The 69,543-nt window shown below is 40.7% G+C and overlaps 7 protein-coding genes across 7 annotated transcripts; 3 read left to right on the top strand and 4 right to left on the bottom strand.

The window, feature by feature from the left end:
* Nucleotides 1-5,075: 5,075 nt before the first annotated feature.
* LOC121793576 (protein EXPRESSION OF TERPENOIDS 1-like) lies at nucleotides 5,076-7,135 on the top strand. The gene is made up of 2 exons (XM_042191609.1): nucleotides 5,076-6,128; nucleotides 6,638-7,135. The coding sequence occupies exons 1-2, from the start codon at nucleotides 5,603-5,605 to the stop codon at nucleotides 6,937-6,939; spliced, it is 828 nt and encodes a 275-aa protein (XP_042047543.1). The 5' UTR covers nucleotides 5,076-5,602; the 3' UTR covers nucleotides 6,940-7,135.
* Nucleotides 7,136-10,988: 3,853 nt separating this feature from the next.
* On the bottom strand, nucleotides 10,989-15,156 carry LOC121793584 (probable GTP-binding protein OBGC2). Its single transcript, XM_042191618.1, has 10 exons — nucleotides 14,985-15,156; nucleotides 14,421-14,887; nucleotides 14,250-14,341; nucleotides 13,853-13,936; nucleotides 13,471-13,548; nucleotides 12,863-13,063; nucleotides 12,634-12,741; nucleotides 12,400-12,474; nucleotides 12,066-12,271; nucleotides 10,989-11,440 (listed from the first exon to the last, which is right to left on the bottom strand). The coding sequence occupies exons 1-10, from the start codon at nucleotides 15,095-15,097 to the stop codon at nucleotides 11,377-11,379; spliced, it is 1,488 nt and encodes a 495-aa protein (XP_042047552.1). The 5' UTR covers nucleotides 15,098-15,156; the 3' UTR covers nucleotides 10,989-11,376.
* A 2,645-nt stretch (nucleotides 15,157-17,801) lies between these two features.
* LOC121793594 (glucose-induced degradation protein 8 homolog) lies at nucleotides 17,802-21,421 on the bottom strand. The gene is made up of 7 exons (XM_042191629.1): nucleotides 21,082-21,421; nucleotides 20,481-20,622; nucleotides 19,175-19,322; nucleotides 18,876-18,951; nucleotides 18,665-18,776; nucleotides 18,469-18,560; nucleotides 17,802-18,238 (listed from the first exon to the last, which is right to left on the bottom strand). Exons 1-7 carry the CDS (start codon nucleotides 21,112-21,114, stop codon nucleotides 18,194-18,196), a joined length of 648 nt encoding a protein of 215 aa, XP_042047563.1. The 5' UTR covers nucleotides 21,115-21,421; the 3' UTR covers nucleotides 17,802-18,193.
* Nucleotides 21,422-23,155: 1,734 nt separating this feature from the next.
* On the top strand, nucleotides 23,156-28,306 carry LOC121757445. The gene has a single exon (XM_042152993.1). It carries the CDS (start codon nucleotides 23,156-23,158, stop codon nucleotides 28,304-28,306), a length of 5,151 nt encoding a protein of 1,716 aa, XP_042008927.1.
* A 4,239-nt stretch (nucleotides 28,307-32,545) lies between these two features.
* On the top strand, nucleotides 32,546-36,178 carry LOC121807505 (probable disease resistance protein At4g33300). The gene is made up of 6 exons (XM_042207749.1): nucleotides 32,546-32,943; nucleotides 33,042-33,366; nucleotides 33,471-33,859; nucleotides 34,129-34,484; nucleotides 34,599-34,804; nucleotides 35,036-36,178. The coding sequence occupies exons 1-6, from the start codon at nucleotides 32,596-32,598 to the stop codon at nucleotides 35,860-35,862; spliced, it is 2,451 nt and encodes an 816-aa protein (XP_042063683.1). The 5' UTR covers nucleotides 32,546-32,595; the 3' UTR covers nucleotides 35,863-36,178.
* Nucleotides 36,179-40,457: 4,279 nt separating this feature from the next.
* LOC121807513 (nucleobase-ascorbate transporter 3-like) lies at nucleotides 40,458-46,844 on the bottom strand. Its single transcript, XM_042207763.1, has 14 exons — nucleotides 46,401-46,844; nucleotides 45,530-45,627; nucleotides 45,245-45,421; nucleotides 44,289-44,389; nucleotides 44,059-44,134; nucleotides 43,902-43,961; nucleotides 43,633-43,817; nucleotides 43,465-43,561; nucleotides 43,190-43,276; nucleotides 42,558-42,616; nucleotides 41,963-42,054; nucleotides 41,775-41,852; nucleotides 41,517-41,677; nucleotides 40,458-40,841 (listed from the first exon to the last, which is right to left on the bottom strand). The coding sequence occupies exons 1-14, from the start codon at nucleotides 46,564-46,566 to the stop codon at nucleotides 40,620-40,622; spliced, it is 1,659 nt and encodes a 552-aa protein (XP_042063697.1). The 5' UTR covers nucleotides 46,567-46,844; the 3' UTR covers nucleotides 40,458-40,619.
* A 6,352-nt stretch (nucleotides 46,845-53,196) lies between these two features.
* LOC121803045 (transcription factor MYB114-like) lies at nucleotides 53,197-54,602 on the bottom strand. Its single transcript, XM_042202761.1, has 3 exons — nucleotides 54,241-54,602; nucleotides 53,906-54,035; nucleotides 53,197-53,807 (listed from the first exon to the last, which is right to left on the bottom strand). The coding sequence occupies exons 1-3, from the start codon at nucleotides 54,371-54,373 to the stop codon at nucleotides 53,468-53,470; spliced, it is 603 nt and encodes a 200-aa protein (XP_042058695.1). The 5' UTR covers nucleotides 54,374-54,602; the 3' UTR covers nucleotides 53,197-53,467.
* Between the last annotated feature and the right edge of the window lie 14,941 nt (nucleotides 54,603-69,543).

Here is a 69,543-nt window from a genome sequence, read left to right on the forward strand (position 1 = left end):
TATCATGGACTCGTGCGTTTGAAGTTGCGTGGGGGTCATAGTTGACCTATCGGCCATATTGAGTTGGGCCAAAGGGCCCACAACGAGTTGTTCGGGGGTGGAGGTGGAACATAGGGTGCGGGTTCGGGAGCAGGGGCAGATGGAGTCGCGGCGCGACGTCGTTCGGCCGCCGCCTTCTTCCTACCTTGTGGTCGGCGTCGGGAACCGCTTGGTTGGGCATCGGGGCTACCCAAGTTAGCTTCGGCGAGTTGGCTAGCCACTTCTTCGCCGGCGTCGGATAGGGATGCCGACCGTGAGCGTTTGGAGGAGCCGCTAGAGGAGGATGTTATGCCTCCCTTATACTTCGGGTGCGTCCGCGTCTCCTGCCAAACGTTAAGATATTTGAACGACTTACCGTTCATGGATTGGTAGGTGCTCAGCGAGGCGGTGATGATGTCGACCTCGCTTCGGCCGCTCCCGGCATTCCGGGACTCCTGGATGAAATAGCCGTTGAACTTGCCAATTTCTTCGTTGGCTCGGCCGATGCAGTTGCGCACCATACTCTCGTTGCGCTCGATCGTTCCCGGCGGCCGGTGTGCATTGTACCGGCTAGAGACGCGCCACCAAAAGTGATCGCCGGATTGGTTCGTTCCAACCACCGCATCTTCGGAGATTTCCAAGTACGCCTTGAACAATCTTTCCATCTCCGCCGGTGAGTACGGTGTGCGGACACCGGCGCGAGATGGAGGATTCGGCATTTGGGAAGGGGCGCGAGGCCTAGGCTCCGGTGTCCACCCGTAGCGCCCATCGGAGGCACCTTGATCGTCGATTGGGTATGGCCGGTAGCCACTCGGAACGCCCGAATCTTGGGTGAGAGGAGGGGCCGAATATTCCGTTTCCGGACTATGAAACGGTTGCGAACCGAACCATTCGGGGTTCCAACCGTGAGAGCCGCTTGGGTTGTCGTCGTTACCGGACATAGTGGTGTTGTAGGGTGTGAGAGGAAGATGAAAATGGATATGAGAGATTGATGATGAGAATTGTGTAGTGAAAGTGTGAATTTTTTGGAGTGAAATTGGGGGTATTTATAGATGAAAGTGTGTATTTTTGGGGTAAAAAAAATAAAAAAAAATTAAAAAGTGGGGAAAAACGGTTATAAACGGATATAATTTTTTGGGGAAGTGAAATTTTTTTTTTATTTTTTATCGATTTTTTTAATAAAAATCCGATTTTTTAAAAATAAAAATAAAAAAATGTTTGAAACCAACGGCTATGCCGTTGGCGAATGGGAGACCGCCACGTGTGCGTCCGCTGGCACGGACGTGCTCGATACATCGAGCAGCGCCGTGCCAGCGGCGCGGTTGCAGCGGTGGCGGTCCTTCGCCTTGCCGCTGGCACGGACGGCGGTGGCGCCAACCGCCACCGCTGCGGATGCTCTAAGGCCCAGTTTGTTTTAGAACTTTCATATTTTAAAAACACGAAGGTCGTTCTATAATTCATACTAGGGATTACACACTCATTTTTATTAATTCCTTGTAGTCGTTTTATGTTATTACATGGGTAAGATTAGGTCATTCCATAGCCGTTTCAAATAAGATTTAAATGATTTTCATATATCAAACAATGCATTCCAATTTTAAAAAGATCATTTTTTCTTTGGAATGAAAAAAATGCTCTTAAAATGACCTTCACTTACATCACATACAGAAATTTAAAAATTCAATCTAATCATTCCATTTTTTTTTATTTTATGGTTGAGATTCAATCTCTGCATCATGATTTAGTAATTTATTGATTACTACTTTATAATCCAAAAACTAAGACTAAATCTACACCCTTAGATTTTGAAATGAGTGGATGAGATTAAAGCTCACAAATTTCAATAAATAGTAAACAAACTATCAACAAAATGGTAATATTGTCATTATGTTATCATATGATAATTTTCGTGGGTGTTTTTTTATATCAACATAGTGTATTACAAATATCAACAATATAACATAAGAATATCAACACAAGTACAAGAAAATATCAACACAGTTTTATTGATATTTTACTTACATTATATTGAGATTTTGCATGCACTATATTGAGATTTTTTTACATTTGTTGATAAAATATGTTTATCAATATGTACGAAAATTGAAATATAATTTATTAAATTTCATCACCCGAACATCGTCGGAACATATGCAATTGAGATATCGTTGGAATCCTTATAAAATTATCTTTAATTTGATATATTTTTTGCGAAAAAATAATTTAAATCGAGAGAATTATGTAAATTTAAAGTTTTAAGATGATTTTGATAAGAGAGAATTGGCGTTAATACCCTTTAAGTTTATTTAATATTTTTTTAATTTATAATATAATTCATGTGCCATTATTTCAACCTCAGATCTCCTAATCTAGGCTATTATTTCAACCTCTGATTTTCGGCTAAAATTTAGTCTTAATTTGTGATTATTAATTAGTTAGCAATGGATTATTTTTCTTTTAGTGCATTCATATGGAGGAGTAGCTTAAACTTAGGGTTGTTCATATTTTGGTTTAAAAGCGTAAACTATTGTATGGTTTGACATGGTTTATGTCTTTGAAGTATATTTTGGTTAGCGTTTGTAAAAAAATTACTACTATACTAGTAGTATGATTTATGCTTTAAATTTGGTTTCCACTTTCCAAAAATTTAACACAAACAAACCGTAAATTGTAAGATTATTAGATTAAATGTCAATTTCTTATTATTATGTTTGTAAGTATATTATTATGGAGTATATATTATTATTATTATTGGATTTTTAAGTGGAAATCATAATATGACGCAAATTTCGAAACTAAACATCAAAGTTCAAACTATTAAACCCTAAACTCATCCATGCTAGTCGATCGATTTCCATAATTAATACACTTGACAATAAAAATTTTAAACTGCATGCCAAATCGAATGAATACATTTTAATATTGATATGATTCGATTTAAAACTATACTTTTCTAATGGATTTGGTTTGATTTGGAAGTCAAATCACATGAAACGGCGAACACTAGTAATAACAAAAGGGGCGGCAGAATAATTATGATTAATCCCACTTTTTAATTGATTTCAGAACTCGATGCAAAAGGTAAGTCAAAATTATAATGATTAGAAATATAACTCGAGTAGTTAATAATAAAATAATTAAAAGCTCTCTACACTACATAAATTATTCGATTTTTCTCAATCGCCGGAAAAGAAATAAATTCGTCTACTTAATCTTACAAACACTGACGTTTATCATAAGAGTGATGCTAAATGACCATAATGTGGCCGGCCATAAAGAGTTAATTTAGTCCATTTACATGTATAAAAAAATTACAATTACCGATATAAACTTATATGTGTGTGAATGGACTTGTGAGTTGATACTTATCTTTAAATTCCATTACGTAAAACACATTATTATCACGAATTACTATATACGTTGAGCAACATCAAGAAATGACAGTAGTATTAAGTTGAGCAAAAACTACGAAAGAGCAACACTAACATGTTGAGTAAAATCAAGTAGTATTAAACCAAAAATTTAAAAAAAATTATTTTTTTTATTATTTAATTAATTTATGACTGGCCATAATGTAGCGGCATAGCATTATTCTTATCATAATAACAGTCCACATTATGGCGTCTGTGATTCGTCAGTCCTGCAATATATTTCCTTTTACTACTAAAACAGTAGTGAGTTTTTGTTTCCTTATATGGTTAATTTCTTTTAGAGTTGAGAAATTAAGAAAATAAAGTTACCACTAATTCTTTTAATTGGTGCGGATTTCTCATGCTAAAATTGGCATAATTTTGCTTACGTAGAATAGTGAACACTAATTCTAGAGTATTCATATCATTATTTGTTTAATCTTCCTACAAGATGAAATATAATTACGACCATTACACGCAGATTTTTTTGGCATTTCACGTAGAGAAAATTTTTATCGGAAACTTTATTGTGAGAAATCCACACAATTCAAAAAGTTGGTGATTTTTAAAACCACTCTTAAAAGTTGCGGAAAATACCAGATTTTTGAATTTATTAGCAATTACTCATATTCTATGGCCAAAAATAACACTTACCTACTAGTATTATTAATGTTTTTCAATCAATGGATATTGTTATCCATATGAATAGAAGAATCAATTAGCTCACTGGTGATTATGTCCATGTATGTTTTTTCTCAACTGCTATATCACATACAATCTCATGAAAAAAAAACCATCACATATTCACAATATAATTACGAACAAATACAAATTTCATAATTTTTTGGCAGATATTTAAAAATTGCACTACATACCAAAATTTCTGTTTATCCCGAATATTTCATTCGTCCGTCCTTATATATCACATTTTTTATATCCGTTCTATCTCACAACTCATGACATTTTATTATACTCCTAAGATTCATATTCATAATAATAATTTTAGGTGATGATAAACCACCAAATTTTGTACCACCAAAATAAGGTTATATTAATAATTTGATGAATTAATTATATATTAAAATAATAAATATAGTAAGTGGACAAGTTAAAAAGACTTATTAGCCTTTAACCTCATTTTTTATTTTTATATTTGAATTTCCTTTCTATTATTTTTAAAATTTGAATTAAAGTATGCACTAATTACATTTACGGTTCCAAAAAAGTAAAAAAAATATACACAAATTATAAATATATGACCACAATATTATGCCCTTTTCATGTACTATATATGCACCCATATATTTTAATTAAATGCATAAATAAACCTATTTTTTTAAAATAAATTAGTTTTTGATAGTACAAAATTTGATTACTTTAATAATTTTATCATTAACATTTTACAAAACTCGAATAGATTCGAAAGGAGACAAGTATTAATAGTAACATTGGCCGGAGATGGTAATAATTTAGGGAATGGTCACAGTTAGGAAGGGGAAAAAGTAGAGCGTGTTTTCCGGTGCAAGGACAATTAAGCAAAAGCTGATTCCCTCCACGTGGCAAAACGGCAGCCGCAGGATGAAACGCATCGCCCTTGTTTTAATGCAATCTGCGGGAGAACTGTGGGAGGAGAGTGGCAGAGGGCTTTCTGCTCAAAACCAGTCCCCACTTTCTCACTACACTACAAATTGCACTAACTGTTCCTTCTTGTAATAAGAGACAGAGAGCGAAGAGAGAGAGAGAGAGTGAGTGAGTACTATGGTTTATGTCTTAAATTGAGGTTGCAGAGGAGTTGTTTGCAGGCTGTGATGGCGGCGTTTGCAGAGGCGTGACTTTAATGCATCCAAATCACAATCCAACGCAAAGAAGAATTCAATTCAATCCAATTCAATTCAATCCAACCAATCATCGTCTTCTTCCTTTACCCTAAATTTCGTGTCTGCACAAAGCAGCAAACTAGAGAACAAACTCCCAAATCAGACTGTCAGTCACACTTTTTTTTTCTCTTTCTCTCTCTCTCTCACACACACTCACACTCACACTCACACTCACACTCACACATAATTTAGTTACTAGTTTTTTGGGGTTTTTTAATCACATAGATATAGATAGGGTTTTGGTATGGATTTTCTCTCGAAATTGAGCATAAAGCTAGGTTTATATAGGGCTGGAAAATGTCTGGGTTTTTTTCACTAGAAGGAGGCAAAGATCATCGTCAAGACCACCACCACCAACAACAAAATCAAGATACCGAAAACAATAACAGCAACAGTCTGTTTCTGTTCAGAAACCAAGAGATCTACAACAAGGGTTTCGAGCTATGGCAGCAGTACTACCAGCTCCATCACCAGCAACGAATCAAAGACACCGGCGGCGGTGATGAAAGCTACTACGCTCATCACAGATCATCGTCATCGGCGGCGGTGATGCGGCGCGGCGGCGAAGGGGCCAACTGCCAGGACTGCGGCAACCAAGCCAAGAAAGACTGCGTGCATCTCCGCTGTAGGACCTGCTGCAAGAGCCGCGGCTTCGACTGCCAGACCCACGTCAAGAGCACGTGGGTCCCTGCAGCCAAGCGCCGCGAGCGCCACCAGGCGCTCACGGCCGCAGCTGATAATAATAATAATAATAATATTAATCCCAAGCGGATCAGAGAGAGCCACGCCGCCGCAGCTCCCGTTGTCCGCTTGCCAACTTCAGGTGATGCTATGTTAATTATTATTCTCTCTGTCCGTTTTAAGAAATGTGCAATTTTCAATTTCACATAGTATTAAGGATTTGTTTGAAATTGAAGTTAAAAATTGATTTTTCTGAACTTTTGTTATTCCCACAATTACTTCTTAGTAGCTTGAGTTTTAAGAAATATGTAAATTTCATTTCTCTATATTAAGATCTGTGATATTGAATTATTCATCAAACATTGGATAAATCTACAAAACAAGATTTTTTTAAAGATAATAAGATATCAAACACGCCCTAATTTTATAATAAAATAATTAAAGAGAAGTGACAGAATGAGAGTATATAGTATAGTATCATTTGCGTGTGATGGATGTTAACCAAACCTTTTTTTCTGAATACTGTTACAGAGTAAAAGTGATGTTTCCCTTTTCTTTTATGAATTAATTGATGAGATTTATGGAGGAGAATGTGCAATTAACATTTGTGTGTTGATTTCTGATTTAATTTTGGTGTTGTGCGGTGGCTAGGGTTCGAGGTGGGGCAGTTTCCGGCGGAGGTGAGCTCTCCGGCGGTTTTCCGGTGCGTTAGAGTGAGCGCGGTGGACGAGGCCGAGCAGCATTACGCCTACCAGACGGCTCTGAGCATCGGCGGCCATGTCTTCAAGGGAATTTTATACGATCAAGGCGGCGAGAGCTCCTCCTCCGCCTCTCTGGATCTCGTCGCCAACGCCAGCAACTCACAGATGACGGTGGTGGATCCTTCCGTTTATCCGACCCCACTCAACGCCTTCATGGCGGGAACGCAATTCTTCCCGCCACCAAGACCTTGACATTGGCCCTATTCTCATTGAAGAAAGCAATGTCTTTGGATGGTTCTTATTGTTGGGATTTCAATAATTATTATGACTTTGTGCATTGGACTAATTGAATTGCTAGTTATCATTATTGGTATTGTTTTCATTTTTTCATGTATTTTTATTTGAGTTTTTTGGGAATATTTGTTGTTAAATACACTTTGTAGAAACATGCCTCTCTTGCATGTTTGTTGTAGCCTCTTGGTTGGTACTACATGTTTGTTTCTCTTCTTGCGGTTGAGAAAAGCACCTAGTTAGGAACATATTCATTATTTAAGAGTGATGTAACAAATAAAATACTAGTAATAGATTTGAGTTAGTATCAGTTTAATTTACTAGATACTCTATTTGCACATTCTAATGGATGTAGGGAAAGAATAACTTAATATTAGCTATAATATGATATAATAGCGTTATGATGTTTGGACAATGAGAGAACAATTTTTTGCATATTCACGTGAATTTAAAGAAAAAATCTTTTACAAATCGGTCATAGTATGATCAAATATCATCACTCTATATTAGATTATTTGTACCATAAAAAATAACAAGAAACATACATATTTGAGTACCACAACACTTAAAACACAATGTAAATAATACTACTACGGTGATTATATCTTGATAATGAATGGTTGCATTCGAATAACATCTATTTTTAAAGGTAACAAAAATACGGACTAAACGAAATTAGTGCTCACAGACGGATAGTATTGACACATATGTTATGTGACACAATATTCTGGGCATATTAGATGTGGTGTTTTGTATAGGCTCCTTTGATGTGTGGTACCAATATACCATGTGTAGAAAACAGAAGGTTTGTAAAGTTCTCTTGAATCGAAATTTATGTACATTAGAGCATGAATAACGCTTGGGGCCGGGCCGCAAATCGCGAGTCCCGGCCCGTCCCGCGTGTTGGAGGAGGAGGCGGCACGGCCTGGGCCGGTCCCTGTGCCGCGATCCCGGCCTGGTGCCCGTCCCGCGGCCCGGCCTGGGACGGCGTTATTCGGGGGACGGGCAGCCTCCGCGAGTCCCGGCCCAGCGTTACACGCTCTCGGGCCGGGCCGCAAGTCCAATTTATTTATTTAAATTTTTTTTTGATTTTGTGTCTACAAATACGAGCATTTCATTTGTGCATGAATCTTACGTGCATTCCATTTCAATCTATATTATACCCTTTATTTCGACGTAAATGGATTGGTTCAACATCGATGAACGTGAGATGGAGGAGTTCGTTAACTCGAACAATTGGTACATACCGGGGTCGCAACGATCGCAGCCACAGCCTAGTCCGGGAGTCGGTAGCAACGTTGATGTAACATCGCCGGTCTACACCGATGAATTCGAGATCAGCGAGATGGAGCCCGCTCAAGAGCGTGGCAAGGAGAAGGTCGGCGAGGAGGATGGGCCGAAGAAGTACGGTCCGCAAGAGACAATGTGGCTCGCGAGGAACTACATCGACGTCGCCGAGGATCCTATCATCGGCAACTAGCAGACCAGCAAGGCTTTCTGGGAGCGGATTGCTAGGAAGTATAACGCTGGCAGTCCTAAAGGGTCGATCGAGCGTAGCTACGTGAAGCTGCGCAAGCATTGGGGCCGAGTCCAGGCGGATATGAGCAAGTGGAACGGAAAGTAGGCCAACGTAGTCCGGATGTGGCCGAGCGGGCACAGCGAGGCGGACCTCGTCGAGAAGGCGAAGGAGGCGTTCTTCCCTGACGGGAGGAAGGCCTTCAAGTACTTCGACGTTTGGAAGCTCGTCGAGAAGAGCCCGAAGTACACGAGCGGTGCCGAGCCAACAGCAACTGGGGCGGCGAAGAGAACCAAAGTTTCCCCCTCAGGAAACTACTCTTCGAGCGATGGAGGTCCGGCGATCGACCTCAACGTGACGGACGACGACGTCTTCGGCTCCTCTCTTAGCATTCAGAGCCGCCCGATGGGAACAAAGGCGGCAAAGAGGAAAGCAAAGGGGAAGGCAACTACGAGCAACTCCGCCATGGTGCCACCGCCAATCAATCCGTCTCTGGATAAGATGTCCAACACTTTGTCGGAGATGAATATTACATGGCGGATGAGCTAGCTGACGGAGTTGACAGCGAGGGATACGTCGAAGATGTCGGACGACGAGCTCGAGTTGCACCGTGAGATGATCGCCTACCTTCGCGCCCAAATGAAGAAGTAGTAGTCGTGGCCCGGGTTTGTAGTATTTTAAATTTGCTTCGTCTAGTAATGTAATGTTAATTTTCTAATGAACAATACATTTTCACGGTTTCAATTGTTGAACGAATTGCGTTTACGAGTTAAATATGTTGGAGTTGTGAATAATGTCATTTATTAGTTGCGGCCCGAGTTGCGGCCTGCAGGGTTAGAGGAGTTGGGGCCTGGGCCGCAACTGTAGAGGAATGATGACTTGGAGGGGACTTGGGGCCGGAAATGGGGACGGGGTTATTCATGCCCTTAGGGAGGAAGGTACAATGATACTCCCTCCGTCCCATAATACATGTCGCACTTTCCTTTTTAGTTTGTCCCACAAAAGATGTTACATTTTTTTTTGAAAAAAGTTCTCTCTCACATTAATATAAATATATTATTCTCTTTTCACTTAACACACAAAAAACACCTGCTAAAATCTCGTGCCAATCCCCAAGTGTGACATCTATTATGAGATGGAGGGGGTATTATTTAGAGACAAGGACATTTCAATTCTTGTGGCATCACATGTACAATATTATTCTCTTAAAATCTTAATTTTGCAATAACTTACTAGTATGTCAAAGTAAATGATAAAAGACAACCGGAAGATGGTAGAAACTAGAAGTCTAGGGACTAGGAGTAATTAATTAGTACTCCATATGTTCAAAAATAAAAGTATGAAATTTAACACTGTAAAAAAGATGTCATACTTATATATTTTTTTAAAAACCCATCATTAACACGTTGGATTATTGCTCAAGTATAATTTTCTCATTTAATACATTCCATTATATTTTATTTCTCTATTTAATACACTAACATTCAGTAAATCTCGTGTCATCTACCAATTGCGATATGTTTTCTGTGATGGGTAATAAATTTGTAAGTTCAAGGGTGTGTGGGAGCTCACATGCAAGAAGATCAAATTACAAGAACTTACAAATATTATATAAGGTGAGTGATCAAATACTAACTAATTTATAGTAATAACTAATAACTAATATTAATTTTGTATGTTAAAAATATCAACACAAAGATATAAATTTATCAATATTCTTGTGTTGATAAACTTATGTCTTTGTGTTGATATTTAAATTTGCATGTTGTACTGATATAATTATGTCTTTGTGTTGATAATTTTAATACACATAATTAAAAGTTATTAGTTATTACCGTAAATTAGTTAGCACACTAACGCAACCTTGTTATATAAATGTGTAAATAAGTAAAAAATAGCCCATTATGCAAGAAGCTACATTGAATTTTTCTATACATTTATATAACATAGTAAAAATAGCCCATGCATGTGCTCTCCCACACGCCCAAAATAGCCCATGCAAGAAGCTACAAATGATATATAAATGTTACTTAATAGTAAATTTTTCTACCAATTGGACTTCTATTTTTCTACTCCGTTTCTACTTTCTAGTATCTCTTCGAAACCAACTTTAATAAATGTTATATAAATGTGTAAATAAGTGAAAATAGCCCATAATTATTTTAAATACTACATTGAATTGTAAATGTTAAGTAAGTGTATAGAACATGCTTATCTATTTATGTATGCAAATGAGTTAAATAAACATATAAGAAAGGATGATATGGTGTAGTAACTAATAGAACTATTAAAGGAGTGAAACGGCTGACTAAGTGAAAAATAGAGAGATTTTTGGGAAGGTAGAAAGTATACTATTTATTCTATACCTAAAATGACAATTTATAATCTCAAAATGTACCCAAAATATAAATGGAGACCAAATATGAAAATAGTGATGAAGACCTCTCTTTAGCCCAAAATTATCGATATTAACTTTAGGAGTCCATAACAACCATTTGCTAAACACTTCTTAAAATAGTTACTAATCTTTTAAACAATTATAAGCAATTTAAAATAAGTATTACAAGCTCAGTAATTGTAAATGGAATTTAACAGATAAAATTCATTTGTTCTGAAACTAAGCATACAAACACTACTATAGTTATATATTAAGGTTTCTAACAAAAGATAACATGTATACAACCCAAATGAATTGATTCCAGCCACATGACAAGACCATATAGATTTTGTTGCTGGAACGCTCGTAGTAGTGACTGAGCCCCGAACAGAACCCGTGTTCCGTACTTGGGCCTTGTGATCAAGCTTGTGGAAGCGGCTACACTTGTAATCTCAATGTATCGTCGTGTTTCTGCAAAATCACTTGTGATTCAATAGATCACCTATTATTGACAACTGCGTAAGGCCGCTCTTATCTCCTTTAGCATCTCGTTGATCCGTATACTTTTCCTGCAAGACAAGACAGCGGAACACCTCTCAGTATGACTCACATAAAACTAACCATGAAACAAGAGAAGGAAAAAAATGATATGCAAGGTGATCCCGCATATCTAGCAACTAGAATAATGATTCTGTGAGTTTTTCATAGCAAGCGACGAAAATGTTGAAGCTACTAGCCTCATCGGCAATATGCTGATTGCTGCACTACTATTGCACAGCAGCAGTTGGCATGGTTAGCTTAATGTTAGGGAACAGCTGAAGCAAACATAACTGTCACACCGATATACTCATCTTTCCGGATTAACAAGCTTTATCGTATAGCCATAGAATAACGAATAAAAGAGTGGTGAAATTTTAATTTCAGCAGCAAGATTGATATAATATCTTGTAAAATAAAACACTAAAGGCTGGGCTGCAGCCAACTTCTACAGAATATAGAAGTTAATTTCAAGAAACAAGCATTCACGTGTTTTTGATTATCGCGACATACACCAAAACTACAATTCTTATCCATTGTTCCATTCTTTAGGGCAGTTGTGGACAGCTTGTCATGACGAACTTATAGAAGATATCACACAGAACATAGTAAGAGAATAATTGAACAACATAATAAACAATGAAAATAGAAACTTACAAGACACTAACACCAATAACAGCCAGAGGCCGTTGATATTCTTCAATTGTTTTCACCTTCTTCTCCTGAGAATCAATATCAATTTGGTCACCGTCACTGGTCGAATGAGAAGCTTCTCTTCGAGATGTAACATCATTTTGCAATTCCATCACATCACATCCAATCTTCCATATTTCTTCAGTTAAATTTGGAAGCCTCTCCATTGCCTGGAGAAGTGATTACAACACTGAGTTTATGACTATCTGAGAAGATTGGACAACAAGAAATGTTTGTCCATTTCCTGTTCATCCAAGGACACAGACAACAGACATACAGGATACATTTACAGAAATACCTCAGGAATGTCAATCTTATTTAGTACAACAATGTACGGCCGTTCAAGGTATTCAGGATTATACATGCGCAATTCCTGCAATATTAATTTCATTAAGTTTCATCAATTTACATAGAGATGAAATTAAGAAACAATTCCTGTATAATAATGAGTGGGTTCATCAGAGGCTGTCACTCAAAAAAATTGTTTGGCTATAAACTATACTATATAATAGGTATTAAATCTAATGAATACCTCTTTCACTGTCCTGTAGTCTTGCACTGGATCCTCCGCAGCTGCATCAACAACATGAACCAACAACCTAGTCCTCCTCAAATGCCTCAAAAAGTTCCGACCTAGGCCCTAGAAATGAAATGGCTAGATATCATCGTAAGTTCACACCAATATAAGCGAAATCATAAAATAATGCAAGAAACCACAAGTCTTACAGATGATGTATTTGACATACAAAAGCAAGCAGTACCTTTCCAAGATGAGCACCTTCAATGAGGCCAGGCAAATCCGCTAATGTGGCCGCAGATGAAAATTGACCAGCCCCTAAACTGGGATCACCATTAAGGCGTCCTAGGTTAGGCATTAAGGTCGTAAAAGGATAGTCGGCTATGTCAGGCTTCGCAAGTGTGGTAGCTGCTAATAGGGTAGACTTTCCAGCATTTGGGAGCCCCTGCAAGGAAGGCAAACAGTATGATCATTGTCATTCTGGAGAAATGAGACAATGCAAACTTTATTACACTTTGACTTTCTCAATCAGCATACCGCATCTGCAATATCTTAGACTGCAATATAAGTAGGATGTCTATGTTATTCGACAAGTGTGATTCCTTAAAAAATTATGTTGAATGTCAAACATCCACTGATCCATGCTCAAAATTGCTAAACTTGTCACCCCTCTATACTAAAAAATTTCTTAAATGGTATATAGACTCCACCCTTTTTCAAACGATAAAAATGCATGTATGCGGCATTGTTTGTTCACACTATAACTTTACTTCAATGGTTCAATATATGTATGGTGTGAAATACTCTTTCTACCTAGTAATTGCTGAAATCTCTGATATAAGTAGTACTTACCACAAGACCAACATCAGCAACAACTCTTAGTATCAACTGGAGACTAACTTCTTCTCCAGGCTGACCGACAGCTAAAACCTGTATTAAATTATAAAAATTAAATGTTGACACACGATTTACGAATAACCACAGTCAGAATTCAAAGTATTGTGAGCTTTAACCCTTCTAGCGGAAAATCAGATCAATAGATGTTAAACTTATACTGATTTCAATTTCTCAAATGATCTGGTCCATAGAAAACACAAACTCTACCTCCCACACACACACACATAAATACAAATTACAATATACTTGACACAAAAAAAACTTCACTGACATGCTTATGGTGAAGAAAAACAAATTATCAAATAACTGGCATAAGTTCAAAGTAAAGATCCATTACCTTGTCATTGTCATCTCTCAGTATATTAGTGGTTAAATCCATCATCTTATTCCTCCTATGCTCTGGCAATTCCAACAAGCTAATCTACAAAAAAAATGCTAAACAAAAATGAACACAAGAAGGTTTGCATGCAAATGAACCACAAGACAGCTTTCTTCGCAATTTTCCTCAAAAGTATGCCATAGAACAAAAAACAAAAGAAGAAAAGAAAAACTAAAGAGTAGTTTCTCTATTTCTTGAAACAGTACTTCTAAGTATTAGCTTGTACACTTTTTGGGTTTCTCCTTTTCCATATCTTTATCCTTGAACAACCCAAGTCAGTGAGTTTCAATCTCAACTGATATGTTAAATTTAAGATACAAAATATTAATTTGGTTTTTAGACAATATATCCTTACCCCTCCTTGTCCACCCTTTGCAACCAAAACTTCATCACCTGGTTGAGCTAAATCAGCCAGAAGCTTTCCTCTTTTTTGCTTAACAACAGTCCCTGAGAACATTGCAAATACATATAAGAATCTGTTTCACAACAATTTTTAGGTGCAATCAAAAGACTAGGGAACACACACCGAGAGGCACTGGAATACGAAGCACAGGAGCAGCAAGTCCACTACGGGTTTGGGAAGAAAAAACACCCATTGCATCGACATTTCCACCTCGTTTTGCATTATACCGGCTCTTCTTGTGAAACTCCAACAACGTATCTTTACTCTCATCCGCGTAGATTACGACATCACCGCCATGCCCGCCCAAGGGAAGGATAAGTGAACCATCAAAATCCCTCTTATATGAGGCCTTCTTCTTTGTTCTTGCTTTATCAAATATCCCTACTGACTTGGCAGAACCGCTCTGGCTGGGCAGATTGAGAATGGCACCGTGACCTCCATCTCCGGCCCGGACAGTGATAATCACCTCATCAAAGTATTTGTGGCGCTCCTTGACCAGTATATCAGGGTTTGGTGAAGGTGAATTTTTTACTTTAGCAAGTGCACAATTAATCAGAAAGCCTTGGTAATTCTTTTTCACAATCAATTTCCTATATGAACAATGATATATTGAGTGACCTTAATTACACAATTCAGGGTAATTTACAAAAAATTAAGCTTTGAAATTTGTTCAGGAAGTAGGAATACCTATTGAAATGGTAGAGTTGAGATGAGAAAGCAGAAAGGGAAGCCTTCGAAATTGTATTAGGCGGCAAGCTGAGGATTGAAGATGAACGCTGCTGAGGTACTGATGACAGCATTCTCTCCCGCTTCAACTGTGTTCGAGAGAGAAGGATAATCCACAGTGGATTGAATTGAGAAATACTAAGAAATACTCTAATTAAAGTTGAATTTTTAATCACGTTAAGAGCATCAGCAATGACGCTCGTCCAGTCGGAATTCCGCGGCGGACGTCCGCCATTGTGCATGGTATGCACGGATACGGAATTCCGCCGAGGACACCGCAGTTCCGGCGTGCGGACGTTACGCGGAATTCCGTCGCGACGGGCGTGCGGACGTCCGTCATTGCGTTGACTCCCACGGACGTCCACGCGGAATTCCCGTTTATTGCATTAAATTTTTTTAAAATTTTCTATATATACGGCTCGTTGAACTGCATTTCATTCGCACCACTTGTTTTAACAAGTTTCTCTCTTTACATTTCTTTTATATATCCGGAATGACTGGTAGTTGTAGTGGTAATGGTAGTAGTGGGCATTATGAACACATGATGCGTCTGATTCATGCACGTGTGCGGGAATCAGCGGAGAGGGAGGAACAAGCGGCCTTGGCGCCGGCGGTACCTCGACCCATCCATCGTCGAACTATAATACCCCGAGACCACCTCGCTGCCCACGCTCGGTTGTATGAGAATTACTTTGCGCCGGAGCCACGGTTTGGGGAGAACCTGTTCCGGCGACAGTTTATGATGCATCGTCCGCTCCTTTTGCGTATCGTGGGCTCTTTGGAGCGTCGATACGGGTATTTCAGGGTGCGGGAGGATGCGGCTGGTAAACCCGGCCACACGCCGATTCAAAAGTGCACTGTCGCAATCAGGCAGCTGGCATACGGAGGCGCGACCGACATGTTCGACGAGTACCTCCACATCGGTGAGACGACTGCTCGCGATTGCCTGAAGTATTTTTGTCAGGGCGTTAAGGAGATATTCGGGGATAGGTATCTTCAGAGGCCTACCCCCGAAGATTGTTAGGCTCTGCTGGATATGCACGGGAATCAGCACGGGTTTCCGGGGATGTTAGGCAGCATAGATTGTATGCACTGGGAATGGAAGAACTGCCCCGCTGCCTGGAAATGGATGTACACTACTGGTTTCAAGGCCAAGAATCCCACGATGATCCTTGAAGCGGTGGCTGACTACCGGCTGTGGATTTGGCATGCCTATTTTGGAGTAGCCGGGTCTAACAACAACATCAACGTCCTCCAGTCGTCGCCCCTTTTCAACGAGCAGTGCATAGGCGTTGGTCCGACCGTCAACTTCGTCGCCAACGGCAACCAACACAATATGGACTATTATTTGGCGGATAGGATATACCATATGTGGCTCTTCTTTGTGAAGACGATCAGATGCCCAGCAGATGAAAAGAAGATATATTTTGCGGGTCGCCAGGAGTCAGCGCGCAAAGATGTGGAGCGGGCATTAGGTGTGCTCCAAGCTCGATGGACGGCAGTGAAGGGTCCAACACGGTTGTGGTATGTTGACAGCATCGCCGACATCATGTATGCATACACCGTCATTAGTCCAATCAGTCAGTGCTGGACCTTCATCTTCGACAATCATGTTGTGCATGTATTATCATGCACAACATGATTGTCGAAGATGAAGGTCCAGCACTGACTGATTGGACTAATGATGGTGTTGGTGTTGCGGGTCCAAGCCACGGCGTGGCCACTAGCAATGTACGCATGAGGATACCCCATGACGATGTCGATCGAGTCTGTGCATTTGCCGACATGCGCCAAAGACAAGCTCATGTTCGGCTCCAGAACGATATTATTGAAGAAGTATGGCAGCGGAGGGGTCGTCGTTGATGTAGTTTTTAATTATTGAAATATTTTTTTTTAATTTGGTGAAATGTACTTTTCTTTTTTTTTTATTTAATGGAATTTTTTTCCCTATTTGTGTCGAAATTTTAATTCCGAAAATTGTTTAATTTGTGAATTTGTGGTTTTTTTAATTGTGGGAAGTCCTTCGGGAAGTCATTGGGGATGTCTGCCACTGTGCATTGGGAAGTCCTTATGACATGGTAGTGCAGTGGGAAGTCCGTATGACGTGTCAGGAGGTGTTTTTGGAAATTCCGCGGGGAATTCCGCGCCACGGCTGATGCTCTAATAATAGAATAAAACAATAAGTATTTAAAGGCTCTTTGAAAAAACAAGATAATTATGTCTTAAAGCTGAAAAATTAATTCAAACTAAAGTACTACTGGAATAGTTTTTCTTTAAACTCAATAATATTAGTAATATTTTGACAACTCTGTAAATTCATAAATCATAATTTATTGATAAATTCAGATTTTAACTTAATGTAATACAGTAGTGTTAATTTCTTAGTACTATAATTTAGGTACTACTATATGAAATTGCAAGCGATAATGAGATTGATGTTGCAAACAACACTAAAAAAGCGAACCAATGATGTAGATATATGAAAAAAATTATTAAAATATTGTTAGTAAAAGCTAAATAAAGGAGATAGAATGAAAAGTAGTGTCATGTTACTAAAAACAGAAATGAACTAATTTTTGTATTCAAAATGGAGAAAAGAGATTAGTGTTATGTAAATTATGTTCATTTATATCACACATTATTCAATGTGATTGAGAATCGCTAAATTAGCAATGATACAAAGACTAAAACAAAGTTAAACCATTAATTTATATACAGATACATAAGAACATTAAATTAGCTAATTTTTTTTCATAAGTCATTAGATAACCAAGGCTGTTTAGATTGTAAAATCGATATTCAGACTAGAAAATAATATGAAAAGCAGTGATCTTCTTACACTTCAAGCCTAACCAAGAACAAGAATACGCTTTAGGGATGAAATTATTTCCCTAAATTCAGAATGCTATGTTTCCTTCTGCTCCTAAAGCATTGCATACACACTAGGTAAGATTTAAACTAAGGCTCTTCCACTAGTAAAACCTAAGCTCCGAACACGGACTAGGAAGATACGCAAGCCCCGTAACTGCAGAATCCACGCAAGAGCAACCAACTTAACGGAGCATTATGGACGACATTATAACCATAAGTGACTTCACGTGCTTGCATCACGTTGACACATCCATGTAACTCGTAACAAAGTGATTGCTTTGGTGGAGGCACCGGTTCGTCTAGCTCCTGAGAAAATCTTTTAAGGAGAAGGGTTTATGTCCATCCTTCAAAATACCAAGAAAGTCAGAGAAAAACGAAGCTAGTGAGTGCATTGTGACAAAAACTGGCAACGGAAAGTATGATGTGAGTAAGTACTTCCTGATAAAAAGAACCATGGCCAGAAACCTCATTTGAGGTATGCAGTATTATAATTTAAAATGGAGTATTTGTCAAGAATAGAATGCACGAACCAAAGAATTCAGAACACACAACAGACTCAAAGCAAACATCACACCTTTCCGAGTTCCTGGCTCAAACACTGTCTAACAACAGTTGTTTGTTGTATTAGCCTTTCCATTGCTGAATAGCTGGGAAGTTTAGAGTGAGCTGAAATAAAATAGGTGCAAATTAAATGAACAATCAATAGACAAATTTCATCGAAGAGAAATGCAAATGCAAGGAATCAGAAGCGTTTCAGATGAGGAAAGTACCAAGAATTGCCCTGTTTAAACTTTCTGCAACATTTTGTCTGTGTTCAGAGCTCAGGAGATGGAACATTGGGGACTTCTCTGGTTCATCATACGCAAGCAGAGCCATAAAGTCCTGCACAGATAACATTTCCATTTGATGATGATTTAAATTCAATCAAGTTGAAAGCTGAGGGTAATTTCAAAAAAGAAGGCAATTGTTAGAGGAACATACTTCAAGCTTTTTGACATATTTCTGCTCTTTGCCAAAATCAGTCAACTGGCATTGCGCAAATAACAAGGCTTCCTGACTGCCACAAAACTTGTGTTTAAACAACCATGCATAAATAAATCTTTGTTTACAATTTATGAAAATGTTTTATCCTAAAAAAAGCAAGAAATTGTTTTCATTATCAACTCTGAACAAACATTCATTACGTTTACTGAGGCCTTTTCTTAATGAACATCACAGGATTTTTCCCCCCAAACAGACAAAACAACATCAATCATAGCTAAGTAAAAACACTCACTCACGTTTTATGGGAGGACACAAGTTCAACAAAACGAAGACTCAAAAGATCAAAGTGCAAATCCTTATTTTCCTCCAACAAGCCAGGTGCAAATTCTTCAGTCATCTCAATGGCTTTGGATGCATTCCCGTCCAATGCAAAATGATAGATTCCTGCAAATAAACTGCCAAAATCAATGCTACATTTACCAGCACTTAACATTTTATCCAATAAGAAAATTATGAAAACTTCAGCAGTTATTTTGGCATGATAGGGTTGATGAGTAAGCTGGATTTTATTATTCTTGAGCGGATGATAAATAAAAGTTGTAAATCCTCACAAGGAGAAGTGTTTCAAATTTGTTTCCTATTGCTCTCCTCTCCTTATATTCTCTATAATTCCTTCGATGCACAATCATTTTTGCTTTATATAAGAAACCATGCACCTAACAGAACAAAAATAAGGCCAATCAAAGAAAAAAATATTCTACTTGGGTGGCTCATTTCATATAACTAGAAAAGGCTCTACGGTGATAAGTAAGTTTTCCTTCCTGAACACCCTCACATAGTTTACAAATTTTATCGCTTCCTATCACGCGGACTCATTTATACAGTCTCTAGTTTTTAATAGGAAAAAGAAAAAAACATATTGATAATAAAATGAGTGCAAACTACAAAATTTTGGACCAAACCAAACTTTATTTTCCTAACGCTCATAGAACTCATCATACAACCACAACTACATCTCAAGGCCCTTTCCACTTACTCGGAAACCCCTCACAACAAATTTACTTCCTTTGAGAAAAGGCTGCTCAACACCCTGTACTACAGGCTAAACTGGGAATGTGGGTAGCTCTTTTCAACTAAATATAGAAATAAATAAAATTGAGCATCTTCATCTTACTTCACTCGATCGAAATATCCCAATCAAGTACGCAGAACTGATAATATCCTGCCCAGAGGTTCCATAGGCAGAATGGCGGAATGCTAACCTTAGAAAGCAATAGTAATATGGAAAATCAAGATCCATTTTTTTACACAACCTATGTTCATGATGGAATTGTCACAATCCAAGCATGGCCTACAAGTTCATAACTATATGCACATATATAAAATGCACATTCCAAAATTCACGCAAATTCTGGCAATATATTGGTAAATTTGTATAAACACCAGTCATAAACTCGATTTTGTCATTGATAAAAAAACGCATTCATCAAGCACAACTCGTAACTAAATGCCACATTCACCAAATAAGGGTTGATCCAAAGTGCATAAAATATTAAAAGCAGTAACGATTGGATCTCAGATGTGAAAAGGGGTCTCCCTTACCTTTTCTTTTTTCCATGTCCTGCAGATGATCAGCAGGTTGCTTCATCCCAGTACAAGAAACGAATGACTCCAGCGTGTCCTTGAAGCAATTGTGTGCAAGATATGAAAGAACAATTGTGTGGATATCACTCTCATTTACATCCTAAAACAAAAGTACAATAATCAGCATAACAATCAAGCGTGCACAGAGAAAACTACACTAAACTTACAGAAAAAGAAAACATCAGCTCTACCATGAATCTATAATCCCAAAATATCTGAAGCAAGTATATCATCCCACTCCAAATTTATGGAAAAAACCAACAAAAATTTCCAAAAGTAAATTAATTGCTAAAACTGGCTTGATGCTGAAGTGTTTTATTGACTCAAGGCAAGGAAATAAATCAAATTAAAAACCGTTGAGCCAATATAGCCATCAAATTAAAAAGAAGTACTACTTCGGAGCAATAGATTGAACATATCATCTACATCTAGAAAATCTTATCCTCTCATCAATTAAAAACCTAAGCCAGGCTAATTCGAAGAAAAACAAGCCAAACTCTCAATAAATTCCGAAGTAAAAGTAGTACAATCTCGTTTGAATAAATTTGAGTTTTCTTACAATGTTCCCAAACTGCGGTGGATCAGCATCCATTTTCCCCACTTCCTCCGCACAAAATCGCGTCGATAATAAGTCAAAAACACCGAAACCCACGAAATATTCTGCGCACCAAATCTAAGGAGTGTATTGAGCTTAAAATAAATCTTCTCTAATACGACGACGACGACGACGATGAGATAGATTACAGGATCGCGCCTCTCTCCGGTGTGTCACGCTCCGGTTACTGGCGGTTATAGATGAAAAGCACCGGGCAGTTCGACGACTTCGATTATTAAAAAATTAATTTCTTATGTGAAAACGCAAAAAAATGAATGGGGTTGAAAGTGAAAGTCGCCAAAAACTGAAATTGGGCCTGGGTTTCAACTTTCAATGATTTTTATTGATTTCATGATTCATGATTATATGATGGCTTATTTTTCAGTGTAACATATTAGATAATAGTACTAGTAATTAAATTTATTGATATGAAATACAATGTCGAAAGTGAAAGTCGCCAAAAACTGAAATTGGGCCTGGGTTTCAACTTTCAATGATTTTTATTGATTTCATGATTCATGATTATATGATGGCTTATTTTTCAGTGTAACATATTAGATAATAGTACTAGTAATTAAATTTATTGATATGAAATACAATGTCGAACTTTGACACTAAATAAAATAAAATTGTACTCCACATATCTCCTCTTAGGCCATCCACAACGTTGTTCCTATACCGTTCCTATATCGTTCCTTAAACCACTATTTGAGGGCCCCACTGTACTTTTTTACTCCATTCCTTAACTAAGGAACGGAACCTGCAACCCTCCGTTCCTTAACCGTTCCTTAAATTACTATTCCTTCAATTTCATTTTTTTTTATTTCCAACCCAATTCAATTTAAATAAACACACTTTATTAAAAAACAAACACACTTTATTAAAAAAACACACAACATTAAAAAAAATTTAAACTTTTAGAAAAATAAAAAGTACACAATTAAAATCCTAAAAAAATAAATTCAAATTTATAGAGAGGAATAAATGTGTGTTTGTGGTTGAAATGAGTATGAAATAGGAGTATTTATAGAGTAAATAAATAAATAAAAAATAAAAAAATACAAAACAGATATAAAAAAACGGTCACATTACCGTTGCAATTTTTTTTTTTTATTTCACTCGCGGGGCAGCGAGTGGGCTTCACGCGTCGAATGGGAGGCCGCCACGTCGCCTCGGCGCGTGGCGGAACGTTTCGTTCCGCGTTCCTCCGGAACGGAACGCGGCACGGCATAGGAATGGCATGGGCACGGAATGGCGACGGAACGAACCCCGCAACGCGTGCCGCCGCGGAACCGTTCCGCCGGAACGGCATAGGAACCGCAACGGCACAGCGTTGCGGGTGCCCTTATGATACGGACCCTCCGCATCCCAATCATGATCCGGCAGCGGAGCCGGCGGAGCCGCGGCAGTCTGAACAAGAGCCAGCAGCAGGGGCAGTAGCCCACGGGACAGAGGAGTTAGAGGAAGTACGAGTGGTGCAGGAGACCGTCGGCAAGGACAGACGAGCGAAGGGAGTACGCGGGGAAGCGTCCATCGCGAAGACGAAGCCAGCAAGGAACGCAAGGCCTCCGAAGAGGTTCGGCGACTTCGTCGCCAAGTAATTCTTTCCATGATTAGTTAGTTAGTTAGTCTTTTTATTTTTTGATTTAGTCGGACTTTATTAATTATTTTGAGAGTCTTTTTATTATTTAGTTCGTAATTAATTCGAGCGTAATTATAAGCTCCGTCGGGTTTTCTTGTTGGTTCTTTCCCGATGTAGGATTAGGTCGAACCAAACCTAGGGTCCATAGAATATAAATAGGCCTTTGTCGATTTACAACAGATCATGAATGAAAATTACTATTGGCCAAATTCACGTTGTTTCCTTAAACCCTAGACGACGACTGCCTGACGGGAAGAATCCCGCACACAGCCGCTCGCCTGTGACCGACGATCCGATTTCGGACGCCGGAGTTTGTGTGTGTTTGCTGCAATTCGTGGCTGGAGACGAGTTGAGAGGGAGAGACTCTTAACATCTGGTGCTTTCATCGACGTACTCATGAACCGATTCCATAATAACGGGAAGTCCGGTTGGGGCGGTCATCGCCCGGATTCGTTCGCAAGTGGGGCTTCGCGCCGACAGAATTTTTCAATCCGTCGTAATGATGTTTTTCACCGTCAACCGAGCGACGGGGAAGATTTGGAGGGTCGACCAAACGGTGATCCTCACCAAGAGGATACTGTGAATGGGAAGTTGGATCGCTTACTGGAGCAGATGAATAGATTTGATCAGTGGCGGGATGAGACGGATCGCAGATTCGAGAATATGGATCCGCCTGCGACGCGGGAAACGGAACCCCCTCTGGGGTTTGCTGAGACCGACGATGGGGGGTTTGAGGAGTTCAGGAAACGGAATTCGGGAGATATGGGGTACCGCGCACGACACCCTACTGGCGGCCGTCGCCAGGGTTCGATGGAGGACCGGGAATACCGCGTTGAAAGGGGCAGGTGGGGTTCGGCCTGGGATGCACCAGGGAATCGCTACGTTAGGCCTCAATTCGGAGGGGTTCCGCAGCAATTCGACAGGCCGGTGTCGTGTTGGGACCCGCCCCAACGATATCAATCGTCCTCTGGCTCGTTTGATAAAAATCAGGTATCCATGAAACCGCCTAGATTCGATGGCACCGACGCGACGAGCTGGATTTCCAGGGTTCACTACTATTTTGACCATGTTATGATGCCGGAGGCTCAGCGCCTTCATTATGCTGTTATGCTATTCGATCCACCAGCATCGGAATGGGTGTTTAACTACTGTGCCAACACCGATTTTGTCACGTGGCAAGAATTTCTGGAGGACGTTCGCCATCGCTTCGACAAACAGAGCTTCAAAGATTATTTCGGATTAATCGCCAAGCTGACCCAGACGGGAACAGTACTCGAGTACCATGATACATTTGAGAGGTACCTAAATCGGGTTCAGGGTGTCCCGGAGGTAAAACTGTTTACGCTATATGTGGCAGGCCTTAAGCCGGATATGCAGGAGCGGGTGACACTCCGCCAGCCGAGGTCCCTTGCAGCGGCCATGGCACTGTCATTGGAGTTAGCGGACTCCCAGCCTGACCGTAGCCTTGGGCAGTACCCGTCGGGTTTTCAACGAAGAACGTGGCAGGGGCGCGACAACCGCCCGTCGGCAAATCCATTAGGCCCACAGCCGCCAGCGGCACAGGGCGCAAGGCAGGGTCCGCTGGGGGAACCACAGCAGCGTGTAAAGGAGCAGACGCGAGGTCCAACCATCAGGGTGTCCCAGGCAGAGAAGTCTGAGCGTTCACGGCTAGGACTCTGTTGGCATTGTCCGGAGAAGTGGGTGATAGGTCACGTGTGTAAGCAGCGTATGCTCTGCTACGCGGATGAGGAGGACTCCTTTTCTGACGAGGGTGATGGTGATGTGAAGGACAACGATCTACAGCCAGAGATTGCACATATACACTCTCTAGAAGGGGGTAGGCGATCTCGACCGCTGAAGGTGTTGGGGCACATCCAGGATCGCGAGGTTTGCATTTTGGTTGACACTGGGAGTGACCGCGATTTCGTACACCCGACCATAGCAGAGAGCCTACATCTGCCCTTGTCCCCGATTCGGCCTTTTCGGGTGTTTGTGGGCAACGGCGCGGCTTTACTTTGCACTCATATGGCGATGCAGACGAAATTGAGGGTGCAAGGTTGCGAGTTTGTAGTGGACCTTCACATTTTACCGATTCATGGGCCGGATGTGATTTTGGGCATGGATTGGCTGGAGTCGTTAGGGAGGATCTCCGCCGATTTCTCAAGCAAAACGTTGGAATTCTGTCACAACCGGCAACCGTTTACCTTGCGCGGGATCACCGCCCCACCACGCCGCTTGGCGGCTCGGACTCTACTTTCAATGCATTCGTCCCCGGATGTGCTGGAATGTTTTGAAATTGCGTTGTTGGAATTGGAGTCCAGCGCAGGTGAACCGGCGCAGTTTCCCTCGGATCTGCCGAGAGGAGTAGCAGCGGTGTTAGACGAATTTGGGTCGGTCTTCAGAGTCCCGACGGGGATGCCACCAGTACGTCCGTATGACCACCGAATTCACTTGTTGCCGGGGTCAAAACCGGTCAACGTGCGCCCGTACAGGTATCCCTACTTCCAAAAAAACGAGATTGAACGACAAGTCCGGGAGATGTTGGAGCAGGGAATTATTCAGAGGAGCAATAGCCCGTTTTCGTCGCCGGTTTTGCTGATCCGGAAGAAAGACGGGTCTTTCCGTTTCTGCATCGATTATCGCTCCCTGAACACCGCGACGATCCCGGATCATTTTCCAATCCCAACAGCAGACGAATTATTTGATGAATTGGGGAAAGCAAGGGTGTTCTCCAAGCTAGATCTGAGGTCGGGCTACCACCAGATTCGAATGCATGAGGACGATGTGTTCAAGACCGCGTTTCGGACTCACGACGGGCACTTCGAGTTCCTGGTAATGCCTTTCGGCCTGACAAACGCGCCGTCCACCTTCCAGGCCGCCATGAATTCTATATTCCAACCTATGCTTCGCAAGTTCGTCATCGTGTTTTTTGATGATATACTGATATATAGCCCGTCCGTTGAGGACCATGCGGCTCATCTGTCGGCGGTCCTAACCGTTTTGCGCAAGCACAGTTTCTTCGTTAAGTTGTCCAAGTGCTCATTCTGCAGTCCGACGGTGGAATATCTTGGTCATCTCATTTCCGATGGCTTATTGAAAGCGGACCCAGCAAAAATTGTGGCGATGACCGCGTGGCCAGTGCCAACGACGGTGAAGCAGTTACGGGGTTTCCTGGGGCTGACAGGGTATTACAGGCGGTTCATTGCGCGGTACGCCTTCATTGCCGCCCCGCTCACGGACCTCCTGAAGAAGGACGGATTTGGCTGGTCCCTCGCCGCGGAGGAGAGTTTCAGCGCTTTGAAAGAGGCCATGACAAAGGCGCCAGTATTGCGGCTTCCCGATTTCGGGAAACTTTTTTGTGTGGAAACAGACGCGTCAGATTCGGGCATTGGGGCCGTTTTGCTACAAGATGATCATCCCGTGGCCTTTTACAGCAAAAAGCTCGGCCCCCGGCGGAGGGTGGCCTCTACTTATCACAAAGAGCTTTATGCGATAGTAGAAGCAGTTCAGAAGTGGCGCCAATATCTCTTGGGCCGTGAGTTCGTCATCCGAAGTGATCAGAAGAGTTTGAAGGAATTACTCCAACAGGTGGTACAGACACCCGATCAGCAGCTTTATGTGAGGAAACTGATGGGATATAAATTCACAATCGAGTATAAGAAAGGGACTATGAACAGGGTAGCGGATGCGTTATCCCGTCGGGAAGAAACCGACCAGTCGGCACCCCCAGCCACCCTGCCCAGCGAGACCACGTCGGCTGACCCTCACCTGTCCGACGAGGAGGAAAGCACTCCCGAGGATCAGTGTCGACAGCTTCTGGCCGTAACACAGCCAGTGCCGGAGCTGCTGGACCTCCTGCGACGTGAGACAGCTTCCTCACCGCAAATGCGCGAGATAGCAGCGACTATTCGGGACGGCACAGCGGCAACACACCTGACATTCGCAGGTGGCCTAGTGTACTACAATCGCCGCATTTTTGTGGGGACACGTTCCTCGGCTCGAGCCGCTATTATGGACGAATATCACAGCTCACCCTCGGCAGGTCACCCGGGCTTCGAACGGACGTTACGACGGATTAGGGCAGAATTCTATTGGCCCGGAATGAAAAAGGAGGTAAAGAAGTTTGTGGAGGCATGTATCGTGTGTCAAACGACGAAATACTCAACACAGAAACCAGCTGGCCTTTTGCAACCCCTACCAGTGCCTACACAGGTTTGGGCGGACGTGTCGATGGATTTTGTTACGGGCCTGCCGCAGTCAAGGGGATACACCGCGATTATGGTGGTGGTGGACAGATTGTCGAAGTATGCTCATTTCGCACCCTTACCAACCCGTTTTGATGCCTTACGGGTGGCTCACCTATTCGTCAACACGGTGGTCCGGCATCATGGGTTCCCTTTAACGTTGGTTTCGGACAGGGACTCGGTGTTCCTAAATCAAGTGTGGGCGGAGTTGATGCGTTTAAGTGGAACAAAGCTGAATTTTTCAACCGCGTATCATCCACAGTCGGACGGGCAGACGGAGGTCCGCAATCGGGGGTTGGAGCAGTATTTGAGAGCCTTTACATCAGATCGACCTTCTAAGTGGGCCAATTTCTTGCCGTGGGCGGAATTGGCACTCAACTGTTTTCACCATTCGGGGTTGGGCATGTCACCCTTCAAGGCGTTGTATGGCCGCGACCCCCCGAGCTTGGTGTTCGCTCAACCTTCGGCGGCTACCCCTTCCTCGGCGGCGGATTTGATTCGCCAAAGGAGCGAGTTGCTGGTGGAGCTGAGACGGAATTTGGAGCGAGCACAGCGCCGCATGCGGGACTCGGCAAATAAACATCGACGCCACGTCGAATTTGAGGTTGGCGACCTCGTGTTACTGAAATTGCAACCGTATAGACAGCATTCTGTTGCGCGGCCGCAGTCGGCTAAGTTGGCGCGGCGATACTATGGCCCCTTCGAGATCGTGGAGCGCATAGGCCCGGTGGCGTACAGGTTGCGGTTGCCCGAGGGGAGCCGTATTCATAACGTTTTCCACGTGAACCTTCTGCGTGCGTTTGTTGCGGGCGGCACGGCTGGCGGGGGAATGGAGTTACCCTCAGAATTTTTTGGGGATAGGCCGATTGTGTATCCGGTTCGGGTGCTGGACAGAAAGGTGCTATGGTACGACGGAAGACCGGTGGAACACGTCTTGGTGCGGTGGTCCGATGGTACTGACTCGCCAACGTGGGAGCCGTCCGAGGTAGTTCGCGAGCGATTTCCAAATGTTCTCCTTGAGGACAAGGAGTTTGCAATGGGGGAGGGGGTTGATACGGACCCTCCGCATCCCAATCATGATCCGGCAGCGGAGCCGGCGGAGCCGCGGCAGTCTGAACAAGAGCCAGCAGCAGGGGCAGTAGCCCACGGGACAGAGGAGTTAGAGGAAGTACGAGTGGTGCAGGAGACCGTCGGCAAGGACAGACGAGCGAAGGGAGTACGCGGGGAAGCGTCCATCGCGAAGACGAAGCCAGCAAGGAACGCAAGGCCTCCGAAGAGGTTCGGCGACTTCGTCGCCAAGTAATTCTTTCCATGATTAGTTAGTTAGTTAGTCTTTTTATTTTTTGATTTAGTCGGACTTTATTAATTATTTTGAGAGTCTTTTTATTATTTAGTTCGTAATTAATTCGAGCGTAATTATAAGCTTCGTCGGGTTTTCTTGTTGGTTCTTTCCCGATGTAGGATTAGGTCGAACCAAACCTAGGGTCCATAGAATATAAATAGGCCTTTGTCGATTTACAACAGATCATGAATGAAAATTACTATTGGCCAAATTCACGTTGTTTCCTTAAACCCTAGACGACGACTGCCTGACGGGAAGAATCCCGCACACAGCCGCTCGCCTGTGACCGACGATCCGATTTCGGACGCCGGAGCTTGTGTGTGTTTGCTGCAATTCGTGGCTGGAGACGAGTTGAGAGGGAGAGACTCTTAACACCTTATGAAGTTATAAAAAATAGTAGAATATTTAAATAAGCACACAGTCATAACATAGCAGCCACCTCATAATTTATTCGTTCAATTCTAAATGATTCGTTCATAGAAAAATATGCATCTAGACTAGACGAGTCATTGTCGTGGTGGGTTCACAAAACAACAACATCTAGTGGACTAAAAAAGGACTTCTTATGAGCCTAAAATCACGGAATAATTGAGGTACATTTTTTTCTTCAAATTTTTAAAAGTGATACTCCAATAATTATTTTTTTGACTAAAGAGAATTTTGAGACTGCTAGAGCATCGTTAACGCTTCTGGCAGGGCCGCAAAAAGCGAGTCCCGGCCCGAGCGTCGTGTTGGAGGGGGAGGATTTGCGGCCTGGGGACGGTCCCGGGGTCCGGCCCGGGCTCGTGTTAGATGGTTCGGGACGGGACGCAACGCGGCCCGGCCCAGGGTTAATTCGTGTTCGGGCGGGCCGTAACGGAATTTTTATTTTTTTTATTTTTAAAAAAATTGAATTTTTTTATAAAACCACTCCATCCATTTTCATATACATTCTACTCCATTTCTCTTCCTAAAATTCGACAAAATGTCTCCTCGTCAAAGATTTTCGAAGCTGAAATGTCCCGATTGTTAGAAGAGGCGGTGCCGGCAATCCAAGATGAAATCAACAACGAAGTGGGATGATACCAAGCTGCTATTCAAGCTTGGAACGAACAACAAATCCATTTTTTTTTGTATTTCTAAATTTCTATGTTGTAATTTTCAATCTTCGATCGAAAATTAACTTTTCCGTGTTATAAATTTCCGGCGTTTTTTTATTTTACGTGTAAAATAGGTTGAAGTTGTGAATAATGTCATTTAATAGTTGCGGCCCGGGTTGTGGCCTGCAGGTTAGAGCAGTTGGGGCTGAGACTCAAATTTGGGAGAATGATGACGTGGAGGGGACTTGGGGCCTGAAACCGGGTCGGGGTTAATGATGCTCTTAGACTACTCTACTCCAAAGTAAGTAAATTATAAAATCTTAAATTCATAGCATAATGGTGTTGGAGATTGTTTGACATATAATCCCGTAATCCCAAATTATTTGAGTTGTATTGTATATATTTCAGGACGGCACCAGCTAAATAGGTAATTTTCTTCTTAATAAAATCATTCATTTTAATTGGTTTTAACTTATTACTCTCTCTCGCCAGTTATCTACTTTATTTGCACATCTTCTTCTCTTTCCTAAATACAATTACCTGCAAAAAGAATACATCAATTAACATAAAGAAGAGAGTATGTTTTTGTTTACATGGAGGGGAAAATCCATTTTGTAATACAAGCATGTAACAACCGATTTTGAGGTCGGCCAAAAAACGCCATGCCCATCCCAATTTGTACAAGTATTACTAGTGTTTTCGTAGTATAAAAAGACTTCGAACGATATCATTTTGACATTTTATAAAATTTCATTTTGAAATTATAGTTTTATCACTAATATAAGTAAAAAAAAATCATTTACCATCCCTCGTACACTAAGATAGAGACAGAATCGAGTTTTGAGAAACATTACTATAATTATTAGTTAAAATCAGATTTTCCAACTATACGACTATAATCGATCGATTATCAGGCATAACCAATAGCTGATCACACTCGAAATCAATAACCGAAATTGAACCAAAAACAAAATTTCGGTTTTTGATTAACCTATATATAACCGATCATAATCGATTCGGTTATAGATCGATTAACCATTTAAGAGCATCCGCAACAGTGAGCAGCGGCTGGTCCGTCCGTCCGTCCCAGCGGCGCGGCACCGCCTGCTCGCCGATGGATTCTTGCCGCTGGCGCGGCGCTACTCTTAGCTAAGAGCACATCCGTGCCAGCTAGCAGCTGACGTTGCGCGTTCTGATTGGCCAACGCCATTTCCGTTGGAAATTTTTTTTTTGTTTTTTTAAATCGAAAATAATACCAAAAATTAAAAAAATATTTTCAGATTCCTAAATATATGGCCGTTTTTTTACCTTTTTCTGGATTTTTTTTTTATTTTTTTGATTTTTTTATTCCCAAAATCATCTATAAATACACACATTCATCATCCATTTTTCACATCAAATCATCTCTCATTCATATTTTTTCATACAACTTATCTACATTTTCATCTCTCACTCAAACCCTCTCAAATGGATTTCACCAATCTCATTGCGGAAACGGAGCGCGAATAACAAGAATACGATGAACAATATCGTGCCGCTTATGGAGCCTATGTCGCCGCGAATACCTCCGCCCCTCATCTTCGACCAACTAGATCAACTCGCCGCTACATCCATCGTGACCGGGAGGGAGCCAAAGAAAGGCTCGTTGCCGACTATTTTTCAGACCAGCCGCGGTTTCCGGAAGATTACTTTCGGTGCCGTTTTCGCATGTCAAAACGCTTGTTTATGCGTATTGTCAACACATTATCCGCCCGTGTTGAATGCTTTCAAACAAGTACAGACGCAACCGGTCGGCAAAGTCTCTCGGCGTTGCAGAAGTATACGTGTGCGATCCGACAACTTGCTAATGGGCTAACGGCTGACCTCTTCGACGAGTATTTGCATGTCGGTGAGTCAACTGGAATCATTTGCCTTAAAATTTTTTGCGACGGCGTTCGTTCAGCTTTCGGTTGCTTCGTCTTCACGAAACAGTCCATGGTTTTCCCGGTATGTTTGGCAGCATTGACTGCATGCATTGGAGGTGGAAGAATTGTCCGACTGCTTGGAGGGGCAACACTTAAGCGGCCACAAAGGCGGCGGCCCAACACTTATCTTTGAAGCGGTCACCGACTACCGCCTATGGATTTTGCATGCATATTTTGGTATTGCCAGATCCAACAACGACTTGAACGTGCTCTATTCTTCACCACTCTTCAATGATGTTTTGAATGGTGTAGCACCGACGATCGACTTCACCGTCAACGGAAATGCATACCACATGAGTTACTATCTCGCCGATGGTATCTACCCAAGGTGGTTGACTTTCGTGAAGACGCTCAGCAACCCGCAAGACCCGAGACGGGTTCTTTTTGCGCAGCGTCAAGAGTCCGCTCGGAAAGACGTCAAAAGAGTTTTTGGGGTCCTTCAAGCTCGATTCAACATTGTGAAGGCCCCGTCTCGGCTGTGGTACGTGAAAAATATCGCCGACATCATGTACACGTGTATTATCTTGCACAACATGATTATAACTGACGAAGGACCGATGACGGCTAGCTTTTACGACGAGGATGAAGCCGGAAGCTCAACCTCAAGGTCTCCCCCACGCCGAGGTGTGCATACGACAGTGGGCGAGAGGATCGAAACAAGGAACACAATGCGCGATACCTGAGCCCACATTGAGCTACAAAAAGACCTAATCAAACACATTTAGACGAAATTCGGCCACGAGTAGTGGGTTTTTTTAATTTTATGAATTTAATTATGTAATTTTAATTTTTAGGATTTTAATTATGTAATTTTTATTTTTTTCTAATTTGTAATAGTATTCCGGATATTTTTAATACATTTTAATTTTGTGGAAATGTTTTTATTTAAATTGAATAATAGAATGGTGGGACCTATGAGCTTGCCCTTGCGAAAGAGCACGGATGTGAGTATTGTGCTCTTGCCTAAAAGCAGAGAATAAAAGTGGGTCTGGGCCCACATTCGTACTCGTTGACAAGAGCACGGATGGGGATGCTCTGACCACCACCACCACACATTTTAGATTGGGCACTCCCCATGATATTTTGATGGCCCACGAGGAGGTTATCTTGGTCATTTAGACAATCTTCATTCGTTTAGTACTTTAGTTCCTCCACCTTAAAAGCATCCTTTTCCATCCAAGGTTGTTACAGCCTCCCTCTCTAAGAAATGGCTGTAACAGACTTCTTCGCCGGCGAGATCGCTACCGAGCTCCTCAAACAGCTCCTCGTCATCGCCCGCAAATCGGTGTCGTGCCGCTCCAGCGCCGAGCAGCTCATCGCCTACATCCGCGACCTTCTCCCTATCATCGAAGAGATCAAGCTAACCGGCAACGAGCTCCCTCAGCACCGCCAGCGTCACCTCGACAACTTCTCCCAAACCCTCTCCGGCGGCCTCGAGCTCACCAACAAAGTCCTCTCCTCCCCTCGCTGGAACTTCTACCGCAACATCCGCTTAGCCCAGAAGATGGAGAAGTTGGAGAAGAACGTATCCCGATTCATGGAGGGGCCTATTCAGGTACGGACGAACGCAGAAAAAAATATTGATAAAAATAAAAAACTTGAAAATTATATTCAAAAATATGTTTTTTACGTCTTCTTATGGTCTTGTGGCAGCTTCACGTGCTGGCGGACGTGCATCACACGAGGATGGATATGGCGGAGAGGTTTGATCAGCTGAATTGGAAGCTGGGGGCGATGAAGATCGGAGTCAACGGAGACGGAGGGTGCTTGGGCGCGGCGGTGAAGAGGGTGGAGGAGGAAGAGAGGTGGTGCGAGGACAATTTGGTCAATTTGGGCTGCACGGGGCTGGAGCTTGGTAAGATGAAGGTCAAGGAGATGTTGACCGGTAGCGATCACAGCGTGGTCGGAATTCATGGGATTGGTGGCATCGGCAAAACCACACTCGCTAGGGAAATATGCAAGGATGATCAGATTAGAAGTAAGTCCTGTTTTTCTATTTATGAGATTATTTATTATACATTACTAATCGAGACTATTAATAGTGGAGTAATATTGTGAACATATAAATTTGTTGTATTTCAGGTCATTTCAGGGTATTTTTTCTGACTGTTTCTCAATCTCCAAATATGGAGCAACTCAAGTCAAGAATAAGGGAAATATTGTTAGGGAGGAGTAGCATTGTCAACGACAACAGCATGGAACTAAAATTCGGATTTGAGGTTGAAAGCAGTTCAAGAATTCTATTGGTTCTTGATGATGTGTGGAAACAATCTGTTGTTGAACAGCTCCTGGTGAAAGCTCCAGGCTGCAAAATCCTCGTTGTGTCGCGCCTCAACTTCCCGCCATCGGTCGTCGACTGCTCGTACGAGCTCGATCTGCTGTCGGAAAATGAGGCCATGTCTCTGTTCTGCCACTTCGCCTTCGGCCAAACTTCCTTACCTGTCGGTGCCGACGAGGACTTGATCAAGCAGGTAATTAACCGGTTTCTTCACTTCGTTGAATGAATTCATTTCGTTCCCAATTTATCGCAGGCTCGAGAGCGAGGGGCTTAAGTCTCAACCAGTTTTCAATTTTCAACCAGTTTTCAATTTTTTCTTATATTTTTACTTTAGAATTTGTGGAAATTATCGAAAATTATCTTAAGGGGAAAAAAATCAATAGAGTCATACCAACATTTTTTTCTGCATCCGCCATCGGCTATTACTAGTAGCCTAACCCTTATGTTCGAAATTTCGAACAGGTGGTATCCGAATGCGGAAGGCTTCCACTTGCATTAAAAGTGATCGGGGCATCTTTAAAGGGTCAGCCGGAGATGTCATGGACGAGCGCCAAGAGCCGGCTATCGCGAGGGCAGCCTCTATGCGAGTCCCACGAGGTGCAACTGCTCGAACGCATGAAAATGAGCATCGACAATCTTTCCGAGACGGAGAGGATGTGTTTCTTGGATTTGGGGGCCTTCCCTGAAGACAAGAGAATCCCTCTCCACATCCTCATCAGTATGTGGGTCGAGCTTCACGACATCCCCGAAGAAGAAGCCTTCGCCGTGTTAGTCCAGCTTTCGGACAAGAATCTTCTTACACTAGTCAAAGATTCTAGGTATGGTCTTAAAAGCCAGTTTTTTTCAATACAATGTGTATCTTTTGTTTATGGCGGTTGACCCTTCAGCATCAAAATCCTGGATCTGTCACTGATTTTATCTCGTATTTGCAGGTCTGGTGACAAATACAGTAGTTACTACGAGATATATGTTTACCAGCACGATGTATTGCGCGATCTAGCGATACATCTGAGCAACGACGGTCCGGTCAATTCACGGAGACGACTGTTGATGCCGAGAAGAGAAGCCGGGCTTCCCAGAGATTGGGAGAGGAATTCAGATGAGCCCTTCAACGCTCAAGTTATATCGATACATACAGGTTTCATTATATTCTATCCATCTCCTCATTATCTGTCCTGCATTTTCATTTTGGGACGTCTTTTATTGGATTGCAAACTCATCTCACGTCAGAAAATGAGAAAAGTTGAAAGCAATATAAATTTTGTCAAACTCAAATTAATTAGTTTGATGTCTTTTGAGAATGATTCTAAATTAACAATATCAAATTATTGTGCAGTCAACGATCCTAACAAGTATGTGACTGATGCAGGGGAAATGGGAGAGATGGACTGGCTAGAAATAGAGTGCCCAAAAACAGAGGTGGTGGTTCTAAACTTCTCATCTTCCCAGTACTTTCTCCCACCTTTTCTCGAGAGGATGCCCCGGCTACGGGCCCTCATACTCATAAACCACAACGCCGGCAACGCCCTTCTTCACAACACCGCGGTGTTCAGCAACGTAACCAATCTCCGAAGCCTCTGGTTCGAGAAAATCTCCCTCCCGCTCCTCCCCGCCACCACAACTCCTCTCAAGAAGCTGCAGAAGGTCTCCTTAGTCCTCTGCGACATCAAGACCGTTGAGCACTCGGTCCTCGGCCTCCCCTTCCTCTTCCCGAACCTGTCCGAGCTCACATTGGACCACTGCATCAATCTCACCGAGCTCCCGGGCAGCATCTGCGAGATGCCCGCGCTCACGAGCCTCAGCGTGACCAACTGCGACAGCCTGCAGGCGCTGCCAGCCGAGCTGGGGCGGCTCGGGTCGCTGGAGATCCTGAGGCTCTCCGCATGCCCGAGCCTCAGGGGGCTCCCGGCCGGGGTCGGGAGCCTCGAGAGGCTTAAGTACCTCGACGTGTCGCAGTGTGTGAACATGGGGTGCCTGCCGGATAAAATTGGGGGGTGCCGCAGCCTGGAGAAGATCGACATGAGGGAGTGCCCCCGGGTGAGGAGCGTGCCGGAGTCGGTCGCGTTCTTGCATTCGCTGAGGCGGGTTGTGTGCGACGAGGAGGCGGCCGGGCTGTGGAAGCAGTTGGAGAAGGCGAGGCCGGGCTTGTGTCAAGTTCCGCAGGAATGCTTTACGCTCGACTGGCTCGCGGAGTGATGAAATGGCGTTGCTAAAAAAAGAGACGGAAATTAGCGACAAAAATTATCTGCTGATAGTTTTTGACTTTCGTCGCCAAAGATATATCGAGCGGTAAACACTGTTTTTAGTTCCAGATCGGTCTCAATTGATGTAAATATCAATAATATTTATGCTTTACTCTCGACTAGGTCGTTGAGTGAAGAAATGAGATCACATAAAAAAGACGGAATTTAGTGACGGAAATTATCCGTTGTATTTATCGAGAGCGGTACTTCATCTCAATCTCAATCTCGATCTTGATGTAAATATCAATAATGTAAATTACATTACTTTATATCCTGCTTTTCAATCAATTTTTTTCTTCAATTTTAATTTCACATATTTTCATATGTTCTATATCCATAACAAATAGTTACTACATTTTTCTACTCTATTTTAATTGAGTAGGTACCGTATAGTGGAATATGACATGAACATTATAGCGGTCAATTGTACGTTCTTTTAGGAACACATGGTAATGACTTTATTTATCCATTAAATCATGGGAAACTTTAATTTGGATAATTATAGTGGAGTAATAAAGTATACTGAAGAAGCTATCTGGAAATGGTATGATCATGAATAGTAAATGCTGATGAATAGACATGAGACTATGTGAATAATATTATAATAAAAAAGTGAGTGCATTTTTATACTCCTAACTAATTGTGGATTACCTAATCATATTCCCAATAAATTAAGAGTCTATCATAGTTCTATCATCTATGGCTGCTACTGGTGGTGATAGTGGAATATATTATCTTAATAAATCCAAAAAGAGTCTTAAACGCAAGAAATTTCAAACCTTGTGGACCCTTTGAAAGTAAGAGGCATGAACGTGATTTGGAATTCTCTTTCTGCCATAACATTTATTTCCACAAAAAAAGTAGTATCTACTACTATTGAGGTCAGGTCGCATTTACACTACACAAAAGGAATTTATCGAGCGCCAAATTGTCGAGTAAAACATAATATCCGAGTACTTTTTGAGCGACTAAGATGCTCGTTATTCGTTGAATATGTGAATATTTAAGAATTTCTACTACATGAATCATGAGCATAAACAGAGCCACTAACACTTCAAATTTATCATATAAAATATTATATATATATATATATATATATATATATATATATAGGATTGTGATCAGTACTGAACCACTCTTAAACCTTAAACGCCGAACAACATCATTACATGATAACATGGAGTTCATTATAATGAACTAATAACAAACATATAATGAACTTCAAATTTCTAAATTATGCATGATGATGTCATTGTTTTTAAATCTCAGAATCCCTATAATGAACTACAAATAAAGTTGTAATGAACTCCGCATTATTATATAATGATGTGTTTGATGTTTAAATTAGTTTGGTATATAATACAACCATATATATATATATATATATATATATATATATATATATATATATATAGGGTAGTGATCAATGTATAACTAATCTTAAGTGTATAACTAGAGAACAAATCTCAGCCACACATCTTAATGGAACAAATATTATTTATTTTAATTATAGAAAATATGCTAAGGGTAATTTTGGAAATTACTTTCTGAATTAAAACATGCGATCAAATTACGCGAAATCTTCCAAATCTGCGATCCTTTCTTCTTCCAAATCGTAATTCTGAGCTGGGGGTGGCGCCGGAGAGGATACTGGCGGCGGTGGGGGAGCTGGCAAAGGCGATCGGGGCGGAGGGGCTGTTGGCGGATTCAATCGTCGCGCCAATGCTGAAAAAACCCCAAATCAAAACCTACCTCTACGTCGGACTCACCGGAATCAGCGTCGGCGGGTAAGGAGACGCAACGATGAGCTGCCGTAGAAGAGAAGCGGAGTTTCGGAACAAGAGCGGGGCGCGGTGGCTGTAGGCTCTAAGATTCGTCTTCGATATAGTTAGTTTCCGTCTACGTTTAATGTTACTGATGTATCTTGTGATTTTACTTCACTCTTGTTTACAAAACATCACTCTTGTTCTGATTTTACTTCACTCTTGTTCACAAAACACATCACTCTTGTTCTGATTTCACTTCACTCTTGTTCTGATTTTACTTCACTCTTGTTCACAAAACACATCACTCTTGTTCTGATTTCACTTCACTCTTGTTCACAAAACACATCACTCTTGTTCTGATTTCACTTCACTCTTGTTCACAAAACACTTCACTCTTGTTCTGATTTCACTTCACTCTTGTTCTGATTTTACTTCACTCTTGTTCACAAAACACATCACTCTTGTTCTGATTTCACTTCACTCTTGTTCACAAAACACATCACTCTTGTTCTGATTTCACTTCACTCTTGTTCACAAAACACATCACTCTTGTTCTGATTTCACTTCACTCTTGTTCTGATTTTACTTCACTCTTGTTCACAAAACACATCACTCTTGTTCTGATTTTACTTCACTCTTGTTTACAAAACACATCACTCTTAGCATGATTTTACTTCACTCTTCACTCTTAGCATGACTATTTTTGGGACAATTCAACATTGATATTATAATTAGATCAGAGCAAGAAGAAACAGAAATGGGCTACATCTGAAATGCATAGCTAAAATCTCACAAAATTCAAATACTACACTACATCCCATCATAAAAATTGCAACGATAGCTTATCACCTAATGTTAATTCCCTAATTAAAGGAAATCAAAACTAAGAAAAACAGAAGATAAATTGGGAAATGCAGGCTAAATTATATCATAGATCTGTGTGTTCCCGCTCGGGGTCAGATGCCACGATCATGTGCGACAAGATGTCGTAGAGCGGCCCGCCCTTGGCCATCGCCTCCTTCTTCTCCTTGATCACCGCGATGAGCTCCTTCCGGAGCGCCGCCGCCGCCTTGTTGACGGTGGCGGTGTTGTTGGCGACACCGATGCAGATTCCTTCGTCGGGGAAAGAGAGTCACTTGAATCGCGAAAATATTGATAATTTCCAATCGAATTCCTCTTCAATCGGACGAATCGGCGGTAGGAGAGCTGAGAACTATTTTGCAGAAGAAGGAAGATGAGGAGAAGAGAAGAATGCGGTTTCTTTTTCAAATGCCAATGATGTAATCTAATTTTGGATGTGCAATGACCATTATACCCCCGCCTTATTATTGTGGAGTAAATTTGTGATTGAGGGAACTAATATCTCATTAAATTCAAAAATTAATACTAGCCCTTGATTTTTTTGATCTTGTGGCTATTATTTGTTCTCTAGTTATATGGTTAAGAGGTGTTTGCCATAGATCATGACCATATATAGGGAGATGATCAAAATAAGTATGTGTTTAAATCCAGAAATGCAGACCAAATCTTGGCCCTAGGATTAGATGATCTAATGGTCAATAATTAACCAAAAACACGGAAGGTCATAATTAAGCAATTTTAGGTCATATTATAATATTTGGGTTTAATGTCATGCTAAGATCGTTTTAGGTCATGCTTTGTTAGCATGACCTAAAAATTACCTAATTATGACCTAAAAGTGACCTAATTATGATATTGTTCTGCGTTTCTGTATTTAAATCTAGTTTTGCATAGATCAAAACCCTATATATATAGGGAGATGATCAAAATAAGTATGTGTTTAAATCCAGAAATGCAGACCAAATCTTGGCCCTAGGATTAGATGATCTAATGGTCAATAATTAACCAAAAACACGGAAGGTCATAATTAAGCAATTTTAGGTCATATTATAATATTTGGGTTTAATGTCATGCTAAGATCGTTTTAGGTCATGCTTTGTTAGCATGACCTAAAAATTACCTAATTATGACCTAAAAGTGACCTAATTATGATATTGTTCTGCGTTTCTGTATTTAAATCTAGTTTTGCATAGATCAAAACCCTATATATATAGGGAGATGATCAAAATAAGTATGTGTTTAAATCCAGAAATGCAGACCAAATCTTGGCCCTAGGATTAGATGATCTAATGGTCAATAATTAACCAAAAACACGGAAGGTCATAATTAAGCAATTTTAGGTCATATTATAATATTTGGGTTTAATGTCATGCTAAGATCGTTTTAGGTCATGCTTTGTTAGCATGACCTAAAAATTACCTAATTATGACCTAAAAGTGACCTAATTATGATATTGTTCTGCGTTTCTGTATTTAAATCTAGTTTTGCATAGATCAAAACCCTATATATATATATATATATATATATAAATTTTGAGTAAATGAAAAGTTCATTATTACAAATTGAGTTTGTGATTCACATAGCTAGGAAGCAAATTAAATAAAGCAAGTCAAACAAACTTCTAAAACTTTCTTGTTAAACACAAAGTCCAAATATAACAACTTCTAGAATGAAACTTAAACAAACAATTAAAAATATGCTTAACACTAAATCGTCTAATTAAAACATACTTTTGGTATTATATGGTCAAAAAGGTTTGTTGGTGATGCTCAAGCCACGTGACTTAAAAAGAGTGTGAAAATATTCAATTTTTTATTTAGGATATTCAATTTTTTATTTAGGATGCCACAAATAATTACATGTGATTATTCAACGGTCGCATTTTCTAATGATAAATTTGCAACTACTAACACACCATAAGTGAAAAGTTGGTAAAAATAAAAGTATTATTCTTAAAATAAAAAAAATACAAATAGCTTACAGTAATCCTCCATCACTTTTCTATCAACTTCATTCATACACTTTTCTTTTTCTCCTTTTTTGAGAAGCTCTCGAGTTTATTTGGAATATACACAAGCATAACTTATCGCAGAAATCTGGTAGGAATGTATTCACTAAATCTTAAAGGGTAGCTGTAAAATTCCTCATTTCTGCTGTCTCCCTTCCAGCGATGGAAGGGCATCATCCACGGAAGCCCTCGTTCTTCAACAGCGTGCCTGGCTTCGAGCGTGTTGTCAAGAAGCGCTCCAACGATCAGTGCCACGGTGGGTGGAGAGGAGAATATGGTGTTCAAGATATCATTGAACTGCAAATAACACAGAAATAACATTATCGCCGTTCGGCCAAGGAAAAGAAGCTTCGCTTCGTATGAGCATTGGAACACACTCATAAGGAGCGTCGTTTCATAGTCTGCCCGGTGCTTGTCACTGGAATCTCGAATAAATTTCAACATCAAGAGTTAATAGAGAACTAGTGTTATTGCAAAGAAAAAATCAACTATATGATACGAGATAGAATGAAGCAGTAGTATATATTGGTCACGTCTAAGCACTGATTTCAGGACCTTGTATACTACTGCTTCATTCAACATCGAAAAGTTATGATTTTTTTTATGAGTAAAGGTCAATTTTGGTTCTAAACATATGACCAAAATACAAATTTGGCTCAAAACATCCACTTTTTGAAAAACGGGTCCATAACAAATGAAAATGTAGCCGAAGTAGTCTTTTTTTTATGGTTCCGTCAAAAAACTAACGGTCAACGCTAATTGCACAGTGGCATGACCGTTAGTTTTTTGACGGAACCGTAAAAAAAGGACCACTTCGACAAGGATTTCATTTGTTATGGACTTGTTTTTCAAAAAAGTGTATATTGTGGACCAAAATTGACCTTTACTCTTTTTTAACTAATAGTACTATGTTTCTTGATAATTCTATGTTTGTAACAAATGAATACACTAATAAATGTGTGTAATACTTACCCATCCTCCTTTCGTTCGGACAGGACCATGCCCGGACGCATCTGTATTGGTGATAAAATATTGAGGAATTGATACACCCAAGAACAGGGAGACACCCAATACGTAGATATTTCGCAAGGAATTGTTGTTTGCAAACTGAATAAGTGAAATCCCGGTCGCAGCTGAGGGTGCGGGTGCAATGATATATGCTAGTGAGATTCCAGTTAGAAAATACAGAAGAAAAGGTAACAGCATGCATTACTGATTAGGAAAACTTACCAACGATACCATATAAGATGCAGTATATTGCAGCAAATATCGGCAATGGAATCGATGCAAAAAAAGCACCAAATTTTCCTGCAAAGCAAGATTTCTCAGTAGTCATGTATACCACCATCCAGACTGAACCATCATCATCGTCTTGCACTCCTTTTTACCACACGAAACCAAGAGAAGACTTAACCTACCGAATATTGAGAAGAAGATCATGAAAGCGGTGGATATCTGAACCACTCTTCTGCTCCCAACACGAGTTAGTCCCAGGAGGCCAACATTTTCACTGCAAAATGAAGATAAAACATAATCACACGAAACTTATTGATAGATCTGTTTGTGCAGGAAAGATAAGCTCCTTTCCCACAAAAAAGACATACTCGTGCAGGCGTATGTCCATCGACATGCCTACACTAGTGTAGCAGTAAGAAAACATCAATAATATGTCAAGACGCAGTGACAGCAAGTAGGGGTAGTTACTTCACCAAACTACATCATTAAAACATGGGATCACAATGTCTTATCTAGATGCTATGCACATTCACTTCTTCATGGCGTATGTTTCAAGTTAACTACGTGGTTTCTTTAAGCACTCGAGGGCAAAGAAACACATATTTATTAGATATCCCGAGCTTTTAATCACTGGAATTGTTAAAGTTCTCTCCACAATTCACATAAATGAAGTGAAAATTGGCACAGTTCAGCAAACTTAAGTGACAAAATAAAGAAGAAGACGAGGTTGTTGAACCAAAATATATGTCAGAATTCAAATGACTCGTGAAATCTTACACAGAACCAGTAGTTCCAACAACAGAACCAAATATGCCTTCAAGCAGCTGGCCTATACCCTGCAATGGAAAGAGATATGATCAGTCCAAAATTGTTCAGGAAGAAGCATGCCAAAAGAGCTTAGAGAAAAACATTATTTATCTAGATTTATCATTAATATATGTATCTATTTTAGAGGGGTTTACTTTTGAGGATTACCCTAGATAGATAAATTGTAGGATAACCCAATCCCTTGTTTACTTTGAAGGATTGAAGTTTTGGGCTATCCCAAGGCCTTAACTCAGTCGACCTAATTATGCTTGATTCAATGCCCATTGATGAATCTAAATGATTTACCATCAAATCGTTCAAGAAACACTACATGTCATTATGAGAGGGCTGGTTTGTGTTTGGTAAAACCTAACTTTAGAAATTCCCAGGAGTATTACTTATTGTCAATATACTCCCATTAGTAGCATTTTACTTGCATTAAATAATCATAATCGACACAGATGATACATTCTGGCAAATATCTTAAGTACTACACAATTTGTATGCATATCCCACATAAAAGTCCAGAGATAAAGTCATATATTGTTACTAAAAGAATCAAAGTTCTCGTGTCCAGACAAGAAACCGGAAACTTCACAGACCTGTAGACCTATGCTTCTGCTCATCACATGCCCTGGAGGCGAAGTAGCACCAGAAAGCCTTGCCGCAGCATAAAATGTTCCTGTTGACTGCGATAAGGATACTATTGTTAGGCATATACAAGTCCATTGACATAAGTGTGACGGTCAACTTTTCCAATGCATAAGAAGTTCAGAGGGAAAAAAGCACAAAACAAAACGATCACACACCCAGCCGAAGTGATTACAAAACTGAAAGAGAAGTGGATGATCTTTAGAGGTACAAAAAGTGAACAAACCTCAGCGGACGAAACAAGTGCAGCACCCATCATCCCAAATACATGACTTGCTCTGAATATAGGCGTACCCCACTGAAAAGGATATGGAATCTTGATCCTGAAAAGAACAAACATCAAGCAACAGGTAAGAAGTAACAAAGTTGCAAGGAGCTAGAATGCAGAATGTACCATGGAGCAGACGACATAAGAAAAGACCGATCTGTACGGCAGCTTGTTTTCGTCTGCTCCTTGACATTGTTGTAAGCACCAGCAACAGTCAGAATTGCAGCAAATGCCCAAACAATTCCAACGCATAGAAGCAAAGCATATCTCTCGAGCATGGGCTTAGCAACTGCATGGAGGTGTTGCAAGTACTGCATATAGCATACACTTGAGCCAAATAATCCTTTTGGAAAAAAAATACAGACATACACACGAGCAACATAACAATTTCTTACTTGTTGCGAGATAACCAGTAGAATTAACATGAGCAAGCCAATTTCCACGCAGTTAGCAAGCTGTCGGATGCATAGGAACAAGTAAGCTGTAGGCTTTATCATGTTTGTAGCTTCACTAGTTTCTGAAATTTCAAGGAAGAGGGAAATAAGAAGATACCTGGGGAAAGCCCCTAGAGAATAAGCCGAGCCCCACCACGCAGACAGCTGGAACCAAAACTAGTGGACCAAAGTGCCTGTTCAAAACAATTTAAAGAGAAATTGAGAGAAATGGCAGAGCTGATGAGATTAAGCATGAAACTTCCTGAAATCTTTATCTACAACTAGAAAAAATAAAATATTGATGAACGAACTACTGATGACAAACTGAAGGTACACAGATCAGTTTACCTTGTAAGCTTTCCCCATGCATTGCTATATCCAATTATGATGTTCAAAAATGAAGATACAATTAGTGATCCTTGAATGGCTCTCATGGTGTGAGTGAATCTCTACAAGCATCCAACTCAACAAGTTACAAAATTGTGGCTAAACAACAGAATCGGCATAAATATCTACTTCAGTCTTCACACGAATAACAAAAAATCACTTGAAGTCCAAAAAGGAAATCATAAATGAGGGTGTAATAGGATCCTAGTGTGCATATAAAGTGCTAACAAAGACAAGCCAATAAATTCTGGATTGTATCTAAGAAGTGATATTGATGGATGGGTCAGAGTTGGCTAACTGAGATTACATCTAACATAAAAGGATAGGGTCAACTACACTTTTACACCCAAAATTTCCCCTGGTTTTTTGAAATAGAACATGTGCGACTTTGACATATAAGTAACCAATAAATGTATTGTGTTTTCAAATGTAGACGCACTTAATCGCGCTGGTAGTCAAGGACCACTTGTCACTACTCATTAGCATTAATAACTTAACCAGAGAAGCTCCAAACTGATTTTTGGCTGCCAATGCGACTAGCACGGATCAAAGAGGTTATACCAGATTATTGAATGATAAATTCATTTATTGGACACTAATATGTCAAAGTAAGACATCTTCTGTTTCTGAATTAAATCTGGGGTAAATATTTGGTGAAAGTGTAATTATAATCCTAAAAGATACAATGATTTTAACTTTAAAGATGTCCCAAATACAGCATCAATCAACAGTAATGAGCAACAAAGGAGAAAATTTGAGTCACAAAAATAGTAATACATGATTTTCTACAGAATACGAAGTATTTTATATTCTGAAGACAGCTGTTCATCTTAGATTCATTTTAGGCAAAACAAAATATAAACTTCAACACACTAATTTAAACTTGCAATATATTTACAACTACCAAATTTGCATACCTCATGATCATTTTGGAAATCACTATCAAAGAAATCATTGATGATTGCAAACACCGAAATAATATACGCAAACGATGGGCCCATCACAGTTGGAAGTCGTGTGCCGAACCATGTTTGTAAGAGAGTATTCACTCCTGACATAAAGAGCAATGACTGGATAACTCGAGCTTTATCACCCTGTTGGAAAGATTTTACGACACTTAAGGCAATGATATTACACAAAAGAAAACAACTCCAACAATTTAGTTATTCTTAACAAGTGCAGAAGAATGTAAATGGACATACTGGGCTACCACCCATCCGAGGCACTAGTAAAGTGGCGATCATCACAGTGGTTCCAAGCATGACAATGTAATGTTGGAAAGCCAAAACTGCTGTTTGTACTGCAATATGTGAACGATAGCATTAGCCAAGAATCATGATATGATAAAAAAGGGTTTGTCAATGAAATCGTGAAATTTGGTCAAGTCCCGACATGTCCGTACCTTTGAAAATTTAAATGACAAATCATGAAGTTTCAAAAATTCGTTCATATTGAGTTGGCACACATGTATAAGATTATGGTGATGTGGATGAATAGTGTCACATACGTGTATTAATGTGGCGACATGAACAATGTTGTTTTAGATCTAATAAACCAAAAAATAGATACCTATATCCACTCCTTCTCTGCATTCGTTCATATTTCTCTCTATTAGTCTCTACCCTACGCATCGTCCCCCCTTGTTCTTTCCGGACCACCACCTCCATGTAATGTAGACTTCTATGTCTATCAACTTAGTTTCAGATGGAGCAATTGCGAATTTCAGAAGCTTCATAATTTTACATTCAAATTTCGGAGCAATTAACCCTAAACCCTCATATGTGGGAAGCAACAATAACCAAGATGCAATTTTTATAAGCAGAAAAGACCGTGGATAACCCAAAATTAGTCCAATTCCAGTTCCATTTCTTTTAATTACAAATCTCCTTATGCTTCAATTAGCAATAAACTATGCACACGCAACCTAAACTCGAAGAAAATTGCAATATCACTTCCATTATAAGCAAGTTGGGGGAAAAAACTGGACAGCTTCTTCAATTCAACACAGACTAATCCAGAAAACACAGCAACCCAATCATGGTAGAAGAGAGTGTAGTGTATGTACTAACTAACCCCAAGAAGGATTGGAGTGGATGCAGTAATGGAGCTGGAGGAGCTGCTCTGCCGGAGGGTAAACAGGGCCTCTAGCCCCACCGAGCGGAGGAGCTACAACGGGCGGCGGTGGAGCTCCATGACCCGGCGGCGGAGCTTGGTGGTTGTGATGTCCCGTTTCCACCATCTTCTTCTTCTTCTTCTTCACTTGAAAGACTTCTTTTTTTTTCTGAATTTGGAATTGTTTCTTGGTTTGTGGGATTGTTATTCTAACACAGCACAGCACAGCACAGCACAGCAGCTCCTGATAAAGTGAGAATTGATTTGAAGATGAAGCCCTCTTTAAAAAATCACCGACAGTTAGCACATGCACAAGAACCCAGAAGCGGTATATTCTGTAAAATCATCTAAAAGTTGCTTTAAAAGTTAGAGACCTTTCTGAAATACTTACACTAATTCAGTTGAATGTATTTGAAAAAGTAGTTCTAAAAGTTGGTGAATTTTCTGAAATAGGTTTCATTTTTCCAGTTGTCTATAAAAAATTGGTCCCTTTCAATTTATTTATTTATTTTTATTATAATGAGATGGGATTCACAATATTATCTCTTATCTCTTTCTTTTTCTCTTTTATCAATTTTGTACTACTGTTATTCACTACTGATAGTAGTGGATAGGGTGATTTTAAAATAGAAAAATACACCATATGTCTCTTATTAGGCATTTCATCATGAGTTTTAAAAATATAAATAAAAATGTATAGAAAAAATTAATGGAACATGATACATCAATTTGTACAAGCATTTTGAGTAAATAAAGTAGTGACATGTATTAAAATTTATTCATCAATAAAATTTATTTTCTTTGAAGTTATTATAGTAGATCAGAATTAATAGATAGTTATGATAAGTGAGAGAGAAGAAAAGTTGTGGAATATTTATGGGAGGTAGTGATGGCAATAAATTAAAGCCCAATTAATAAATAAAAGGGAATGGAGGTTGGATTACGTTATGGTTTTGTCTCATTATAGGAGCATGGCGTATGGGAGTAACCGCGTGAAATCGATATGGCCAATTTAATGTCAAATATTAATACTACTCCATAATAGTAGTAATATCATTTTATTATTACTACTACTACTACTATCTTAGCTAACATATGATATTAAATAGGATTATGCAAAATATACAGGTGTGCTCACTTGGTATGTAGTTGCGCCAGTTGTATGTTTCAATTTTAACATTACTAAACCCCCAAATCACCAATACAAAACTTATTGAAAAAATGAACCCTTTTTATTGTAAGAAAATTAGAGCCTATATATGGAATCACTCTAGATAATAATGTTAGTATTATACTCCTAGTAGTAGTAGTATTTATTTTAATACCCAAAACTCATGTTTTTTGCTTTTAAGCCCAAACGAGTTTGATGCCCAATATATTATATTATTCTGGCCAATAATTTAGCCCATGAAGTTATTTCTTCTATTCATTTCTCAGCTCCTACAAAATACCATCATAAAATTCTTTACATATTTCAGCAAAGATAAGCATAAAATCGAATTGATATCGTGGTATTTCACATTAAATTGTCCATATACATTCATACGGTAAAGTTGCTTATGCAGTTACAAACTGGTCAAGTGATATTTGTTATCTCGTATTCACAGTATAATTTAAATTTGAAAGATCAGCTTGATTACAAATAATTTGATCCACAAAATTTAAAAGATAAATTCGTGAAAAAAATAGAGGCTATAATCAGAATCACACTATATAATAAATAATGTAACTTCTAGGCATTATCCAGAGCTATTTTAGTTAAAAACCCAAAACTCATGTTTCGCTTTCGGCCCAAAATAGTGTTAAATTTTGAAGCCCAATATTATTTATTTGGACCAATAATTTAGCCCATAAGTTATTTCTTCTATTTAATCTAACATAGGCAGGGGCAATTTATTTTGAAGATTTAATCTAGATAAATAAAAAAGTATAAACTCCTAAGTTATAGTATGAAAAAAAGTAAAACGCCCCAAAAGAATTCCCTTCCCATTTCTCATTATCTCCGATTAAAGTAAACAATTATGAATATGACACATGGTAGATTCATATGTGCTTATTCTCATGGAATTATACTCAAGGAAAAATCACAGTTATATAGTTATAGTTATAAATTCTTATAGACAAAAATTTAAATAATAGAAACACTCAAATCATCAATTGTTCAAGTCTTTCCCATTGAATTTCAAATGTGATGTAAAATCCATCTTTGAGCTTGTAGTCGACTTTACATCTCTTTATTTTATCACCTCTTTATTTTTTTTAGTAAGAAGAGATGTAATTATCTTCTAATTGAGTTATAAGTATATTTAATTCTAAAATTAAGACAAGTAGCAGGTTGGGTGGACCCAGGCTTTTTTGTTTTACTAATCAACATGATTAAATATGGCAAGCCCTACACATTTTAATATTATAAAGTTTCTAGTGCTGACAAAATTCATTGAACTTCTCCATTCCTACTACTCCCTCCGCCTCCGATTAAGAGTCACTCTTTTCCATTTCGGTAATATTATAAAGTTTCTAGTGTTAGTGCACAAAATTCATTGACTTTCTCCATTCCTACTACTCCCTCCGCCCCCGATTAAGAGTCACTCTTTTCCATTTCGGTAATATTATAAAATTTCTAGTGCTAGTGCACAAAATTCATTGACTTTCTCCATTCCTACTACTCCCTCCGCCTCCGATTAAGAGTCACTCTTTTCCATTTCGGTAATATTATAAAGTTTCTAGTGCTAGTGCACAAAATTCATTGACTTTCTCCATTCCTACTACTCCCTCCGCATCCGATTAAGAGTCACTCTTTTCCATTTCGGTCTGTCCCCGATTAAGAGTCATTCTTCCTACTTACTATATTTGGACATAAAAAATACCCTATAAGTCAAAGAGGTCTCACATTCCACTACCTAACTCCATTTATTACACCACACATTCAAACACTTCCTTAAAACCCGTGTCCGGTCAAAGAGTGACTCCTAATTGGGGACAGATGGAGTAACAATCATAGAGCCATATTAAAGTATAGGTTTTGCTTCTAAAAGATACTAGTACTACTATTGTTGAAGGGATGATAAAGTCCACTAGTTGAAATACTAATAGTAGATATGCCAACCAAGTGTTTGGTTGTACCTACTGTAGAATCATTAGAAAAATAGAAAATAATAGGCATCATTCTTTAATTTCTTAAATCATAGATCAAGTATATTGTTATATTCTAATTCTGGATCAAATCTGGATTCGATCACAATGCATTATTATATGTACATCATATTTGATAGGATGTATATTGAAATATCATTAATATGTAATCCATTGTTATATACTTATATAGAATCTCAAAAATCTATTTAATAGTTTTTGACTTTCGGTTATATATGGTCGTGTATTTTATATCAAACATAAATATTAGTAGGATGTTATAGGTATAATATATACTTTAAGGGGATGTTTACTTTTTATAATTGATAAGATAAATGATTTTACATTTGTATATATCCTCATTAGTTATTAGTACTAGGGTTTCTCCCATCTCAACCTATTCTATGAGATGCAAATTAAGAAAAAAAATTAATTCAAATGATATGAGTTGTATAGGGTTTTGGAATATCTCAAAACTTTAAAACTTTTAGTAAATACTAGTACTAAGATATTAGTCTATACTATTAACTTTGATCTATTTAGGATTATAATACATAAACTGATTTTTAATTTATGAGATATTGGAATTAAAAAAATATATATACTACATTAATAAAATTAGAAAAATGTTTTATGTTGTAGGGTAAATATGACCGACGTGTTGGTCCCTTTGTATATATATCGATCAAGTTGGACTAATTAATAAGCATTCCCAACTAATGTTAGTTTTTCTTTTTCGTACTTGAAATATTATTAAATTTAAATGCCACATTATGATGGATTGAATATTGAAATCTTTATCCTTAAATATTACTGCTACTAACTTCTTAGAGCATCCACAACCGTGCTCTTGCCAGCGGCACGGTTGTGGGCCCGAGCGGTACTATTCATGCCTGCTCTCTGGCAAGAGCACAACACCCACAATTGTGCTCTTCCGCAAGGACGAGCACAATTAATTTAATATTCAATTAAACATAAACATTTCCATAATACTAAAATTCATTAAAAAATCACAATAAATATTACAAAATACAAATAAAATAAAAAAGACATAATTAAAATCCTAAAAATTAAAAATTACATAATTAAAATACTAAAAGTTAAAAATTACATAATTATTGGCTAATATTACCCGAGGAAGACTACTCATCCGGCGGCAACAGCCCCAATTGTTTTTGGAGACCCACTATCATGCCCTCGTGCGTTTGAAGTTGCGTGTGGGTCATAGTTGACCTATCGGCCATATTGAGTTGGGCCAAAAGGGCCCACAACGAGTTGTTCGGGAGTGGAGGTGGAACATAGGGTGCGGGTTCGGGGGCGGGGGCCGATGGAGTCGCGGAGCGCCGGCGCTCGGCCGCCGCCTTCTTCCTTCCTTGCGGTCGGCGTTGGGAACCGCTTGGTCCGGCGTCGGGGCTACCCAAGTTAGCTCCGGCGAGTTGGCTAGCCACTTCTTCGGAGCCGGAGTTGGATAGGGATACCGACCTTGACCGTTTGGAGGAGCCGCTAGAGGAGGATGTTACGCCTCCCAGATACCTCGGGTGGAACCGCGTTTTCCTGCCAAACGTTGAGGTACTTGAACGACTTACTGTTCATGGATTGGTATGTGCTCAGCGCCGCAGTGATGATGTCGACCTCGCTCCGGCCGCTCCCGGCATTCCGCGACTCCTGGAGGAAATAGCCATTGAACTTGCCAATTTCATCGTTGGCTCGGCCGATGCAGTTGCGCACCATACTCTCGTTGCGCTCGATCGTTCCCGGCGGCCGGTTTGCATTGTACCGGCGAGATATGCGCCACCAAAAGTGATCGCCCGATTGGTTCGTGCCAACCGCCGCATCTTCGGAGATTTCGAAGTACGCCTTGAACAATTTATTCATCTCCGCCGGCGTGTACGGTGTGCGGACACCGCTGCCACGAGTAGGAGCTTGCGGAGGTTGGGAGGGGGCGGTCGGCCTAGGCTCCGGTGTCCACCCGTATCGTCCTTCGGAGGCACCTTGGTCGTCGATTGGGTATGGACGGTAGCCACCCGGAACAGCCGAATCTTGGGTTTGAGGAGGGGCCGAATATTCCGTTTCCGGACTAGGAAACGGTTGTGAACCGAACCATTCGGGGTTCCAACCGTGGGAGCCCGTAGGGTTATCGCCTTGGCCGGACATAGTGATGTTGTAGGGTATGAGAGAATGAAGATGAAAATGGATACGAGAGATTGAAGATGAGAATGCAGATGAGAGAATGATGATGAGAATTGTGTAGTTTGATGTGAATTTTTGGGAGTGAAATTGAGGGTATTTATAGATGAAAGTGTGTATTTTTGGGGTAAAAAAAATTAAAAAAAAATTAAAAAGTGGGAAAAAACGGTTATAAACGGATATAATTTTTTTGGGAAGTGAAATTTTTTTAATCGGTTTTTTAATTAAAAACCGATTTTTTTAAAAAAAATTATTTAAACCCAACGGCTATGCCGTTGACGAATGAGGGCGCGCCACGTCAGCTGCTCGCTGACATGGCGGCGGGTGGCGTCCGTGCCAGCGGCGCGGACGGCGGTGGCGAGCAGCGCCACCGTTGCGGATGCTCACGTTACAAGTAGGCAAATACACGTGTATACAAAATATCATTAATTGCTTTTTCTTGCTGTAATGTTACGTACGCAATCCATTTAATTTATTGGTAAGATACTATTAACTTATGCTTAATTTCTCATGGTCTAAATCTCTCATGTTTAGCAATTTGCTGAAGTTTCCTTAATCAACTTTACTTTCTCTACATAATATACTATAAATTTATTTATTCAAGATAAAATTGAGGAGTAAGCATTCACATTCATAAGGGGAGTCCCTTGACTTTGTATATCTCCATCCACATCACATGACCTAGTTAATTAATTTATTAGCTACTAATATTAAAAGATTAATCATTAGACACACAATACTATCTGAGCTTGTTCAACATTTTTCTAGACTTTTTTCTGGTGCTATTAAATACAATTAAGCCAAAAAAGGAAAAAAAATATAGAGTGGGATCTTATTATCTTCCAATTTATAATATGTACTCATATATTGCTATTTCACTATTTGTGTGCTTATATATAGATCTAACCACCCTGTTCTTTGGTTTATCTATATTTATATATACATTCACCTAACTTATTATAGTAGTAACCATTAAATTATTGAAAAGGGTGTGTCGACCATCTTTATAACTCTCTTCTTTATTTTGGATATAACACGAACCAGCTTTCCACATGTCATACCACACCCTCATGTCTCCTATCAAATTCCATCATTCTCCTTTTTATATATACCAATGAACAAACTTATAGAATGCATCAGATTAAAACTTGAAACTTTTACTTTGTACAATTACGAATGTATTAAAAAATACAAACAAATGATGACAATGAAGTGTAGCTTAATTAGTACAGTAAGACATTTTTCTCCTATATTTCAATGTTTGGAATCAGCTTGTGACTATATTGATAAATTCTTTATTTGCTTAGATATGAAAAAGAGAAAATTTTTAAATTTAAATATAAATTGGAAGCGGTATACATTAGATGGGAAACATATATAAAAAAATATAATACTTGAGAGAAGTGATGTAAATGCTACTATGCAAGACACGGTTGAATATTCCTTTCCATAAGTTTTTTACATAGGCTAATAATGAATATTCAACTTAATTTTGACATGCAATATGTTGACTAGAAATAAAAATATTGGAGGGTGTGAGAGAGAGATACAGTTTTATTTATACAATCTTTCTCATACAACAATATTTTCTAGTTTACAATTAGGATGAGAAATCCAAAAAAAACCCCAAAAAAAGAAAGAAAGAATGTCTGAGTCAGAAACTCTCACTGAATCATGAGAAATGGAAAAGGAAAAATCTGGCCATTAATTCATATTTCAAGGCCATTTTGCTCTACAGATAAATTCAAATCCCATTTGAAAGCATTCAAAACTACTGATGAATTCGAGTTGGATGATTCCAAAATAAACATTTCATCAGAGTTAGATACCATTGATTTTTCCGATTTTCTGCTGCTAGATTTCGGATCTACCGACGTTAATTCGCTTCTCGCCGACGATTTCTCGGTTTTCCTCATCGATTTTTCCTCCTCGGAAATATGGCCGGCTGCATATTTGTTCGATTTTTCCCGTTTCTGGAGATGCGTCATCCAGTAGTTCTTGACATCGTTGTCTGTTCTTCCGGGCAGTTTTGCTGCAATCCCGGACCACCTATTTTAGAAAAATAATAATTACCATAATTAAAATTAGTAATAATTAGACAGTCTAACACGAGTTTTTATGTTAGGGTTTCGGAAAAGCATACTTACTTGTTTCCGAGCTGTTGATGAAGTTTGGCGATTAGATCTCGTTCCTCTTCATCGAATTCCCCCCTTTTCACACCGGGTTTCAAGTAATTCATCCATCTCAATCTGCAACTCTTCCCGCATCTTTGCAACCCTTAAATTTATATAAAAATATAAAATCCATCAATTATTGTAAATTGATGGCAACAAGTCCCGATGTGCGCTCAGGCGCACATCGGGAGCCCATGGCGGCCCCGCGTCTCTCTCTTCTTGCATTTGAATTTTGAAATGAAGGATCAAGATGGCTTAACTTATGAAACAAAGTGAGAATAAAATAGAAGAATTTGTTGAATAATTACCAGCAAATTTGGGGAGCAAACGCCAATTCCAATGGCCGTATCGAACGATATAAGATCGAAGCTTGTTGTCTTCTTCTTCGCTCCACGCTCCTTTCTTCAGACCATCTTTGTCGACATAGGCAGCTTTCACCATTGTTTGCCGACACAAAATCGAAGCTATTAATCCAACTTGGAAACCTTTGAAACAACCCAAAGTCTTGTCTATATATATGCCTTAATACCCAAATTGGAACGAGACTATAAGTATTAATTGGAAAAGCATACGTTATTTGGTTTGACTTGTGAAGCTTATAAAGTTTTGATTTTGCTTGATTTTAATTATCAATATTGGGTTTTGGTGATTCATGGAAGCACGTGATCTCATTTGCCATTTTTCCTTTAGCTCCCAAGAGATAAGTGACACATGGAAATCGCCATTTTGTTGAAATTGCGGCTATATTTATACTTTAAAATTTAAATAGTGATTTGACCCTTAGTTAATACGTTAGTGGGAAATCAGCCTCAATAATACGGGGCAATTTGGTGACACACGTTATTCACTAATAATATTTCTATTTCTTTTATTTTACTATCAATTATTATGTATTAAAACTCTTACTACTAAATACTTTTGTGGGACGGAAGAAGTACTACTAAATGATATGTTACGAATTTGATGAGTCTAAATCGACCTAGTGAAAATTTGTGAAAGATTTGTAACATAGTACTCCATTCGTCCTCTAAAAATTAAAACTATTTTCTTTTTGGTCTGTCCTCTAAAAATAGAAACATTTTGTTTAAGGAAATTCCTTTCTTTTTAATGAGTGAAATTTTTCACTAATACATTTTTCTTTCCATTCTCTCTTACTTTATTAATTTTGCATTAGAATTCGTCCTGTTTTAAAAAAAATTATTTTCTACTTTCTCTTACTTTATTAGTTTTGCATTAAAATTTATACTATTTAAAAAAATTTATTTTCGAAGAGACAGAGAGACCCCATAGTTTGGTAGTGGGAGTGAGGCCTCGTGATTGCAACATTTTAGGTTACATTTTCAATAAACATAATGAATAATTACTAAAATAATACAGTAGTAAAATGCATAGTACACTTCTGTGTTCTAAAACCATATGGCATACAATAAATGTTGAATAGGAAGATACAAAGTGGAATTGAATAATTTAATATATTAGGGGTGAATAATTAGTCCATTGATGGGGTACGAACTAAACCCTAATGGCAAGCCCAATAACAGTGACGGCCCATCAGCCCAGAGCCCAAGAAAGAGTATCTGTTCGGCACCAAAGAGTTCGGCACGACCAAAGAGTTCGGACTCAGCCTACAGCTCGGTAAAAGCCGACCAGTCAAGCTCTCCTCTCAGATCGGCAAGAGCTGATCGGTAAAGTCCAGCAGTTCGGTCTCAGCATTCGACCGAACTAGGAGTTAGTGGACTCATGAAAGGCCTCCACGACCTCCGCTATACCCACGATCTATTTAGTGGTACGAAGCAGTTATTGAGCAGTTATTGCTCACCCACGATCTTGTTAGTGGGGCTGCAAACCACGACCTTAGTTCAATGTATAAATAGAACTTAGATCAGATAGAAAAGGGTTAAGCTCTCTAGAGATAAAATACCATATAGCAAGTCTGTGTTGTAAGCTGTAATCCCAGATCAAGCAATACAATCTTGCCCTCCCTTCTTCCCGTGGACGTAGATTTACTTCAGTAAATCGAACCACGTAAATTCTTTGTGTCGTAATCTTCATTCTCTACTAGCATTTACTAACATCAGAAATTCGCGGATCCATCAACTAGCATTTACTAACATCAGAAATTCGCGGATCCATCACTGGCGCCGTCTGTGGGAAGCGAAGAACAAAATTTGTGATAAAGCGAATTTTTGATCCATTTTTTCCACCCAAAAAATGCATACCAGATCGCAGAGTACCCGTATTCCTGCCCGTGAGAACCAGGAGGGAGCCAATCCATCCCATAGGTCTGGAAAACAGCCTAGGGATAAATCCACCACCAGTTCTCATGGCGAAGGAACAAGCCGCTCCAAAAATCGTCCCACTGAGTCTTCCCAGCAGCCCGATTTGAATGAGGCTGTCAAGCAGTTTTTGGCGGCGAAGCAGGAGGAATTCTTAACCTTCCTGCAAAAAAGCCAAAAGCAGCCGGAGACGAAAACGGCGGATTCTCCTTCTCCCTCCGCACAAGAAAGTCACTACCGCAGTAGTGTCGCATCTCCCAGGAGAAAGAATCCCCGTCCCCAACATGTTCCAGTTCCTCCTCGGTACCGGAATCACAGGAGAACTCAATCTCCTCCATACCGACGAGATATCGGATTCGCCGTGTACGGAGCACTGAAGACTCCGTTCTCGGACGACATCACCCGAACTCCCCTACCACAGAACTACCGAACTCCGTCGATGACTTACGACGGGCTCGTGGACCCTCACGATTTCTTGGGGCGCTATCAATATAACATGGCGAACCAGGGTCTCAACGAGGTCCACATGTGCAAGCTGTTTCCCGAGCTGCTCATCGGGAACGCGAGAAGGTGGTTCGATAGCCTCCCCCAGGGCAGCATCAGATCTTACCGAGATCTAATGGATGCCTTCCACAGGAGGTTCTTTCAGAAAGCGGAAGCCCGAATCACTTCGGCTCAGCTGCTTTCCATTCGTCAAGGTCGCGACGAAAAAATCAGCGACTTTATGACAAGATTCCACAAGGAATGCCTGCAAGTAGACGATCTCAACGATCTGCTTGTCATCTCGGCATTCCAAAATGGAATCCTGCCCGGAGCTCTCTACAGGAAGCTCGTTGAGTGCGGTCCGCAGACAGCTCAGGAAATGTGGGACATTGCGGACCAGTACTCCCGGGCCGATGAGGCAGACCGTCGCAAACGGTCGTTAGACAGCTCATCGACCCGAGGAGACAGAAGGAAGCCCGATCATAGCGATCAGGGGCATCCTCGCCGGACTCCATTTGAAAGAATTCAAAGGGCTCCGGTGCAAGACAGATTGGGACCTCGTCTCAATCCCGAGAAGCCGCCCGCTCAGTTCGTACCGCTGAACAAGCCGAGAGCGGAAATTTTCGAACTGCACTCTGACCTATTCGAAAAGCCAAAGCGGATGACGAAATCAGCCGCGCGCCGACCACAGGATAGCTACTGCTCCTACCATCAAGACCACGGTCACGATACTGAGGAGTGCAGAAACTTGGCTGCAGGTATCGATGTTCTTGTGAAGGCAGGGACATTGAAAAAATACCGAAGCAAGCAGCCAAAGAAGAATAAAAAGCAGAGTGGTGCGAACTGCGCTCCTCAGGATCCGAAAAGGCAGCCGGATCCCGAAGACGATGACGAGCCGCAATATGATGGAGTAATCCAGACTATTGACGCGCTCCCTGCCGGGAAGACCAAGTCGTCCCTAAAGTCAGAACGCAGAGGCTCCAGTCGAGAGGAGCCAACGCATAAAAGGCTGAAGCAGGACGAAGTGATTACGTTCTCGGCTGCTGATCCCGTCCCGGCCATCTCTCCTCACCAAGACGCCATTGTCATCCAAGCCGGAGTGGCAAACAAACTGATCCACAGGGTGTTTGTGGATACAGGAGCGTCGGTTAGCATTCTTTTTAAAGAGTGCTTCGACAAACTAGAAGTGGACCCAGCTCGGCTCAGTCCGGCTCCGCTTCCCCTGAAGAGCTTCACCCAGGAGGACACCCGCCCTGAAGGTATTATCAGCCTTCCGATCACGGTGGGGAAAGCGCCTACTAGCTCCAGTACGATGATTGAGTTTTTCGTGGTGAAAGCTCGGTCCCCGTACAACGTCATCCTGGGAAGAGACTGGCTCAACACAGTTCGGGCCGTTTGCTCCACCTATCACCTCACCATCAAGATCCCTACTAAAGGAGGGATAGCGGTCATCCGAGGTGACCAAAAGAGAGCAAAGGAATGTCTGCAAATTGCGCTTAGAAGTGCCGAGCAGTCAGATCGGCACCACCAAGCATAGCAATCACAGCAGCCGGAGTCAGAGGCGATGACCGAAGTCATACCGGAGCCGAACTCGATGACAGTTCAGCTGTACGAAGACGATCCATCCAGAACGGTTAAGATCGGCTTCGCGGGAACGCCCCTACTTCGGGAAAAAACCATCCAGCTCCTCAAGGAGTATAAAGACGTCTTTGCATGGTCTCCGTTGGACATGACCGGAGTGCCCCCCGAGGTAATCACTCATCGGTTAAATATTGATCCTTCAGTCCGGCCGATAAAACAGAAGCAAAGACTCTTTGCGGCAGAACGAAGTCAAGTCATCCATGACGAAGTCCGTCAATTATTGAAGGCGGATGTGTTATTCGAAGTGAAGTATCCTTCGTGGGTGGCCAATCCTGTCATGATCAAGAAAAAGGAAGGAGGATGGCGGATGTGCATAGATTTCACCGATCTAAATAAGCACTGTCCCAAAGATTGCTATCCCCTTCCGAACATAGATAAAAAAGTAGAAGCTTTGATAGGCTTTGAAATTTTTTGTTTTCTTGATCTGTACAAAGGATACCATCAAGTTTTAATGGATGAGATTGACGCTTCAAAAACGGCCTTCATTACTGATTTCGGCATTTTCGCTTATAAAAAGATGCCATTCGGTTTAAAGAATGCCGGAGCCACTTATCAAAGGATGGTAGACAAGCTTTTTCGGCACCTGATTGGAAAGGAGGTCGAAGTGTATGTTGACGATATAGTCGTCAAAAGCAAAAGCACTTCGGAGTACGAGCACAACCTCAAGTCCACTCTCAACGTGCTCAAGAAAGCCAACCTCAAACTTAATCCCCAAAAGTGTACCTTTTTGGTAGATTCGGGAAAGTTTCTGGGTTGTTGGGTTTCAAAGGACGGACTCAAGGCAAACCCCTCAAAAGTTCAAATCGTTCAGAACATGACAATGCCGAAGTCCATACATGACGTGCAAAGGCTAACCGGATGTCTAGCCGCACTGAATCGATTCCTTTCCCAAGCAGCCGAAAAGCAACTGCCGTTCTTCAAGGTGTTGAAAAAGGCACCAAAGTTCGAGTGGGGAGCCGAGCAGAAAAAGGCCTTTGACGAGCTCAAAAGTTATCTAGCCGAGCTTCCTATTCTCTCTGCTCCAACCGAAGCCGAAGTAATATTCTTATACTTAGCGGCATCGGATCAAACCATCAGCGCGGTGCTTGTACGAGAAGAAGGCCTAAAGCAGCTTCCCATCTATTTTACAAGCCGAGCATTAAGAGGTCCAGAAACCAGGTATCAACCACTGGAAAAGATTGCTCTGGCATTAGTAAATGCAGCAAGGAGACTGCGGCCATACTTCTATGCTCACAAGGTATGCGTCTTAACTGATCTGCCACTTCGGCAAGTGTTGACCAAACCAGAAGCATCAGGCAGAATCGCCAAGTGGGCTATAGAGTTGGGAGAGCACACAATTGAATATCTACCTCGGAAAGCCATCAAGGGACAAGCCTTGGCAGATTTTCTTGCGGAAGCAAAGTTCGATCAAGCAATTCCTGTTATTGCCGAACAGAAGAATTCTGCCAATGCCGAACTAGCACAGCCCTTGGAATCCGAAGTAGAGCCGCCGGACTGCTGGAGCGGATTCGTAGATGGAGCTTCAAACAAGATGGGAAGTGGAGCTGGTATTCTACTTGTCGCTCCCGACGGACACGAGGTAACCTACTCACTTCGGTTCCTATTCCCCACTACTAATAATGAAGCCGAGTACGAAGCCCTCCTGGCCGGACTCCAGTTAGCGCAAAGTCTGCTCGTCAAATCTCTCAAAGTCCATTGTGATTCACAAGTCATAGTAAATCACATGTTGGGTACAAGTGAAGCTCGTGACGAGAGAATGAAGAAGTATTTGGACAAAGCGCGAAGCATCAGCCGAAGTTTCTCCTATTTTCGGATAATCCGCATTCCTAGAGCGGAAAATAGCCGAGCAGATACCTTAAGTAAGTTGGCCTCAGATCCGAGCTCAAAGGCGGAAGAATTAATGCATCGAAGCATTGATGAAGCCGAGGTACATTCAGTATCCAGCTCGCCGAACTGGATGACGCCGATCTTGCAGTATCTGGATCAAGGACAATTGCCCGAGGATAAGAGAGAAGCTCGGAAGATCACGTGCCGAGCACTTCGGTACGAACTTCATGAAGGAGTCCTCTTTAGAAAGTCTTACCTCCAGCCGTTATTGCGGTGCGTAGGACCAGAAGAGACGGACTACATCCTCAGAGAAGTTCATGAAGGATCGTGCGGTAGCCACATCGGAGCCAGAGCTTTAGCTAAAAAAGTTCTGAGATGGGGATATTATTGGCCAACCATGGTACAAGAGGCAGTGCAGCTCGTCAAGAAGTGTACGAAGTGCCAAATTCATGCAAATGTCCCAAGGATGCCGCAGACCGATCTATACACTATGCAAAGCCCTTGGCCTTTCATGCAATGGGGCATAGACATAGTGGGACCACTTCCTCAAGCTCCTCGGCAAATGAAATTCCTTATCGTTGCCGTGGACTACTTCACGAAGTGGGTGGAGGCGGAACCATTAGCTACGATAACGAGCTCAAAGGCATTGGACTTCGTCTGGAAGAACATAGTGTGCCGATTTGGCATACCCCACATCCTCATCTCGGATAATGGGACTCAGTTCACCGACAAGACGTTCAAGAATTGGTGCCAAGAGCTGAACATTCAACAGCGGTTCACTTCGGTCTCCCATCCCCAAGCAAACGGACAAACGGAAGTAACGAACCGGATTCTGGTGAAAGGGTTAAAAGCTCGGTTAGAACAAGCCAAAGGACAATGGGTAGAAAATCTCCCTCAAGTCCTATGGTCCTACCGAACTACACCCAAAACCTCCAATGGTGAAACTCCGTATAGTCTGGTGTATGGCACTGAAGCCGTAATTCCGGTGGAGATCGGCGTACCCAGTCCCCGAACTCTAAATTTCTCCTCAGAAATGAATGACGACGGACTGAGAGCAGAACTAGATCTCGCCGAAGAAAGAAGAGAATTGGCGTGCATAAAAGCAGCCAAGTATAAGGAGCAAGTAGCCCGGTATTATAACCAAAGGGTGAAAAAGCTTCAATTTCAAGTGGGAGATCTCGTCTTGAGAAACAACGAAGTAAGCCGAGCAGAAAAGCTGGGCAAACTCGAACCCACATGGGAGGGTCCATATCGGGTGTCAGAAGTCCTCGGCAAAGGGTCTTATAAATTGACTCACATGTCAGGAGAACAAGTACCCCGAACATGGCACGTCTCCAACCTCAAGAAGTTCCACTTGTAAGAGACAAAGGTCCGGTCAGTCCGTCTCGTGTCTAGTTCGGTCATAGGGGTATATGTTTTTATTTGTTTGTTTTTTACTTGTACCTTTTACTTGTCGTTTTATAAAAAGTTTAAAGTTTTTTTCTTTCATCTTTTTCATTTTTTCTCTATGTGTTTTGTCTCTATGTGCTTGTCGTCTCTTACAAATGGTACCAAGGTATATCGTTCTTTAAAGACTGATCCCCTTTTTAGATCGATTATTAAAGACTATTGTGAGTCCAAGCTTCTAAGGAGGATATAAGACCACAATTCAGCTTAACAAGCAGTCCGTCTGAAACGAACTGCAATAAGCCAACGATTGTGAGTCCAAGCTTCCAAGGAGGATACAAGACCGCAATTCAGCTTAACAAGCACTTCGTCTGAAACGAACTGCAATAAGGGAAAGTCCGATCCACGCGATAAACCTCGCCGAATTAGGACGACCAAGTTCGGTCAAAGAAGTTTACCTCATAAGACCGGGGACGACCATGTCTAGTCAAAGAGGTTTACTGCATAAGACCACTTCGGTTAACTGGGAAAGTCCGATCCACGCGATAAAACTCGCCGAATTAGGACAAGGGAAAGTTCGATCCCGGCGACAAAAATCGCCAAATTAGAACACAAACCAAGTCCGGTCAAAGATGTTTATTTCATCAGACCAAAGACGAGTCCGGTCAAAGATGTTAATTTCATCAGACCAAAGACGAGTCCGGTCAAAGATGTTTATTTCATCAGACCAAAGACGAGTCCGGTCAAAGATGTTTATTTCATCAGACCAAAGACGAGTCCGGTCAAAGATGTTTATTTCATCAGACCAAAGACGAGTCCGGTCAAAGATGTTTATTTCATCAGACCAAAGACGAGTCCGGTCAAAGAAGTTTACTTCATAAGACCAAGGACCAAGTCCGGTCAAAGAAGTTTACTTCATAAGACCGAGGACAAGTACGATGAAATTTTTTCGCTAAGCTGTAAATACAGTGTTAGAAGCGAAAACAAAATTTCATTTTTCAAATCTTGTTCGGCATACAACTCCGCTACCCTACAAAATGGCGTTACGCTATTACAAAGGACTATTCTACTGTCCAGGGTTGCTGAAGTTAAGCCACCTATCTGCAAAATCCTCTGGAAGCCGAGTTCGGTTGTTCCGAGCAGATGAAGAATAAGCAGGTCGACGAGATGCTATCCTCGACCCAACGCCTCTTCCCCGAGCCCGAGAAGTCCTAACACCTCGGCGATGAAGAGTCTCTGCAATAAGCATCTGCTGATCTTGCTCGCTCATAGTCACAACTCCTCGGCGAATTTCAGTCCGTCCCTGTCTTGACGATTCCGGTTGCTCCTGAGCCCGTTCTCGTCTTGACGTTTCCGGCTGTTCCGGAGTTCGTTGTTGACTGGGAGTAGGATTTTGAACAAGGGAACCAGAGGTTTGATCTGGAGTGCGAGCATCTGTTGCCACGATATGCCGAAGGAATCTTTCTATGGAGGGGCGCCGAGAAAGAACAATGTTGTACCGAGAAGCCCAGCGCCGCAATGATTTCACAACTTGTTGGCAAGCCGAGCTCTCCAGCGCATTGTTCCTCCGGAGTACATGATATTCCTCCCACAGTTCGTCAACTCGACTCTGAACATCTGATATGGTCACTCCCCCGCGCACACACGGATGTAATCCTCGTACGCAGTCCTCTCAGCAATGGTCGTATTCAGCTCGGCCTCCAGATCCTTCTTATCGGACTCTAAGTCCTTATTATCGGCCTCCAGCTTCACTAAACGAGCCAGAAGCTCGTCATTCTTCGTCTGATCGGCTATAGCTCTTTTCTCAGCTTCGTCTAAAGCCGAAGAGTACAGCCGTTTCCAGTGAAGTATCTCCATCTCCTTGAGTACAAAGCAGCTATATTAGTTCGGCAGCTGTACCGAGCAGATAGTAAAATACAACAGGAATAAAGGCGAGTACGAAAAGCTATACGAAGACAAGTGTGGAGAATTTTTCATTCACAAGGAAAATTTTTACACTAGGAGGGCTTCAAGGCCATTTTACAAGGAAGAAACTAGACTAAGAGAAGGGAGACGAAATCATACTCCGCCAGCTTCGTCTCCGGCTCCTTGGTCTGGTTCAGCTTCTTTCTCCTGAGCTACCTCAGCCTCGGCCTCGCATCCTGCCGGCCTCGCCTCCGCCTCCTGATCGGCTTCCTTCTCCGGATGCCCGGCCCGCTCGACTTCGGCCTACAGCTCCAGCGACTCGGCCTCACCCTCTCCGTTGTAAGTCGAAGCGGGTGAAACGGGTCCCACGGAGGCAAAGATAGCCTCCAGGTTCTCGTCCCGATCAGCTCGACAACTCCGGACTCGGTCTGCAGAAAGCAGGACCGAGGATGAAGCGAGCTCCTCAAGGAGCGGCAGATTCTGAAGCCGAGCTGCTATCTCACGGCTGTACAGAGGCAGCACGACGTCGGCCCCCTGCTCGCCCTTATCGGTAATTAGCCTTACCAGACTACCGACAAAGGCCGAGAACTGGCTGCTCAAAAAGAGTTTCTCCGTGTAAACACGGAGAGCCTCCCCCTGGGCAGCCACGGCGGCAGCCTCCTTCTGAGCCTCCCGGTGCTTCGTCTGCTCTTGCAGGATGATGAGCTGGTTTTTGGCTGACCGGGCTTCATCCTGAGCCGAGATCCTAGCAGCTCGGGCCCTCTCAAATTTGGCCTCAGCCTGTTCGGCCAGACTACGAGCAAGATGCAACTTCTTCTGCATCTCCTCGTAGTCGTGGGATGCTTTGGAGAGCTCCACGGAGACGAGCTTGGCTCTCTGAAGATGAACAAGGAAAAAACTCAACAGAATGGCCATCAAAAAATGTGGAAAAGAAGCCAAGTCAGAAAGCTTACCTCCACAAAATTTGTCGGCCATTGAAAAGGCTCAGGGACGTGTTCCGGGATGTCTGCAACCACCTCGGAGATGACCAGGTCTTTCCCCGGCACTCTTGGGGACTCATGAAATTTCCCCTTCCCTTTAGCCGAACACGACTCCGGCACTTTCGGATCCGAAGAAGAGGTTTTTTGCCTCTTCGGATTCTCCTCGGCTTCAGATGCCGAGCGAGGGGCTCTCTGCCTCTCCGGCTCCACAAGCTCGGAGGACTTTCGGATAGCCTTATTCAGCATGTACACTGCCAAAAAGCAAGAAAGCAAAGTCAGATTTTCTTCGTTAAAGCAGTAGAGCATAAAGATAAAGAGAAATCCTCACCCTCGGCCTCTTCGTCCGAAGACGAGATGTCGAACATGACGTCGCCCTTGACGAGCTCAGACTCCGTGTATTGTTTCCTAACTATGGGAATCTTGTTGAGCTCGCCATCGAGCTCGTCCAACGGTTCAGGCCGAGGATGACGGATAACGGACTTCGGCCCTCTCCAAGGAAAACTAGGAGCCGCGGTCCTATCATAATAGAAGAAGCGGTTTTGCCACTTCGGCCACTTCGTTTTACAAAAGGCCCTAAAGGGCTGTACATGGATCAAGTAAAACCAAGACCCCTTCCTCTTAAATTGAAAGAATTTAAGGATCGCCTTCAAAGACAAATCCCTTCCTAACCTACGGAGTTCGGCAGCGAAGGCCGACAAGTGCCTCCAAGAGTTCGGAGTCACCTGGCCTAAAGGAAGCTGAAAAAAATCTAGTAAATCTATAAAGGCAGAAGGGAGGGGGAAACGAAGCCCGCATTCTAAGCAGGCCTCGTACACGGTGGCGTAACCCTCCGGCGGGGAGTCAGCCCTATGATCACCGTCAGGTACCACCGCCCTCCCCCCAGGAAAAAAGTATTTTTCGGGTAGGGATACCACAGTATCCTTACTCAAAATACTATGGAAATACTCTACGGTCTTCTCCCCGGACTCTTTCCGGCCAGAAGACCCCTTACCGCCTCTCCTACCGCTACCCGACTCCGAAGAAGAAGAAGAAGACATTTTTCTTACTTTTTGAAGGTGAAGAAAGTCTGAAGAAGCTCTTGAAAGCGGAAGAAAATTTTTCGAGAAAGAGAGAGTATAGAAGACGCAACAGCAAAGGTGTTCAAATGAGGAAGAAAGAGCATATTTATCAGATTCGGGAAAGATTTCGAGATCGTTGCGCTGTTTCGAATCCCACCTTTTCAGGATTCAACGGCCGGATTTTACTGTCGCATTTAATGCAGGCACGCGCAAGGCACGTCCCCTGACGTCAGCCTCCCCCTTACCATTATCCAGAATGCCGAAGTGACTCACCTCGCCGAAGTGATTCACTTCGCTTTTCGGGGGGGGTAGTGATGGGGTACGAACTAAACCCTAATGGCAAGCCCAATAACAGTGACGGCCCATCAGCCCAGAGCCCAAGAAAGAGTATCTGTTCGGCACCAAAGAGTTCGGCACGACCAAAGAGTTCGGACTCAGCCTACAGCTCGGTAAAAGCCGACCAGTCAAGCTCTCCTCTCAGATCGGCAAGAGCTGATCGGTAAAGTCCAGCAGTTCGGTCTCAGCATTCGACCGAACTAGGAGTTAGTGGACTCATGAAAGGCCTCCACGACCTCCGCTATACCCACGATCTATTTAGTGGTACGAAGCAGTTATTGAGCAGTTATTGCTCACCCACGATCTTGTTAGTGGGGCTGCAAACCACGACCTTAGTTCAATGTATAAATAGAACTTAGATCAGATAGAAAAGGGTTAAGCTCTCTAGAGATAAAATACCATATAGCAAGTCTGTGTTGTAAGCTGTAATCCCAGATCAAGCAATACAATCTTGCCCTCCCTTCTTCCCGTGGACGTAGATTTACTTCAGTAAATCGAACCACGTAAATTCTTTGTGTCGTAATCTTCATTCTCTACTAGCATTTACTAACATCAGAAATTCGCGGATCCATCAACTAGCATTTACTAACATCAGAAATTCGCGGATCCATCATCCATCTATATATATTGAAATGAATACTACTCCTATTAGACTAGTTATATGTCCCACTGATTAATTTTTATATTTCCAAAATTTAAAAAATTTAATCGAATATTCGATGAGTTGTACCTACTCTTTCTGTTCACATGGTTCGCACTCAAAGATTTGGATCTTGGAAAAAATACATGCGATATAGAAGAAGATTGTAAATTCTTTTCCTTTCTATTTCTGGTAACTGAAACAATAGGGAGTATAAAATTCAAGACAGAAAACATTGGAAAATAAAGTTAAAAAGTACTCCTAGTAGGAATTACCCACTACTTTTTTTTTAAATTACGTCACATTTCTCTCAGTGGAAAAAATTAAAATATTAGACAAAAAGTTGGGTTCAATGAATATAGGCCATGTCTTAAAAAATTAAATACCGAACTTTTATTCATATTTTTATACTACTACAAACGCCATAATCCATTTTAGGTAGCTAGCTAGCTAGGTTTAGTTTAGATATTAAAAATGTATGATTGAATTGCATAATTTAGTAGTTTGGATATTTTTTGATATCATTTGAAAGTTTTCAAAATATATTAAGATAAGTAAAATAATTTAGGATTTAATTTGTATAGAAGTAATTTGAAAAACTCATGTTTTGAGTTGAATAATTGTACCAGTCGGTGATTTGTCGTATGTATTAATTTTGTCTTCCCTAAGCCTTGCCTTGTTGTATTAAGTGAGTCTTACCAATAAATTAATGTCTTGGAAATGAAAATATTAAAGTTGGTATTGTCGAAAAAGTTCAGAAAGATTCATTTCTCTTTATCACTGAAGATCGAAACTTTAAAGTAAAATAAAATAAAAGAAAGTTAAAAAGAACAATGTATCTGTTACAAATTTACGGATTAAATTATTATAACAGACTTAATAAATGAACCTATAGGCAATGAGAAGTCATTTATCTCTAAATCTTATATCAATAGTCTTTTGCCGACGTGTTATTTTATTTACCTATTTAGATTAATTATTATTTTATGTACTTAATTATTTCTCAATAATTGAGTCATTAATTTTATAAACTTGTTTACAAGTTATCTTTGTGGGTTCTTTTTTCGCGAGTTGCATAAGAGAGTCGAACTGCATAGGAAGTTGAAAGACTATAAAGTAGAGTATTATTTTTTTCTTGGCAATTAATTAAATAAAATGATATTTTTTTGAAACCCTAATTCTATTTCTTTTCCTTTTTCTGGTTTGAAACCCTAGAAGCTGTCTCTTACGATTTCAAATTTTCGACCTCCCCATTTCACATATGTTGCCTACACTACAAATTAAATATCTCCCAGCATGTCACGATTATATACTCCCTATTACTGACAACCAAACGATGTCATTTTCTTATACACGTGGAATTTTCGTTAGATCATAAACAATGTTGCTTTCATTTGGTGTGAAAATTGAAAATTTTAAGTCAAATGTTAATTTACCTAATATTTTTAAACGTGATAGTTATTCATTTATGATATACTAGGTCTTAAATATTGTTTAGTGGTTCCACCTAAATAGTGTATGCAAATGTTAAATGAACAAAATGCGTATAGAGCTCACTATATATTGACAAGATTCCAAGGCAAATAAAACTAAACATCTTGTACATATCAAAATCAAACTTTGCTTTTCAGTAGCTGTCACCATCTAAATTAAATCTGCATTAACCCAATATTTTTAATAATAATAGTAATATAATACTCCATTTCCTAATTAGAGTTAATTGGTTGTTAGAACTAACCAACTAAATATAGCTATACTAGTAATAAATGGAGTAGCGTAACATGACCAATTTTCATGTGATTAAACGTGTCAAACTTTGCTCCTTCACTAAAATTGTTATGATTTGACTAATTAGGTAAAACAATTAAAATTCAGAATTTAATATGAATATAACTTGAACTGCGAAGCAAAGTTTAATCAAAAGCATCAATACACAATGATTAAGAGAAAATTTAATTAAGGTCGATAATTGGCACAGACAAGATCCATGGATAATGGATTTCAGAGTCTTGACTTTGACACCTTAGCTACTTATCCATTAAAAAAGTATAAATTGCTTTTTCCGCGAAACACAGAGACATATATATTGCCAAAAGACTTATTCCAATTAAATATTTCTGTTACTTAATCAATTTGAGTGCGTTTACGAAATACTATTTACTAGTATTAGTATATTCGAGGCAGAATTTTCTATATTATTATAAATAGGAAAATTAATTCTATGAATCACTTTTTATTAATTAATTAATTATTATTATTATTATTATTATTACAACCATGTGGGCCTTCCTGGGCCTGGTATATTTGGCCCATTTGGTTGGACCAATAATAACTTTAAGCATCATTGGTAGATTAAGGCCTTTTTTCTCTAGTTTTATACTATCATGGACTCAGCCAAGAAATTAAATAAAACTAGGGATAAATTTGAGCATTAGTCCTTTTACAGATTATAGGAACAATATATCCAAAATTCAAATTAATGACTAAAATTTTATTTTGAACATCTCTCAAGTGGAAGTATGAACATGTCCATATGTATAGAGAGAAATCGCACGCTATGTGTGTATCAGTTGTCCAAGCGGTAGAGAGGTTAATGCCTGAGGCCAAATGATAAGACACACTACATTTAAATTCATTTAACCATAAAAAATGACACACTCTCATTTATTATGCGAGTATCATTTGTTATCAACGCTCTCATTTAACAGTGCATGTTTAGTACTCCTTCCGATCCTGAAAAGTATGAACAATTTCCTTTTTAGTCTGTCTCTGGAGAGTATGAACATTCTAATTTTGGAAAGTTTTTTCTTTAAAGAGGTGAGACCCATTATCCACTAACAATAATTTAATTACATTTTCTCTTTATCTCTCGAACCGTATCCTCAAAAACTGACGCCTTTCATTATCTGGGCACGGCATGCCGTAATCATGCTGATGCCTCTTCATCTTTTCTTTCTCTCTGATGCAACTCCACGCCGCTGTTGTTGTAATGAGGCTACTGGAATGTTGAATGCTGGGAGATATGGTGGAGACTGTGATCACTTGATTTTCAAAAAGATGTGTAGTGTAGGTAAATAAG

Source organism: Salvia splendens, chromosome 1 (assembly GCF_004379255.2).
Source record: "Salvia splendens isolate huo1 chromosome 1, SspV2, whole genome shotgun sequence".
In the NCBI taxonomy this organism is placed as follows: Eukaryota; Viridiplantae; Streptophyta; class Magnoliopsida; order Lamiales; family Lamiaceae; genus Salvia; species Salvia splendens.

Excerpts from the sequence above, each read along its gene's own strand:
- LOC121793576 (XM_042191609.1), top strand. The coding sequence starts at position 5,603 with ATGTCTGGGTTTTTTTCACTAGAAGGAGGCAAAGATCATCGTCAAGAC. Across the intron at positions 6,129-6,637 it reads TGTCCGCTTGCCAACTTCAG|GGTTCGAGGTGGGGCAGTTT; the intron begins GTGATGCTATGT and ends TGCGGTGGCTAG.
- LOC121793584 (XM_042191618.1), bottom strand. The coding sequence starts at position 15,097 with ATGCTGTCATCAGTACCTCAGCAGCGTTCATCTTCAATCCTCAGCTTG. Across the intron at positions 14,342-14,420 it reads TCGTATTCCAGTGCCTCTCG|GGACTGTTGTTAAGCAAAAA; the intron begins GTGTGTGTTCCC and ends CAATGTTCTCAG. Across the intron at positions 13,937-14,249 it reads CAAAGGGTGGACAAGGAGGG|ATTAGCTTGTTGGAATTGCC; the intron begins GTAAGGATATAT and ends TTTTTTTTGTAG.
- LOC121793594 (XM_042191629.1), bottom strand. The coding sequence starts at position 21,114 with ATGGATGCTGATCCACCGCAGTTTGGGAACATT. Across the intron at positions 18,777-18,875 it reads AATATGTCAAAAAGCTTGAA|GACTTTATGGCTCTGCTTGC; the intron begins GTATGTTCCTCT and ends TTATCTGTGCAG. Across the intron at positions 18,561-18,664 it reads TTTAAACAGGGCAATTCTTG|CTCACTCTAAACTTCCCAGC; the intron begins GTACTTTCCTCA and ends ATTTTATTTCAG.
- LOC121757445 (XM_042152993.1), top strand. The coding sequence starts at position 23,156 with ATGAACCGATTCCATAATAACGGGAAGTCCGGTTGGGGCGGTCATCGC.
- LOC121807505 (XM_042207749.1), top strand. The coding sequence starts at position 32,596 with ATGGCTGTAACAGACTTCTTCGCCGGCGAGATCGCTACCGAGCTCCTC. Across the intron at positions 33,367-33,470 it reads CAAGGATGATCAGATTAGAA|GTCATTTCAGGGTATTTTTT; the intron begins GTAAGTCCTGTT and ends GTTGTATTTCAG. Across the intron at positions 34,485-34,598 it reads ACACTAGTCAAAGATTCTAG|GTCTGGTGACAAATACAGTA; the intron begins GTATGGTCTTAA and ends TCGTATTTGCAG.
- LOC121807513 (XM_042207763.1), bottom strand. The coding sequence starts at position 46,566 with ATGGTGGAAACGGGACATCACAACCACCAAGCTCCGCCGCCGGGTCAT. Across the intron at positions 45,628-46,400 it reads CCACTCCAATCCTTCTTGGG|TACAAACAGCAGTTTTGGCT; the intron begins GTTAGTTAGTAC and ends CACATATTGCAG. Across the intron at positions 43,277-43,464 it reads CACTTGTTTCGTCCGCTGAG|TCAACAGGAACATTTTATGC; the intron begins GTTTGTTCACTT and ends TCCTTATCGCAG.
- LOC121803045 (XM_042202761.1), bottom strand. The coding sequence starts at position 54,373 with ATGGTGAAAGCTGCCTATGTCGACAAAGATGGTCTGAAGAAAGGAGCG. Across the intron at positions 54,036-54,240 it reads TTTGCTCCCCAAATTTGCTG|GGTTGCAAAGATGCGGGAAG; the intron begins GTAATTATTCAA and ends TATAAATTTAAG. Across the intron at positions 53,808-53,905 it reads CATCAACAGCTCGGAAACAA|GTGGTCCGGGATTGCAGCAA; the intron begins GTAAGTATGCTT and ends TTTCTAAAATAG.